At 37.9% G+C, this 71,575-nt stretch overlaps 5 protein-coding genes across 7 annotated transcripts; all 5 read left to right on the top strand.

Annotated features, from left to right (window-relative positions):
- The first annotated feature begins 12,452 nt into the window (after nt 1-12,452).
- LOC138879174 (uncharacterized) lies at nt 12,453-13,718 on the top strand. The gene is made up of 3 exons (XM_070158767.1): nt 12,453-12,567; nt 12,807-13,153; nt 13,479-13,718. The coding sequence occupies exons 1-3, from the start codon at nt 12,453-12,455 to the stop codon at nt 13,716-13,718; spliced, it is 702 nt and encodes a 233-aa protein (XP_070014868.1).
- Nucleotides 13,719-20,721: 7,003 nt separating this feature from the next.
- Nucleotides 20,722-39,199, top strand: LOC104232290 (uncharacterized protein C630.12). Its single transcript, XM_070160052.1, has 13 exons — nt 20,722-21,022; nt 29,682-29,741; nt 29,847-30,025; nt 30,308-30,443; nt 31,808-31,904; nt 32,478-32,537; nt 32,624-32,724; nt 33,033-33,067; nt 33,164-33,221; nt 33,316-33,390; nt 33,463-33,620; nt 33,706-33,972; nt 38,469-39,199. The coding sequence occupies exons 1-13, from the start codon at nt 20,894-20,896 to the stop codon at nt 38,716-38,718; spliced, it is 1,605 nt and encodes a 534-aa protein (XP_070016153.1). The 5' UTR covers nt 20,722-20,893; the 3' UTR covers nt 38,719-39,199.
- A 2,693-nt stretch (nt 39,200-41,892) lies between these two features.
- On the top strand, nt 41,893-49,932 carry LOC104231479 (ATPase 10, plasma membrane-type). 3 transcript variants are annotated; one of them, XM_009784483.2, is made up of 22 exons: nt 41,893-41,956; nt 42,708-42,780; nt 42,926-43,045; nt 43,439-43,537; nt 43,630-43,767; nt 43,847-43,981; nt 44,169-44,348; nt 44,495-44,701; nt 44,876-44,995; nt 45,061-45,180; nt 45,290-45,412; nt 45,807-45,911; nt 46,190-46,334; nt 46,977-47,138; nt 47,296-47,534; nt 47,648-47,680; nt 47,778-47,859; nt 48,260-48,420; nt 48,494-48,667; nt 48,746-48,928; nt 49,028-49,191; nt 49,479-49,932. In XM_009784483.2, exons 2-22 carry the CDS (start codon nt 42,715-42,717, stop codon nt 49,573-49,575), a joined length of 2,853 nt encoding a protein of 950 aa, XP_009782785.1. In that variant the 5' UTR covers nt 41,893-41,956; nt 42,708-42,714; the 3' UTR covers nt 49,576-49,932. The 3 variants fall into 3 exon arrangements, with proteins under 3 accessions (XP_009782785.1, XP_009782786.1, XP_070016152.1); XM_009784484.2 differs by having other exon boundaries at nt 41,893-41,974; XM_070160051.1 differs by lacking the exon at nt 41,893-41,956 and adding an exon at nt 42,116-42,166.
- Nucleotides 49,933-54,457: 4,525 nt separating this feature from the next.
- On the top strand, nt 54,458-55,189 carry LOC138879173 (secreted RxLR effector protein 161-like). The gene has a single exon (XM_070158766.1). The coding sequence runs from the start codon at nt 54,458-54,460 to the stop codon at nt 55,187-55,189; it is 732 nt and encodes a 243-aa protein (XP_070014867.1).
- A 7,952-nt stretch (nt 55,190-63,141) lies between these two features.
- LOC138879172 (uncharacterized) lies at nt 63,142-64,028 on the top strand. The gene is made up of 3 exons (XM_070158765.1): nt 63,142-63,246; nt 63,345-63,480; nt 63,529-64,028. Exons 1-3 carry the CDS (start codon nt 63,142-63,144, stop codon nt 64,026-64,028), a joined length of 741 nt encoding a protein of 246 aa, XP_070014866.1.
- Nucleotides 64,029-71,575: the final 7,547 nt, after the last annotated feature.

Below are 71,575 nucleotides of genomic sequence, written 5' to 3'. Positions count from 1 at the left end.
AAGAAAGCCGGAATTGGGCCTCTTCTTCAATTTCAAGCCACAGGCCCAAAAAATGGCCCAATCTTCCCTACGACCCAGTCCATTTCGAATTGGGTCGACCCAGTCCATAACCCAAAAGACCCAAACCCCCTTTGTCTTTCATTTTTTACAAAACAAAAACAAAAAAAAAACAAAAAAAAAAACCAAAAAACCCTAAAAAACCTAAAGAAGATCCGCCCCCCCCCCCCTTTCTTTCTCTCCATCTTCTCCAAGTTTTCTCACACACACATCCATGGCAGCTCGTCCATGGCTGGCCTCGAACCCATGTCCGTCTGCTTCTTCTTCGTCACCATCTTCAAACCCGTGACATCCACCACCACCTTGCTACGTCTTCGTCGTCAACCACCATCGCCATAGCTGCCCTCCCATGGTGGAAACCCCACTGTAAATGATCCCTCCTTCCAGTTCGTCCATGGACTGCCCGCTGCTTCGTCATCTTTCTTCGGGGCACCAATGAAAATGTTTGCTGCGTCAAGCTGCGTCCGCTTCGAAGGACTGCTTAAAACAGCCATCGTCAAGTTCATCTGCAACAACCAAACGTTGCTGCCTCGTCCAACTTCTGCCTCATCGACACAGGCATCTATGACTGCCATCGCGTCGACCTTCTCCGTCCCCAGCCGCTACTGCTGAAGCAGAAGCTTCGTCCAAACAAACCTCCGGTGTTGCGTCGTCTGCCTCGCCGATGCTGTTGCTGCTTTCATCTTCTTCGTACAAGCAAGCCGAACGCATCCCATCTTCTTCATGTTGCTTCTCGACGTCATGCTGCTACTGCTCGTCGCAGCAGGTGTTTGACGGACTGCTTCTGCTGATCGTCACAGCAGGTTCTTCTATTTTGCCATTGCTTCATCTTCTTCGAATCGTCAAAGGTTCGAAGGTCTTTCATTGAGTCGAGGCCCAGACAGATTTGTTTACAATCGTTGTTCATCGTTTCATTTTCGGTTAGTTGGTTTTGAATCTCATTTATCGTCCATATTTTGTTTGGTATTTTTCGGATCCAAAATCGATAAATGATTTAATTCTTGTTTGGTTTGTCTATCGTTTGAAATAATTTTCTAGTTTGTTCATGTGTTTTGTTGATTTTAATTTTCAGATTTCAAATGGTAAATTAATTAATTTGTTTTCATGTTTATTTCATGTTTGTTTTATTGTTTAGGTAAGAATTTGTTAGCTTGATGTTTGTTAGATTCAAATTGAAATTTAATTGATTATTTCTTCAATTTGTTTCATGTTGTTATATATTTTCCAGAAATTATTAATGTTGGTTTAATCATTTAATCCGTCATGTTTGTTGTGTTAAAATAGATTCATTCATGTTCATACTTTGTTTGGATGATCTTGAATCCGAATTTTGTATAGTTTGATTTCTTGTTTATCATTTATGATTATTTCTTGAATTTGTCTCATAATCTTGTTTAAGTTTAATATAGGAATTGTTTGTTGTAATGTTGTTAGAGTAGTTGATTTTAAGTTCAATATTATTGAATTTAGAAATCTAAATATACTTGTTTGTTGTTGTTGTTGAATCCGAAAATAGGATTGTTTGTTGCTAAAATATTGTTCAATCAAATTTTAGTTGTTCTTTGTTGTTCAATTTGTGTTCATGTGATTTGTTGTTGAAATGTTGAAGAAATCATGTTCATGTGATTTGTTGTTGAAATGTTGAAGAAATCATGTTCATGAAATTTGTTGTTTGAACATTGTTAGAAATTAATCATATTGTCTATATTTTGGTTAAGTTTGATTAATTGATGTGTTATAGCTGATGGGTAGTTTGGTAATTTATAGTACTTTCGGGGGTAAAATAGTAATTTGCAATAGGGTCGGAGGGGTAGTTTAGGAATTGTACATTTTGTAATTGTTTATATGAAGCATGGGGGACAAAATGAAATGGGGTGGGTTGTGATATGGTTATTTAATATAAAGGGGGGACAAGACAAAATTTAGTGGGGGAATCTTGTATTATTTTATATTAGGCATGGGGGACAAAATATAATGGGGTGGTGTGATATGTTTATTTAATGTAATGGGGATGAGTGGGAAGATAATGGGTTGGGTAGAGAAAAAATATTGATTTTAATTAATTAAAAGATTTATGGGATCGGTGATATATAAGAAGTCTTGAAATCAGAATAAGGGGAGACGAGAGAAAAAAGAGAACGGAGATAAGGAGAATAACAGAGAATAAGAGAAAAAAAAGAGCTGAATATTGAAGAGAGAAAGAAAAATTCCGAAAAATATTAAAACTTTCAAATAAAAAAAAACTAAAAAAAATCTTCTGCTTTCTTTCATTGTTTGAAATCAGCATTAATTGTTGTTGGTTTCATCAAAGCTTGAAGCTTTTGTTTTTTGGGATTATTGCTCCACTGGTTTGCAAACTCTGTTCCTGGGTTGTTACTGCTGCTGGACTGTTGTTGTTGTGCTGTATTGTTATTACTGCTGCTGATTCTCATCTTCTTTGGTTTCCAATACCAGGTACACGACTGTAATACTAGCTATTGCAAAGCTAATAATGTGGAAAGCATGAATACATATGAAGAATGAAATTTTGAAGTTTTAATATCATTTTTATTTCCTTTTATCGATTGTATTTAAACTATTTCATGTATTACTGAATAATAATTGAAATAAGAAAAAAATAACATAAGTTAGTCTTTAATGAATCGGTTTGGCAAAACGGGTTAATTCACTAGTTATGAAGGTTTCAAAATTATCAACAGTAGGTTAATCATGAATAAGTAGCTAAATTTAGTTAAGGCATGAATTTGAATTAATTTTCGAAAATTAGGCATTAAGGCATTTGAGTTCAGGCAAGATTAGAAACTTCGTTTAAGTCTAAAAGACTTTCTAAAAAGATTTAGTAATTATGGTAAAAATCTAGTTTCAAATGGTTGTGAATAATTAATCTCAATAGTTTTTTTTATAACAATGCCGAGTTTTAATCTAACTGTATTTGATTCTTTTGAATATTAGTTGTCAAATTTTTATTTTACTTATAATTTCGATTTTTTTTTTATATATAATTCATTTTCATCAATATTTGTATTAATCTAGCAATTAGTATGTCATGTTTTCTTAAATAAATAAAATAAAAGCTAGTAATTAATTATGATTTTCTTTCTTTATTTTAGAGACTAATTTTTATAGAAAATGTAGTCGCTTTAAGATTTGTCCATTTAAAATAAATGAGATGAGCCTCGCTTAATAAAATGTATAGATTGCGGGGCCCTCAATAAATGTACATTTAATTGCTTAGAATTCGGGAGGAGCCGTTTAGCAAATTTCTCGGCCCTACCCAAAATAATGATACGCTAGTCGCTTTAGGCGCGTATTTAATAATATTATCTTCTTAAACTCGGGTGCGTATTTCATGCAACCCAAATCCAAATCCCAAAACATTGAATAAAAATGTGTTCCGGATTGCGGGAGCATTTCATGTGATGTAATCCAAAGACATATTTTAAACAATGTTCACATTCTGGTAAAAATAATAATAACAATAATAAAAGCGATAAAAAGATAAAAATTGCACATGAGCTCATAATTGTATAAAAATCAGATATTTAAGCCAAATATGACAGTTGAGCGACCGTGCTAGAACCACGGAACTCGGGAATGCCTAACACCTTCTCCCGGGTTAACAGAATTCCTTATCCGGATTTCTGGTGCGCAGACTGTAATACAGAGTCATTCTTTTCCTCGATTCGGGATTAAAATTGGTGACTTGGGACACCCTAAATCTCCCAAGTGGCGACTCTGAAATAAATAAATAAATCTCGTTTCGATTGTCCTTTAATCGGAAAAAAACTCTCTTGTACCCTAGCGGGGGCGTAAAAAGGAGGTGTGACAAGACTGAAACTAACTCACTCGTGTGGTTTGAATTATTTCTGTTTTTCTTTATTCGTTATTTACTTCATCAATTGCTTTATGTCGAATTAAACCATGTATTCTTAAAATCACTTACAAATTTCATTATTATCTGATTTTGAGGGTAAACAATTATAAAATAACTAAACTCCAACTTTTTTGGAGCTTTGTCCTAAAAATCCACATTTGTCATCTAATGATTATTTGGTATCATATTATTCTTTTTAAAATATGGATAGATATTTTATTAAGTTTTTTAATATTTTGATTTAGCTATTTATTATTAATTAATTAAAAAATAAGTTATATATGACTTTTTCTGGTTATGCCATATGGTTGAATTAGTTATTAGTCAATAGCTAATTAGTTAATACATCACATGTGGCTAATTTAAATACTACCACTAGGCTTTTAAGAGAGGGCTTTTTCTCTCGTTTTAATAATATATAGATGATGTGATTTAAGCGAATTCTGTTTTCTCTCTATTAAAATAAGTACTTCATTAGATTTTTAATCATTTAAAACATGAATAATCTTTAGATAAAATTTTTTTATTACATAACATACTAAAATATTTTATATAAGATGTCAATTTATTTCTATTATAAAAACAAACAATAATATATGCTCGGCCAAAGAATAAATAATAAATAGTAAGTATTTATTTTCATATAATTTAAAAAGTTATCCAGCACAGATGATATTACACCCTTCATCAACTGGTTTGACATTATTGAATGGGAAATCAAATACTTTTAATAACAAGATGTTATAATAGAAATTTTGTATTTGTAGGTATCATAATTGTACTGCTTTAATTACACTGTGTGACTTGTTAGTCTTCTAGATTTGATGTTTTAAGTGTAATATTAATAGATGCGTATGCGTGGTTGAAGGAGAGGAGGACGTCATGCAAATATTTTTTTTTAATTTGTTACTGGTATTCACTTGCACGATGTGCAGATAATATAAATCATGGTGTGTGATTTAATTTGTTTGATCATATTATATCATATTGTTTGAATTAAATTTTAATTTTCTTTTTTTATCCAATGAAACATGCTCAATAAGAAAATCGATGAAATTAGAAAAAGAATCATATGGCCATCGAATAAATTTTCACTTCCTCACTTTTCTTTATTATATAATTTGCTATATTTATTATTATTTTATTTGATATTATGACATTTTATTAGCTTGTCACTTCACTTAATATTTTTGTAATTATCTCTTTACACAGTATAATATTAATATATATATATATATATATATATATATTTTTTTTTTTTCTTGCTCCTAAAACTTTTTCTTGAAACGTTTTTTCCAATGTACATCTTCATTTGAATTCATCAAAACTATAAATTATTTTTAAAAATTTTTAGTTAATAATCTAACAATGTTTTAACTAATTGTCATTTTTGTCTTATATGCCAATAAATTAAGTTTTTCTTCTCCTTTGACGTTTTATTAGAATTTTGATTTTTAAGATTTAATTATTTAAGTCAACTATCTTTTAAAATTATGCTTTATTGCTTGATATTCTTTTATTACCTAATATTTTTTTATTTTTGACTTTATCTATTAAGATTTAATTTACATGATATTTTACATATGTATGATTTTTGTCATTAAAATTCAATAATCTTTCTGATTTGAAATTCTAATACATTTTATCATTTTATATTTTATGCCATTTTTTCTTCTTTTGTTCCTCGATTATCATTATTGCTTTATTCATTTGTCACGACCCAAACTGAAGGGCCGCAACGGGTACCCAGTACCTTACTCAACTGAGTACCAATGTAACATATCTTCCTTATCATACTATCATGGGTAAATGAGCCAGAAAGGCCGTCCTGAGATAACTGTAATGACCCGACTGGTCGTTTTACTTTTTAAAACTTTGTTCCCCTAAATAAGACTTTTCGTACTTGCTTTAACTGATTTATGACTTGTGGGGATGGTTGGTTCGGAATTTGGAAGAGTTTGGGTTGAAATCAGAACACTTGGTTCCTTAAGGTTAGCTTAAAGGGCCAAGTTTGACTTCGGTCAATATTTTGAGTAAACGACCTTGGAATCGGGATTTGACGGTTCCAATAGGTTCGTATGATGATTTCGGAATTAGGCGTATATCCGGATCAGGTTTTGGATGACCCGGAAGTGTTTTGGCGCCTAATAGTGAAAGTTAGTTCTTGAAGAACTTTGAAGTTCTTTAAATTTGGTTTGGAGCAAATTTTAGTGATATCGAGGTCCGAATTAAATTCCGAGACAGGGAATAGTTCCGTAATGTCATTTAAGACATGCACGCAAAATTTGGTACCATTCCGAGTAGTCTAAGTATGATTCGACGCATTTGGAAAACTTGAAGTTTAAAGTTTGATTCAATTTAGTTTTGGTCTATAATTCTTGGTTTCGTTGTTGTTTTTCGCGTTTTGAGAATTCGAGCAACTTCGTATTATGATTACAGACCTGTTAGTGCCTTTGGACGGGGTCCCGAGTGGCTCGGGTGAGTTTCGGACCCCTTGAAGCTAAATTCATGATACCAGATCTGCCCAGTTCTGGTTTCCTTCTTCGCGAACGCGAAGGAACCATCGCGTTCGCGTAGAAGGAGTTGGCCTGGGGGAGGAATTCTCTTCGCGTTCGAGATAGCTGCTCCGCATTCGCGAAGGTCTGGGTCAGTGACTTCTGCGTTCGCGTGAGGCCTCCCGCGTTCGCCTAGAGTAGACTAGCTAGGTTGGTCCAACTTTGTTCTTCGCGTTCGCGAAGTCACCATCGTGTTCGCGTAGGTCTAGCCAAGCTAGCCTTCGCGTTCGCGTGCCAATTGTTGCGTTCACACTGATGGGCCTTCAGAGGGCCTGGGCCAATGATCTTCGCGAATGCGAGGCCCCTGTCGCTTTCGCGATGAACGGGGCAGCTGGGCAGTGAGTTTAAAAATCGGGACTTAGGCATATTTGGGGTCATTTATTACATCCTTGGGCGATTTGGGAGCTTCCAAAGGGGAAATTTCAACCTAGCATTGTGAGGTAAGTTATTTTTACTTAATGTAAGTTTAATACTTGGTTTTTGGGTAGATTACACGTAAATTAGTGAAATTAAGGGTTTAGAATAAAACCTAGGGTTTTGGTAAAAACAAGATTTAACCACGAAATTTGTTATGGAATGAAGTAAAAATCATATATTCTTGATCCTTAGGTTATGGGTAACAACTTTTTTCGAAAATTTTCGGAATCCGGACACGTGCGCCGGGGGATGAATTTTAGGAATCTTGCCTTTGGGGTTGGATAATAACTTTAATAGCTAGACTATGAACTTGTAAACCTATAATGAATGGATTTCACACAATTTGAATAGTTTCAGATTGTGCGGCTCCGGTTTGAGGGTTTGAGCGCATTCTTGAGTTGAAAGTAGGCCTGAAACGAGGTAAGTCTCTTTTCTAACCTTGTAAGAGGGAAATTTTCCCATAGGTGAACTTAATTAATATGTGATTCAATTGTGAGGGGCTACGTTTTACATACGAAGTGATAAGAGTCCGTACGTAGCTACTATTCCTGTTATGTCCGGGTAGTTCTAGGCTTACACCATGCTTTGTGGGTACTGTTATATGATTATAAATTATTGAATTACATTGACTAAAACTTCGTTGAGAATGTCATGATTTCAAGTAAATAATTATTTTGAAAAGAAATAAGGAAACATTTAAGTTGTATTTATACTTAACCGCGTCGCAAGTATATATTCCGCGAGCGCGGTGATTACTTTCACTACTCTCATGGGAGCGGGTCGTTCCCCTCGACAGGCTGATAGTTGTATATATATGGTTCGGACCGTTCGCCCCTTGGCAATGCACAATTTACTTTTATGTTGGATCGGGTCGAACGTCCTCGGTGGTATTTATGTGTGATAATGTAACCGGAACCTCTTATAATTCTTATGATTCATTGCTTGAAAGGCCAATTGTTTTAATGAAGGAAATGCCTATATTTATTGATTTGATGAGAGGATTTTCAGTATTATTCTTGTTTGCACTTGTTGCTATCTATGTACATTGTGAATTAGAATATTAAACTTCATATTATTATATTTATTGACCCTAGTAAGTGTCAAGTCGACCCCTCGTCACTACTTCTTCGAGGTTAGACTGGATACTTACTAGGTACATATTGTTTATGTACTCATACTACACGTCTGCACTTGATTGTGCAGGCTTTGAGGCAGGTGCATCTGGCCATCAGTCTAGCGCATAGAGTGTACTCTTTGACTTGAGACTTCCGGTGAGCTGCCTTTCTGAGCCGGTCTGCAGCAGCTAGAGTCTTTCTATGTCTTTAATTTTCCTGTCTATTTCCTTTCTAGATAGTAGGTATGGTTTTGTATATTCTACTAGATTGCCCTATACTTGTAACACCAGGTCTTGGCACATACATTGGTAGGCTTGTGATTTTGGATTTCTATCATGATTTAAATTTCGTAATTATTACTTTCATCAAATTATGCTTAAGTCTCAAACTCCTAGTTTCCTTATTAATAAGGAAGGGTTTTCACGTATTAATTATTTTAATGAGGGTTCACTAGTTGATTAGTGTTGGCTTGCCTAACAATGGTGTTGGCGCCATCACGGCCTAATGTGGTATTTGGGTTGTGACAATATGGTATCAGAGCACTAGGTTCACGTAGGTCTGACAAGTTAAGGGCAAACCTGGTAGAGTCTTGCGGATCAGTACGGAGATGTGTGTACTTATCTTCGAGAGGCTATAGGGTGTTACGAAACTACTATTTATTCATCTTCTATCGTGCAGTTGATGGTATACTAAATTTCCTTCTTCTATTCTCTCACAAATAGTGAGGACGCATATGACGGACGTTCCAGACCCGAGAGGAGCTTCTCCCCCATTGCTAGAGGTCGAGGCAAAGGCCAGGGGAGGGCATCGGCCCGAGGTAAGGACGAGGGCGTCCCAGAGCTTCCCCAGTTGCGCCACTGGCAAATCCAGCAGGGGATCCCATTATTAAGGAGCAGGGCGAGGTGCCTGGGACAACGCCTGCCCCGACGAATTTCATAGCAGCACCAGGCTTCTAGGAGGTCATGGGCTGTATATGGCGGTTCATGGACTCTATAACCTAGGATGGTTTATTTCCAGTAGACCTTGCCACATCTCAAGCATGAGGGGGAGCACAGACCCCTATTGCTCAAGCTCTTGGGTACGTATCTGTCGTATATCAGACTCCGGGTACTCTACCTGCGGGCGGTGCTCAGCCAGTTGCAGCAGTGGCATCTGAGCCTAGACCAGCTGTGAACGGCGATCCACAGAAGCTATTGGCAGATGTACTAGGCTACACCCTCCTATCTTCAAAGGTGAGCGTCATGAGAACGTCCAGGATTTCATTGGCAGGTGCAGAGACAGACTGCACAACATGAGGATATTGGAGTCCCATGGAGTAGATTTCACCGCCTTCCACTTAGAGGGCAGGGCTCGTAAATGATAGCAGTCTTACCTTTTTGGTAGACCAGCAGGTTCTCCTCCCATGACTTGGGATCATCTTACACAATTTCTATTGGACAGGTATATTCTACCCTCTTAGAGGGAAGAGTTACGGTGTCAGTTTGAGCAGCTCGAGTAGGGTCAGATATCTGGGACTGACTATGAGGCGAGATTCTCTGAGTTGTATCGCCATGCCCTCATGATACTTCCTACGGACGTAGAGAGAGTGCATATATTTGTTTTGGGGTTACACCCAGGTATTCGATCTAGCATGGCCTGAGAGGTTGAGATGGGGACTGAGTATCAGCTAGTGGTAGAGATTGCTCGGTGGATTGAGGGTTACCGACAGAGGGGTAGAGAGCAGTTGCAGCAAGATAAGAGAATCAGATCCTCTGGAGAGTTTAGAGGTGCTCCATCTAGGGGCAGAGGTCACTTTGGGAGAGGTCATCCAGGCAGGCCCCCATATTTGACACCACCACCACCTCCTCGAGGTGATCTAGTGAGGCCTTATTTCAGTGCAATGCCGGAGAGTTCTTACCGCTCTCTAACTATTCAGGGTTCCTCCAGCGGGTGTTCTGGTCAACAGGGTTCTTCTAGTGCCTACTTCAATGCTATGCCAGAGAGTTCATACTGCCCACCAGCCATCCAGGGTTCTTCTAGTGGGTATTCAGGCCAGCAGGGTCAGGCTTTAGGACAGCAGTCTATGACACTGCGGGGTTGTTATGAGTGTGGGGATCTGGGTCACATGAAGAGATTTTGTCCCAGACTTCGGGGCAAGGCAGTGCAGCAGGGTCATCAGCCTATGATTATAGCACCAGCCATCTGGCCACCCAGAGGTGGGGACAGGTTGGCAGGGGCCGTCCTAGAGGTGGGGGGAGGTCAGTCAGCCATTGCTAAGCTAGGTAGAGACCAGCCAGGTTCTATGCTTTTCTCGCTAGACCAGATGTAGTGGCCTCAGATACCGTGATCACAGGTACTATTTCTGCCTACGGTAGGGATGCTTCGGTATTGTTTGATCCAGGGTCTACATATTCATATGTGTCATCTCTGTTTGCTCATTTCCTGAATATTCCCCGTCATTCTTTGGGTACTTCTATCTATGTGTCCACTCTTGTGGGCGATTCTGTGGTTGTGGATCGGATCCATCGGTCCTGTGTGGTTACCTTCTGTGGTTACGAGACTAGAGCGGACCTTTTGTTACTTGACATGATCGACTTTGAGGTCATCTTGGGTATGGATTGGTTATCTTCATATCACGCCGTTCTTGATTGTCATGCCAAGACTATTACTTTAGCGATGCCAGAGTTACCGACATTGGAGTGGAAGGGTTCCTCCGTTAGTTCATCTAGTCGGGTTATCTCTTTTATGAACGCTCGACATCTGGTCGAGAAGGGTTGTTTGGCGTATCTAACATATGTTTGGGACACCACCCAGAGTCTTTGATGATTGATTCAGTGCCAGTAGTCTGGGAGTTCGCCGATGTGTTTCCTTTTGACCTTCCAGGCATGCCTCTAGATTGTGACATTAATTTCTGTATTGATTTGGCTCTAGGTACCCAGCCAATATCTATTCCACCATACCACATATCTTCAAATGAGTTGAAAGAGCAGCTTGAGGAGTTGTTAGCAAAGGGTTTGTGAGACCTAATGTATCACCTTGGGGTGCACCAGTGTTATTTGTGAAGAATAAGGATGGGACTATGCGGATGTGCATTGATTACCGCCAGTTGAGCAAAGTCACCATAAAAAACAAGTACCTATTGCCTCGTATTGATGATTTGTTTGACCAGTTGCAGGGTGCTAGGGTGTTTTCTAAGATCGACTTGAGATCGGGGTACCATCAGTCGAAGATTTGGGACTCAGATGTCCCAAAGACTGCCTTTCATACTAGATATGGCCATTATGAGTTCCTGGTGATGTCTTTCGGATTGACTAATGCCCCAACAACATTTATGGACTTGATTAATAGAGTGTTCAAGCCTTATATTGATTCTTTTGTTATTGTCTTCATTGATGACATCCTGATCTACTTGCATAGCCTGGGGGAGCACGAACAACATTTGAGAGTAGTGCTTCAGACATTGCGATAGTAGAAGCTATATGCTAAGTTCTTCAAGTGTGAGTTTTGGATAGAGTCAGTAGCATTCTTGGGGCATGTTGTGTCAGGAGAGGGTATTAAGGTAGATCCCTAGAAGATTGAGGCAATTTAGAGTTGGCCACATCCCACTTCGGTGACTGAGATCAGAAGTTTCCTGGGATTAGCGGGTTATTACGCCGATTTGTACAGGGCTTTTCATCCGTTGCAGCACCTTTGACTAGATTGACCTAGAAGGGTGCTCCCTTCCGTTGGTCCGATAATTGTGAGGCGAGCTTCCAGAAGCTCAAGATAGCTTTGACTATAGCACCAATCTTAGTGTTGTCTTCCGGTTCGAGGATGTATACTATGTATTGCAATGCTTCACGCGTTGGTTTGGGTTGTGTATTGATGCAGGAGGGGCGAGTTATTGCATATGCTTCACGTTAGTTGAAGATTCATGAGAATAATTACCTTGTGCACGATCTAGAGTTGGCCGCGATTGTTCATGCTCTTAAGATATGGAGGCATTATCTGTATGGGGTGTCATGTGAGGTTTATACCGACCATCGCAGCTTGCAACATCTGTTCAAGTAGAGGGATCTCAATTTGAGGCAGTGTAGGTGGCTTGAGTTACTGAAGGACTATGACATCACCATTCTTTATCATCCAGGTAAGGCAAATATGGTCGGGGATGCCTTGAGCAGGAAGGCAAGGAGTATGGGTATCTTGTCATTCATGTCAGCAGATGAGAGGCCATTAGCTTTGAACATTCAGTCCTTGGCTAACAGACTTGTGAGGTTGGACATTTCAGAGCCCAGCTGGGTCCTTACATGTATTGTTGCTCAGTCTTCATTATTGGGACAGATTAAGGCTCGGCAGTTCGATGGTGTTCTGCGACTCTAGGGTTGCCTATGTGTTCCTAATATCGATGGCTTGAGGGAGAGGAATCTAGAAGAGGCACACAGTTCACGATATTCTATTCTTCCAAGTGCTACGAAGATGTATCGTGACCTGAGGCAACATTATTGGAAGCGGCAGATGAAGAAAGACATAGTGGAGTATGTAGCTAGATGCCTAAATTGCCAGCAGGTCAAGTATGAGCATCAGAGGCCAGGTGATTTACTTCAGCAGATGACTATACCTGAGTGAAAATGAGAGTGAATTACTATGGACTTCATGGTTGGGTTGCCATGGACTTTGCGGAAGTTTGATGCGGTTTGGGTCGTTATCGACAGGCTGACCAAGTCAGCACACTTTATTCCAGTTGTGACTATCTATTTTCAGAGAGGTTGGCCTAAATTTATATCCAGGAGATATTTCGGTTGCACGGTGTGCCTATTTCCATCATATCAGATAGAGGCCCTCGGGTCACTTCACATTTCTGGAGAGTTGTTCAAAGTGAGTTGGGGACCCATGTGGAGCTCAGCACAGAATTCCATTCTCAGACCGACGGACAGTCGGAGCGGACAGTTCAGATATTAGAGGACATGCTGAGAGCATGTGTGATTGACATTGGAGGGCAGTGGGATCAGTTCTTGCCTTTGGCCGAGTTCGCTTACAACAACAATTATCAGTCCAGCATAGAAATGGCTCCATTTGAGGATTTATATGATTGGAGATGTCGTTCTCCTATCGAGTGGTTTGAGCCTGGCGAGGCTAAGTTGTATGGTACTGACTTGGTAAAATATGCCTTGGAAAAGGTGAAGTTGATTCAGGAAAGACTTCGCACAGCACAGTCCAGACAGAAGAGCTACGCGGATCAAAAGGCGCGTGATGTATCATTCATGGTCGGCAAGAAGGTTCTCTTGAAAGTCTCGTCGATGAAGGGTATTATGAGATTTGGGAAGAAGGGCAAGTTGAGCCCAAGGTTTATAGGCCCATTTGAGGTGTTGAGGTGAGTTGGGGAGGTTGCTTATGAGCTTGCTTTACCTCCCAGAATTAGGGGTTCATCTAGTTTTTCACGTGTCTATGCTTCGGAGGTATCACACCGACTTGTCTCATGTGTTAGATGTTAGTACTATTCAGCTAGATAAGAGCTTGGGATATGAGGAGGAGCCAGTTACCATTGTTGATAGACAAGATTGCCAGTTGAGATCCAAGAGGATTTCTGCGGTAAAGGTCCAATGGAGGGGTCAACCACTCGAGGAGGCGACCTGGGAGTCCGAGGAGGACATGCGTAGCAGATATCGACATTTCTTTGGCACTTCAGGTATGAATCTAAACCCATTCGAGGACGAACGTTTGTTTAAGAGGTGGAGAATGTAATGACTCGACTGGTTGTTTTGCTTTTTAGAAATTTGTTCCCCTAAATAAGACTTCCCATACTTGCTTTAACTGATTTATGACTTGCGGGGATGGTTGGTTCGGGATTTGGAAGAGTTTGGGTTGAAATCGGAACACTTGGTTCCTTAAGGTTGGCTTAAAGGGCCAAGTTTGACTTCGGTCAACATTTTGAGTAAACGACCTTGAAATCGGGATTTAACGGTTCCAATAGGTTCGTATGATGATTTCGAACATGTGCGTATGTCTGGATTGGGTTTTGGATGACCTGGGAGCGTTTTGGCGCTTAATAGTGAAAGTTAGTTCTTGAAGAACTTTGAAGTTCTTTAAATTTGGTTTGGAGCAAGTTTTGGTGATATCGAGGTCTGAATTGAATTCTGAGACCGGGAATAGTTCCGTAATGTTATTTAATACTTGCACGCAAAATTTGGTACCATTCCGAGTAGTCTAAGTATGATTCGACGCATTTGGCAAATTTGGAAAACTTGAAGTTCAAAGTTTGATTCAATTTGGTGTTGGGCTATAATTCTTGGTTTCGTTGTTGTTTTTCGCATTTTGAGAATTTGAGCAAGTTCGTATTATGATTACAGACCTGTTAGTGCCTTTGGACGGGATCCCAAGTGGCTCGAGTGAGTTTCGGACCCCTCGGAGCTAAATGCATGATACCAGATCTGCCCAATTCTGGTTTCCTTCTTCGCGAACGCGAAGGAACCATCGCGTTCGCGTAGAAGGAGTTGGGTTGGGGGAGGAATGCTCTTCGCGTTCGCGAAGTTCTGGGCCAGTGCCCTCCGCATTCGCGTGAGGCTTCCCGCGTTCACATATAGTAGACTAGCTAGGTCGGGTCAGCTTTGTTCTTCGCATTCGTGAAGTCCCCATCGCGTTCGCGTAGGTCTATCCAAGCTAGCCTTCGCGTTCGCGTGCCAATTGTCGCGTTCACGCTGAATGGCCTTCAGAGGGCTTGGGCCAATGGTCTTCGCGAACACGAGGGCCCTGTCGCGTTCGCGATGAAGGGGGCAGCGCATTGAGTTTAAAAATCGGGACTTAGGCATATTTGGGGTCATTTATTACATCCTTGGGTGATTTGGGAGCTTCCAAAGGGGCGATTTCAACCTAGCATTGTGAGGTAAGTTATTTCTACTTAATGTGAGTTTAATACTTGGGTTTTGGATAGATTACACCATGTAAATTAGTAAAAATTATGAGTTTAGAGTAAAACCTAGGGTTTTAATAAAACAAGATTTAACCACAAAACGCGTTATGGCATGAAGTATAAATCATATATTCTTGATCCTTAGGTTATGGGTAACAACTTTCTTCGAAATTTTCCGGAATCCGGACAAGTGGGTCCGGGGATGAATTTTAGGAATCTTGCCTTTGGGGTTGCATAATCACTTTAATAGCTAGATTATGAACTTGTAAACCTATAATGAATGGATTTCACACTATTTGAATAGTTTTGGATTGTACGGCTTCGGTTTGAGGGTTTGAGCACATTCTTGAGTTGGAAGTAGGCCCGAAACTAGGTAAGTCTCTTTTCTAACCTTGTAAGAGGGAAATTTCCCCATAGGTGAACCTAATTAATATGTTATTTAATTGTGGGGGGCTAGGTACGCACGAAGTGACGAGAGTCCGTACGTAGCTACTATTCCTGTCATGTCCGGATAGTTCTAGGCTTACACCATGCTCTGTGGGTACTGTTATATGATTATAAATTGTTAAATTGCATTGACTGAAACTTCGTTGAGAATGTCATGATGTCAAGTAAATAATTATTTTGAAAAGAATTAAGGAAACATTTAAGTTGTATTTATGGTTAACCGCGTCGCAAGTATATATTCCGCGAGCGGGGTGATTACTTCCACTACTCTTATGGGAGGGGGCCGTTCGCCTCGACAGTATGATAATTGTATATATATGGTTCGGGCCGTTCGACCCTCGGTAGTGCACAATTTACATTTATGTTGGATCGGGCCGAACGCCCTCGGTGGTATTTGTGTGTGATAATGGAACCAAAACCTCTTATAATTTGTATGATCATTGCTTGAAAGGCCAGTTGTTTTAAATGAAGGAAATGCCTAGATTTATTGATTTGATGAGAGGATTTTCAGTATTATTCTTGTTTGCACTTGTTGCTATCTATGTACATTGTGAATTAGAATATTAAACTTCATATTATTATATTTATTGACCCTAGTAAGTGTCAAGTTGACCCCTCGTCACTACTTCTTCGAGGTTAGACTGGATACTTACTGGGTACATATTGTTTATTTACTCATACTATGCTTCTGCACTTGATTGAGCAGGCTTTGAGGCAGGTGCATTTGGCCATCAGTCTGGTGCGTAGAGTGGACTCTTTGGCTTCTTCCGGTGAGATGCCCTTCTGAGCCGTTCTGCAACAGCTGGAGTCTTTCTATGTTTTTACTTTTCCTATCTATTTCCTTTGCAGACAGTAGGATAGTATGGTTTTGTATATTCTGCTAGATTGCCCTATACTTGTAACACCAGGTCTTGGCACATACATTGGTAGACTTGTGATTTTGGATTTCTATCATGATTTAAATTTCGTAATTATTACTTTCATCAAATTATGCTTAAGTCTCAAACTCCTAGTTTCCTTATTAATAAGGAAGGTGGTTTTCACGTATTAATTATTTTAATGAGGATTCACTAGTTGATTAGTGTTGGATTGCCTAACAACGGAGTTGGCGCCATTACGACCTAATGTGGAATTTGGGTTGTGACAATAACAAGAATAAAATACAAAGGAATACTCGACATATGACGACCCGACATGATATACAAACTTATACATGTGACGTACGGGCCTATAAGACCGAAATGATCATTTGGACACTCAAAAAATAGGCCGACAAGGCCATATAAGTATTCATATACATGACATCTGTCTATAAGCCTCTAAGAGTACATAAATGTCATAAAGGTCAGGACGAGGCCCCGCCAAACCAATCAATACATGTCCAAAGCATACTGACAAAATAGACAACTCCGGTGCAAGTGGAGTGCACCAACACCTTCTGATGAGTTGATAGCCTACTAGGAGGACTATCAACCTGTCAAGCAGGACCTGCGGGCATAAAACGTAGTATTCCCAGGCAAAAAAGATGTCAGTACGAATAAAGTACCGAGTATGTAAGGCAGAAAAAACATAAATATTAACAATAATATAAAGAGAGGTGGAGAAGATACAACCTGTAACATCTGAGTGCCTCTGAGGGCGACTGACATGAAATGCATGATACATAAATATATACATATACTTTTAAAAACATACGCCTCTATGGGCATCATCATCATCATCATCATATCGTACCCGGCCTCGAAGAGGACTCGGTAAAAACGTACCCGGCTATCATAAGGCTTGGTAGAATCGTATCCGGCCATGTGGAGCTCGGTAAAACCCAAATGATCAATGGTTGCACAACGGATGACTATAACGCAGCTCGGTAGAGTAAAATAGATACATATATTAATGCATGCTAGACTCATGGAATCACGTTCTAAACCCTTCGGAGTGACATAAGGTCGTCACACCCTCGATTAACATTATTGACATCCATACTATCAATATGAACCTCAATAGGATTCAAAGATTATACATACTTGCTTAGAATAACTTTATAAGGAAAGAACAACACGGGCACCTTAGTTGCTAGGAGTAGATCTGTTATGAAATAGAGTATCGTTTATGTTCATTTTATTTTAGATCATGCCAAAATAAAGAAGGAAGTGCCTTAACATACTTTTGAAATCTTCTATCCAATCGTCAAGCAAGCTCAATATGATCTTTTTATGTCTACAGTGAGTAACCGACTTCGTCGTCATCATATAAGCTTTCTGACTCTCATATTTAGAAACCAATATTCTATAAGAAAATGAACAGAACCTCCTCTATTTGTACTGCATCCCATATGTTACCAAAAGTCACCAAATAGCCTAAACAACAATAATATAATTCATAATAAGCTCTCAGATTAGTTCAACAACCATTTTGAGCGGCAAGCTCGATTTACGATTAACAAAATATGATTTGAATCTAATTCTTTTTCCATGAATCTGCCTACAACATCTGTAACATCACACTTATTCTTACCATATCATTTTCGACCCAAAACATCATAAGCATAATCTTCAAATATAGTCCACACGCCTAGCACCTTAACCTTTATCGTCAACCTCTTATTTTTCATGTTATCTTCTTCAATCCATTAAATTAACACATAGTTAAGCTTAACAACAACAACCACAACATAATAAAACTATTTATAATAATTCCAGCCACAACAAACTATATATATAGCCTCAACACAACCCACAAAAAAAGATAACGATTCCTTATGCCATGTCAATTACTATCTTGTAGATTTTCACTCAAACAACTTAACCAACACATGATTGACCTTAAGAACAACCAAGAACATGATTTGCTTAACTTAAGCAGTAGATACAACTTGAAATACCCAGCTTGTGTAGCTCCCAATAATCCTCAATCACACCAGAATACTATAGGAGTTGTATTCTCTTCTTGAATCAACTTTTGTGTTCAAGTTGGTATGTAAACACTTGTATTTAACCTTGAAACTATAATATATATGAAGGAGAGAATGATTATTAGCTTAATAATAAAGAACAACACGAAATTTGATGTTACTTACCTTTGAAAAACCCTCCAAAACAACCACAAGATGAAGAACTACGATCTAGCAAGTACTACGGGATTTGTAGTGTTGGATTCATGTTTTTATATTAGGTTTTCACCCTAGAATCATGGAGGAACCCTTGGAGATCATTTAGGATGGTTTAGGAACTGTTTTGGATGAGAAAAATGAGTTAAAACGACATATAATTGACTTAAATACAAGCTGAAGTTTTACACCGACTTTGTGGATCCCATGGGAACTGCTTGCGCACTCTCACGAAGCGCGAATATCTCTCTACTCCGATATCGTATCGACGAATGGTTAAATGAGTAGAAACTAGACTCGTAGATCTTCAATTTGGTAGATAGATCACCCCATAATCCCAAGTATATTTGGAGAAAAGTTCAACTATATTTGACTTAATTTTCAGCATGTTTATGAATGTAACTTGTGATGACCTTTGCCAACTTTTGTTCCATAACTCACTTGACTTCAAAGCCTAACGCACGTTTACCATATGACTAAAATAGCTCATAACATAACCTTCTTATCATGTTAAGCACCATAGTATCACTCCGAAAGTACATGTTATAACATTCCCAACTTGTCGACATTCGACGAAACTTATTTTCTTCAATTGGTTTAACTTTTAAGCTTTCTAACCCTCTTGGTACTCGTTATTCATGGTCTTAAATATTTGTAACCTCCAAGGTAATATGATTAACTTACTTAATGTACTTTCAAAGACGATCTCATTTCTGAGCTTACACCAATTAACTTACGACGTACTCTCAGGTACAAAAACATGGGGTGTAACATCATTGCTTAGTATGATTGCACTATCGTGTGAATTTTTATTAGTTTGCCTTTAGATTTAATGTCCTTGCTTATTATTTGCTTTAATATAGCATAGATTTCTTACTCATATGAAAACTGATTATTAATTTATTACTCTTTTACTTGAAATTCATTCATTGTTCTGTATCTTTTTATTGTTGACTTTATCTATTATGGTTTTAGTTATATTTTGTTATTTGCATGAATTTTCTCATTATAATTTAAAAGATGCTTTCTCATCTTTTTTTTTTTTGACGTGTGTACTTTCTAATCTCAAATTCAAATAACTTTTATCTTTATAATTTTATAATAATTTTTTTTTTGTTTTTTCTTGTGAGTAAATTTATTTATTCGTTACTTAAATTGCCAGTTTTTTATTTTAAAAATTCTAACTTGAAACTACTCCCCAATTTGAATGGGCAGTTCCTTTTTCTTATTTTTTCATTTTTATTATAAAATAATTAAACTCCAAACTTTTTTGGAACTTTGTCCTAAAAATCTTCATTTGTCATGGTATGATTATGTAGTATCATATTATTCTTTTTAAAAATATGCATAGATATTTTAATAAAAATTTCAATATTTTTATTTAGTTATTTATTATTAATTAATTAAGAAATAATTTATAAATGGCTTTTTCTGGTTATGTCATATGGCTGAATTAGTTATTAGTTAATACATCAAATGTAGCTAATTTTAATGCTGCCACTAGACTTAAGGAGAGGGCTTTTCCTCTCCTTTTAATAATATATAGATGTGATTTAAGCGAATTTTGTTTTCTCTCTATTAAAATAAATACTTCATTAGATTTTTAATCATTTAAAACATTAATCATCTTAAGATAAAACTTTTATTACATCACATACTAAAATATTTTATATAAGATGCCAATTTATTTCTATTATAAAAATAAACAATAATATGTGTCGTGCCAAAGAATAAATAATAAATAGTAAGTAAATTATTTATTATTTTCATATAATTTAAAACGTTATCCAACACAAATAATATTACACCCTTCATCAACTGGTTTGACATTATTGAATGGGAAGTCAATTACTCTTAATAACAAGATGTTACAATATAAATTTTTATTTCGAAAAGATTAAAAAATTAATACTTACTTTACACAATTATCTTTCTTTTATACTTCGAACTCTAATATTTAGAACATAACTTCAGATCAAATATTATTTACAAATATTGAAAATAACTTTCGTAAAATTAATAATTAGTTTATTACTTCATTTCAACTTTAACTTGAAATAAAAATGTGATATTAACAATTTTGTTTGAGAACAGAGAAGTATTTCAAGTGAAATAATAATTTTCACTCACGAATATAAAAAAATTTGAAGTAAAATTCATGTCCAAATATAACAAAAATATAACAAGTTACTTTATTTCAACTTTATTTCAACTTTAATTTCCAGTATTGTTGAAATAGTGGTTGTTTCAACTGCTAACTTAAATATTGTCCAAACGGGAAATAACAAGGACCGAAAAATATAAAAGAAATCACCATTAACGGGTAAGAGTCAAGTGTTGAACAACAAATTTTTTGTCCAGTTCTCTGAGCTTTTACTTTAGGATCTACGACTACGAGATAGTTAACAAATGGAATTAGAGAACACTAATTGATCCAGTCAGCTAAGAAGAGAAGAAATGTTGAAGTTAGCAGCTTTTCTTAGCTTAATTTGGGCATTGAGCCTCATCTATGGCGAGATGTTCGCATTTTGGGTGCCTTATCTTTGGTCCTGTTCTTGGCCTCATCTTCATCTTCCTCCTTCTACGGTAAGCCGAAGTACTATTCTTACTTTATAGCTCCAAAATTTGATGAAATAAGAATTCACTGACTTTACCTTTGACTTGAGCTAGATTTAAGACTAATTCATCTTAAGCAGCATAAATTCAGATCAGGAATTACTCAGCTCTGCGTTGACTAATAGAGAAGAAATTTATTCTCCCAATTGATCTGTTGAAGTAGCTTATGCAATTTAGTTACACCCACCTTGTCAATTGTCATCATCTTTAAATTGTACAATGTCCACCCCTCCCCCCCCCAAACCAAACCCCAACTTATTCCATTTTGTACTTGTGCATTGCTTCCTTGCTATTGGGAGCAGTGAATGGTATTATCATTGAAAAATTACGCGACATAGCAAACATATACACTATATTTACCATTCGTAGCTATGCTTTCAGAAATAGCTTTGGATTTTATAGCAAATTTACCTGTAGAACTAAAACAAGAGTGTCACGCCCCGAACCTGGGCCTGGACGTAACACGACACTCGGTGCCTGACTACATGTGACCGAGCGAACCAACTGGCTGGCTGAATCAACATGTGATATCATAACATACTAAATGCGGAAGATAAACTAACATATGCTGATATACTGAAAGTCTGGATGATATAAATCAAAGTGCGGAAATACTAATACAATTCTGAAACATATTTGTAGCCAACATAGCTTAATATGAAAAGTCTGAGACTCTGTCTAACTGTTACTCTAGTCTATGAAACCTCTATTGAAGTACTGAAAACACTGACTATCTGTAAATACTGAAAGGTTGTAAAGTAATGATAATGACCCAAAAGAACTGGGGATTACCAAATAGCTGGTACGAGAATCCTAGCGCTCTGCGTCGTCGACCTGTAAATCATTACCTGCATTGTTAGATGCAGGCCCCGGGCAAAAAGGGACGTCAGTACATTTGAATTGTACTGGTATGTAAGGCAACTGAAAGAAAGAATTATAAATGCTGAAACTCAAACTAAGCTGATAACTGAGAATTGATAATTGATAACTGAAATGATAACTATTGAAACTGAAACTGAAACTGAAATGATAACTGGTAACTGAACTGATAACTGGTAACTGGTAACTGGTAACTGGTAACTGGTAACTGGTAACTGATAACTGAACGGTAACTAATAATTGAACTGAAAGGAAGTAAAGATATGAATACTCCCTCTTTTGAACGATGAACAACCTGTTTATCTGAATATTAAACTGCAGCCTCGGGCCCAATATATATATGTGCACAAACTGCGGCCTCGGGACCAAGTATACGTATACATAACTGCGACCTCAGGCTAATGCTGTATTCCGGGCCGGGTCCGGGCCTAAATGGGCCAAACGGGCCGGGCTTAACGGGCCTGGGCTCTGGCAGTCCCGGGCCTCACGGTCCCGGGCTTCGTGGGCTCAACGGGTGGAACCAGCCCGTGACGGGCCTAAGCCTATATGGTCCTGGGCTAAACGGGCCGGGCTCGTGGGCTTAGCAGGCCTAACGGGCTTTTTTATTTCCGGGCTTTTTTTTTTTTTAATTTTTTTTGTTTCAGGCAATTTCTTGTAAACCATATCATGGCTATATAAATAATATATATGTAATATATATGTAGAAATCTAATTATTAAAGTGCTTGACGAAAAAGTAAAATAACAAAACAATAGTAAAACTAAATTGCCATGCATAATAAATTAATAAGAAAGTAAAACATGAAGCATAAATATGTCTAATAATTTTAAAATAACACAAATTGTTAAAATATCTTAAAGACGAATTTGCGGATAAATACCATCAACACAATACGTTATATGCCTCCTTAAAATGCCTGTGGTACACCCTGAACGAAAATTTAAGACTCTTCCACAGTTCTTGCATTTTAATATTTGGCCTTCTTCATTTTCTTCAAGCACTTCATAGTAGTGCGAAACAAATAAGCGCACTCTTTCCGAACGAGGCATGATGTAACTTGAAAATTAAGATTGAGACTTGAAGTCTTGAAAATTGGAGATTGAGAGATTGAGAGAAATTTAGATTGAGAAATGAGTATTGAGTATTGAAATGAAGAAGAGGGAGGTGGGTATTTATAGTGTTAGAGAAAGTTAGTTTTGTAAATTGAAAAAAAAACCGGCTATTTGTGCAATATGGCCGTTGGTGGTCATTGGGGGTGGGGCCCTCATTTTGAATTTTGAAAAATCTTGTTTTGTAGTATATATAGTATACTAGTATAGTATATATAATATATATATATATATATATATATATATATATATATATAGTATACTAGTATAGTATACTATATATAGTATGTTATGTATATATATTTCCAAATATAATTTCTTATAATGTTTTGTAGTATATATATATATATATATATATATATATACATATAGATTTTCTTGTAGTATAAACTACATTAATTGGGTTGAAAATGTAGGATAATAGGGTTCCAAATATCATTTAAACTACATATCTTCGAAAATTCAACAAACAAATCACATAGTGCTGCAATATAAACTAAACAGTTTGAAATAGTAGGATAATATTGCCCAGAAAATGCATTTGTAGCAATTTGAAAATGTTCTAAAAAATCTATAAGAATTTTAACATTCGTCCAATCTTGAGTAGTAAGCATTTCATCATCATCCTCACCACCTACCCGAGCATTAAACGTTGCATTAATTGGGTTTCTATATTCATATGCAACTACTAAACTTTCGTACATATAATTCCATATAGTCGGGCAAACTTTAGGAACCTTTCTTTCTCTAAGGCCATATTCATCACATTTTTTAAAATATTCTCTTAGTCTACTTCTACGGTTTGAATAAAAAAGCCAATTAAGAGCCATTCTAACCTTTTCAATTTCTAAATTTAAAATTCGCATACCATCACCGACAATTAAATGATAAATATGACAAATACATCTAACATGGAATATATTCCTAAATGCGGGATTTAGTGTTGTTGTAAGTATGCCTATAGCACTAGTGTTACTAGAAGCATTATCCATAGAAATTGCCATTATTTTATCTCTAAAGCAAAAATATCTACAAATATCTGCAACAGTGTTAGCTATAAACTTACCTGTGTGACATGAATTAATTATTCTATACGCAATAATGCGTTTTTGCATTGTCCACTCCTCATCTATCCAATGACTTGTAACAGTTAGATAATCACAATCATTACCACTTCTACCAATATCAGTAGTAATAGAAATCCGATTACTTATATGAGTAAATAAATACCGCAAATATTGTTCATATTCATGTTTATATTTATAAATATCGCTCTTAACTGTTGCGCGAGGCCAACCTTTATAAGTAGGATTAAAAACTCTTCTAATATAATGCACCCAATTAGGATTAGAGGGAAAAGAATAGGGTAAGCACATAACGGTAACCATCTTTGCTAATTCTTCACGATCTCTATTTGGATCGTAATATAAAATACCTCCGGTCACAGTGTTAATTCCTGGTTGAACTAGATTTGAACCTGTACTAGGGTTAACATCAGAATCTACATGTGTTCCCTCTAGCTGCGCTTTCATTTGTAAATATCTAGCTTTATCTCTAGGGTGTGTTTTTATGTGCCTAGTCAAACTACCCGTGCCGCTACGGTCTCCAGTATATTTATGCGCCAGTAATTTCCCACATGTTTTACACTTAGCCTTATTTTGTTCTCTTACTTGAGTAAAAAAATTCCAAACTAATGATGTTTCTAGGCGTTTAGGAGGTTGTCTATTAAAACTAGGGGTTTCTATAGGTGGATCGGGCGGTACATCAGTTGGGTTATTAAAAGGACTAGTAGGTGTATCATCTAAATCCGGTTGGGTTTCATCTTCATCCTCATTTTCAAAGACAGTTTCATTAGGATAAAGAGCATTCATAGTTTCATCATCTAAATTTTCACCTGGTGCAACATTATGGCAAAATTGACTATCGGAAAATTGAAAACATGGGTTATCACTATCAAGAATAATAGGAGCAGCAGGACGTCTACCAGGTCTGGGTCGGGGAGCCGGGGGAAGGGTAGTAGGTTGGCCACTACTTTCACCAATTTTAGCTTTACCCTTACCACCAAAAATATTTTTCAAAGAAAATGCCATATTAATTATAATTATACTAAATAAAACTAACAAAACTATAATATTAAAACTTAAGAGTTGGAACGCGTTTACCGAATTGCCGAACAACTTCTTGAAAATTGAAAATCGTTGAAGACTTGAATACTTCAATTCACCAACTTCACAATTTTTCACGAAATTTCAACAATAAAATAAGCAATTATAGTAGAGAGATTGAGAGAGATTGATGAATTGGTGAGTAAAAATGAAAGAATGAGGGAGTATTTATAGTTGAGAATTGGGAAAAAGTGTAATTATATAAAGTTTGGGGGCCAAATGGCTATTTTTTAAACTTCCAAACGGTCAAAATTGCAGCCCAACAGCTATAATTTTAATTTTTGACCGTTGCTATTTAAATTTTTTTTTTTTTGTTTTTAAAAAGTAGCCGTTAGGCCCGGTAAGACCGGCCCAGGCCCACCAGCCGGTCCCGGGCTTAGTGGTCCCGGGATCGTGGGCTTTTTTACCATACCCGGCCCGCCACAGGCTTTTTGCACCATTAGGGACCGGCCCATCAAGACCGGCCCGCCAGGCCCGTTTAGCCCGTTAGGACCGCGGGCCCGGTCCGGTCCCGGTCCCAGCCCGGCCCACCGTACAGCATTACCTCAGGCCCAAAGATGCATAAAGCATAAACTGCGGCCTCATGCCCAAATACAAGTGTTCAACATTCAGGGATTTAAAATCAGGAACTGAGAATCATACTGCAATATATGATAGTGAAATACTGAATCACATTGAGTTACATAATACTGGGATACTGAATAGGACTAGACTGAGACATGTATTCTTGAACTGATTATGAACACTGAAACTTCAACTGTTTATGGCATACTGAGTAATCTATACTAAGACTCGGGGGCATCAAACCCAAGTCTATATTGAATACGCACTGAGCTCACAACGTTCAGAATGAAAGTCATGAACGAGTTATGAAGCTAGAGAATAGAAGCTCTACAACTATTCAAGGAACTAGGCTTAACTATATTTTTGAGGCAATTGATACGTCGTAAAAGAAACGTAGTGTAGGGAGAATCATTAATATTCCCAAACATAGAGAGTTAGCCTCACATACCTTAACTTCCTGCTCTTGAGCATAATACAACATTCGTCAACCCCTTCAATTTCAATCTATATCAATACAAGTCAAGGGGATTCCATATTAGCAATAATACTCATGTTTTGGTCACTTAGGCATTTTCTCAAACACTTGGTGGCATAAAACTTCATAGTCCTTATTAATGATGTTTCTACACCCAATAACCCATTTTCTTGCTCCTAAATAAATTCTAAAGTCTCAAATGGTTATAATCAACATTATTCTTTATCACCCATAAGGTAAACAACACCCTTAACCAATAATCAACAATCAACAAGCCAAACCTATAATTGTTCATGCTTTTCTATCAAACCCATCAACTCATATCTCATGAACTTGAGTCAATAATCATTAATCCAATGCTAGAATCAATTAGAGGGTGAAGACATTACCTTTTTGACGTTCAATCTTCTTGAATTCGAGTTCTAGGGTTTTTTCTCTCAACAATGATGCCCCAAACGAATATCTAATGATATGGAGGGTTTACCCATGTTAATAAGATATTGGGATATTGAAATTAACTTAGAATCACCATTAGAACTTACCTTGGGTGGTGGAAGGACCCTTAGGGAGTTAGGTTTTTGAGAGTTCTCCTTTCTAGAGCAAGTTTTTATGTTTTGGGACTGTGGGGGACGAAATATGGCTTTAAAACGACCCCCCACTAGCGCACCCGCGCATCTGTAGGCCTGCCCGCGCTACTGACCGCGCTAAACGGCAGTAACACTGCCTCAAAATTAGCGCGGCTGCGCTAAGGGCGCGCTACCGGCGCGCATATCGCATACTGTTCTGTAAAACGCGCATAACTTTTTGCACAGAGATCCGTTCGGGCTCCATAATATATCGTTGGAAAGCTATTTCAAAGGCTTACAACTTTCATGCTTTGAGTTTTCCCAAATTCCTTACTCATTTTTACTAAAACCTGCTGGAATACGAACCTTCTGCAAACTTAGTCGATTTTGTCAAATCTTATGCACCTCACTTTCCATCTTGATTTTGAAATAACTATTTTCACCCATAATCATCCTGATAGGACTTCATATGTCTAAAATATCAAATTAATACCCATTTAACATATCCACACCTAGTCTGAATGTACGGGGTGTTACAAAGAGATCAATTGTTTTGAACTGAAACAAGAGAGCAATAAGCTCATGTAGCTCAATTGGTTAAAGCGTCCCGCTTACTAAGCGGAGGTCTTGAGTTCGACTCTCAACTAGAACATTCTATTTTTCTGTATTTTTGTATTTCGCCCTGGTTGTATTCGCTGTGCGAATGAATATACAGTCGATACATGTTGTATCCTTTATATCATCCTTGTATTTTGTCTTGGTTATATTCGTGGCGCGACGAATATAGTTGATACAAGTTGTATTCGTTGCGCGAACGAATACAGTTGTTACAGGTTGTATTCGTTGTGCGTCTGAATGCAAATGGTACAAGCTGGTAATAATTGAACAGTAGCTACGAATGATAATTAGGCAAACTATAGTTGTGTATGGTAATTAGGCTCTAACTGTAGTGTTTTATGAAAATTCCTCTATTTTCATTCTTGTGTACTCATTGAGATTCCAAGCATGTCAAAGGCTCCTGATTGATCCAGCTTTGGAAAAAGTCTGGCTTGTGTTGGTTTTTAAAAAGATGGGACAGCAAAAGGATTTAAAGTATTGATTGAAAAAGTCTCTCAATAATTTTATTAAGTATACCAAGGCTTTAAATAGCCAATTAGGAACATAATCTGCAGAAAAATCTGCATAAGAGGAATTTAAAAATCCCAAAATATCTCAACAAACCTAACAAATCTAACAGAAATTTAAATTCAAAAAAGTAGATTTATCATAAAACTAAGTAACTTATTATGCTAAAAAAGTTACTGCAGTAACTAAAAGCAACAAAATTTCAACACTCCTCCTTTGCTTCAGTTGCTACAATTTAAAAAGTTGCTCCTCCTCAATTCTTGCTTCGGTTATTTGTCCTTGAGGATTGTTTTGAGCATCGCTGAAATTGCACACTTTTGTAGTGCAGTTCTTTTTCTTTTTTTCTTCTTTCTTTTTCGTCTTATGGTTTTGTGCACGAAGAACACCCTTAGTGACCTTGTCTTATCTAAAATCTCTTTTGAAAGTATTTGATTCTGGACAATGATAGGATTTTCAATTGCTGGTAAGGATTGTTCTTCCTTTACAACATTCAACAAATCATAGGTTTTAAGATATGATTTTATTTTCACTGAGCAAATTCGATAGTAGTCGCCAGTGAAAGTTTGTGGGGCATTCAAAGAGAGACTGCTGCTTGCCATGTTTGAAAATAGGTTTAAAAATTGATATTGGTTAAAAATGATTTGAAAATGATTTTTTGGAAGAACTCATAGATCCCGTAAGATCAATGAAGCTCTTGATACCACTGTTGGTTTTTTAAAAGATGGGGCAGCAAAAGGATTTAAAGTATTGATTGAAAAAGTCTCTCAATAATTTTATTAAGCATACCAAGGCTTTAAATAGCCAATTAGGAACATAATCTGCAGAAAAATCTGCATAAGAGGAATTTAAAAATCCCAAAATATCTCAACAAACCTAAAAAATCTAACCGAAATTTAAATTCAAAAAAGTAGATTTATCATAAAACTAAGTAACTTATTATGCTAAAAAAGTTACTGCAGTAACTGAAAGCAACAAAATTTCAACAGCTTGTTTAAAAAATTAAAAGGAAAATTAAGAAGTCTTGTGGGGAAGTTAACTTATACGTACATGTATGAGTGGTGAAATTTGTATGCTAAATACCTTTATGAGGAAAATTCTGTGGTTAATTTCGAGCAATAATTTGATAGCTCTAGATAGGGGAAGTTTCATAATACCCATTGGTAAGACTCAAGGCATGTATTGCTGGTAACTTTCCCCTTAATGAAGTCTACTTCTTAATTATCTAAGTACTAACGTATGTGCATTTTAATGGCTTGTCCCCTTCATAAGCATTCAAGCTTTTTTTTAGTGCAAAAATTATTGTAATAGTTTTTCCTGCTTGGCGTGTGCCAAAATGCATAGTAAGACACTCGGGGGGGGGGGGGGGGGCGCTTTTGGTTTTCATATTAGTTATGCGGGATTATAATGCAAATATTGATTGTGTGGTGATTACTATTGAATAGATTGTTATGCAGCCATCAATAATAAAGAGATTCTTGTCTTTAAATAGTTTCATCCCCGCATTACTAATGCTTCTTATTCTGCATTCTATCCCGTAAAAAATAATACAGAAGTTACTGCATAACTTAATACGGGTTTTGCTTAATACCACCAATCAAACGCTGTATTAGTTATTTGTTTTTTCCTTATGCAGCCAACCAAACACTGTACTATGTTATGTGGGATTTTGTATTATTATTGCTATACCATCAATCATAATAAAAAAGACCCCTCAGGCATACTAACCTTTCTTCTCCTTGATTTTAGAGGGATGGAGTAGATCATCAACGTGACTATGTGAAAATTGCTGTTGTTACTGATCCTCAGGTATTCCTTCTGAAACTAAAGTTGGCTTTACTGTGCATATTTTATAATTTTTCTGTGCTTTGCGATTTTTACTTCATATTTACAAGCTATCTTACATTTTGACAGCTCATGGATAGAACCTCTCTTCATCTTGCCCCGAAATCCCTTGCACTTGAAGCTGCTCAGTTCTATACAGATTTGTACATGCGCAGGGCATTCCTATCTTCTATTTTACCTTTCAAACCAGATGTGATTCTGTTCTTAGGTGATTATTTTGATGGTGGGCCTTTTCTGTCTGATGAAGAGTAAGTACTAATTACTAAGTTGTATATGCTTAATGTTCTGCCTGAAGGTCTTTCCTAAAAAAAAGTTAAACTACTTTTTGGATTAAGATCAAAACCTGGCTCTGATAAACAAGTTCTCATGGCATTCCCCTTTTTACATTATTATCTGGATTAATTCAAGGCCCAATCCTTTTAGTTGACTCCTTCTATAAAAGTCATGTTTTAGTTGTTTTCATGCATAACCTATCTGAATGTTCTCCAGTTATTCTTCTGCTTTGAGCTTTGATTTATTTAATTTGATAGATGGCAGGAATCCTGGAGCCGGTTTAAGCATATATTTAACATTGACATGCTTGAGCAAACGGCAAACATAAAGCTTTACTACCTTGCTGGAAACCATGATATAGGGTATGCTGCTTTTCACTCGCATATGCCAGAGGTGTGTTAACTGTTCAGATAGAGTTCTATACTCAGAACATATTATTTGAGTGTCTAAGCTAAATTTGAGTTTAATATGCTTTTTGACTTGTTCATATCCCATTTCTTATCATGTATCAATTACTCATAAGCTTCTGGAAGAATGGAGATAAATCTTCTAAAATGTTACATGAAACGAACTTATTATGTATTGGATCATCGTTGTACGATGAGTATTGAAGAAATATTTGTTGGCGAGCTCCGGCTTGCGCAAGCTCAGTTACCACATTAGGAAATTTTGGAAGAAAACTTAGTTGTGAGCTGTAATAGTGTCCATGATTGCCTGTGGCAAGTTACCATGTTGATCATAATTATAAAGGGATTTTGACCCACCCAAATTCTCGACAACCAAAAGTTCTGATGAGTGCCATGTTTTCACATTGAGAGGATCCGGAGACAGCAGCATCATCTATAGCAGAATAAGTTGAATAACTGGGATAATTCAATAGTTCATTGGGTTGGGTGACTGAACTCAATAATGCAGTGATGATCATCCGGTTACTCAGTACAGTTAACTAATTGATTATTCATAACATGAAGAATATTCAGAAACGGTCATCTACTTTTTGCTGTTGATGGTAAATTGGATGTGTTTATAGATGCTTAAAGAAACCCAAAGAAACTTCAATGCCTGTGGTATCAGTGCTTTGTTTCAATGAGCATCAAATGTTTCTATAGAAGTCAACTTATGATTCTGACCAGAAGTTATAGTTTGCTACTAGAGTTCAAGGTTTTAAGCTATAAGACAAAATCATGCTTCCATTTGGCTAGCTATTTTGTGATGTCACTTTCCTGATGGAGATCTGCATACTGGAAACTTTGACATACAGATTTGGTGCATTTATTGCTCAGGCCTGGTCTAAGAAGCAGAATATTCAGTATTATTTTTATTTTTCTTTCAAATATAATTTCTTAAATAAGGAAGTTTTCACATTTAGCTTTATGAATCTTTCATTTTTGGAGAAGGGATGACTGTCTTTACATATCATGACGGCCATCAATTTCTTCTTTCCAATTTGATTTATTTGCAAATCAGTTGCGTCACTGTTTAAGGGATGCTGGTTGCCTTTCCCAGCCAAGAGAAAAGTGCTTATCTTCACTAAGTTTTAAGACACAGGGAGCTTGGCAAGTTGCATAGTTCAATCAGCAATGATCCAGACCTACGTCCAGTCTCTGACATTTATATCTTGGATGTTTTTATCTGTTTTATTGGCAGTAAATGATTTCTTTAGATTCTCATGCTCAAAATATGTCAGCCATTTAGCAGTCTAAGCGTCATTTCCTCCTATTCTATTTCAATTCTTATCTGTGTACACCATAATGCAGGTTATCAGACGCTATGAGAGAGCATTTGGTGCAAGGAACTATCAATTTACAGCTGGAAAAGTAGATTTCGTCGCAGTCGATGCACAAACCTTGGATGGTAATTTCACAATTTGCACTTTGTTTGGATCTCTTTTTTAGTATATAAAACTTTGGGGACTTCATCAGTTACTGTTTAGAGATAAACTATTCTCATTGTTTTCAGTGTCAAAGTTGTACCATCCATATTTGAGTGTTCAAGAGTATAGTAGCTTTTTCTCTCTCTCTTATTTCACTGCTTCCCAATTCGTTCGAAGCCTTTTTATGCACCAATGTAGTGTCTAAAAAATGCTAATTCATTTATCTTTAGTTTTTTTACAATTTCGTGCCAAGTTCATGTCTTTCATCTTCACATTAGTTCTGGCAGTAATTGGTTCCATAAACCTCTTTTCAGACTGCAGTGCAAAAGTTATTTTCTTGGGTGCAACTTTCTGGTACCAAAAGGAAAAAAAAAGGTGTTTGAAAAAATTCAATTTCTTTTTTCTTGGCAACTCAATTTCGGATATTTTCCACCAAACACCACCTTAATGATTTGCTTTTCTTCCTATCAGTTAGCATGAAACAGAGACTCTGTTGGTTCGATTCATGGTGTTGTTATTTTGAAAAGACTCACAGCAAGATATCTTGTCTCCAGGGAATCCCCAAAACAATGTAACCTCTGCCACATGGAATTTTGTCAAAAATGTCTCAGAGCGTATGTTCCGCCAATCACTATCCATCTATGTTTTGAATTTGGCTTACGTGTAAGACCCTCGGCTCATTTTGCTCTTCTCTGTGCAGATCCATCTTCGAATCCAAGGGTTCTATTGACTCATATACCATTGTATCGGCCAGGTCTAACTGCATGCGGTCCATATCGTTTATCATCAACCATTAATCAGGTAACGTTTAGCCTTTCTTTGAAAAACTTAAATAAAAAAAAATTAGCTTTTTCTATTTATAGTGGAAGGATTTCCTCGTCTGGAAACCGCCATTCATGTACCATTCCTCTCCAATTAAGCGATTGAGTCTCGAGAACCTAAATGATCCTTATTGAGAGTCTCGAGAACCTAAACAGTCCTCAAAAATTCTTTTTCTGTTTGATTATTGCTATTTTGAGGAGAAAATTGTGATTTTTTTTTGTAATATGGTTAATTAACATATCTCTCATATTTATAATAAAAAATTACATATTTGTTATTTATTTCAGAGAATCAACCGTGCTGCTCGTGATAATGAAATATTGTAAGCTCTTACTCTCACTGTAGTGGCTTAGTATGGATTTACGGTGTTTGTACGCATGGATATTGATGTCAGACTTGGTTACAATTCCATTTGCAGATATCAAAACTATATTACTGAAAACGGAACAAATGACCTGCTTGAGTCTATCAAACCTGTAAGTATTTCGTTTCATTTTATGATGCACGTACAAAACAAAAAAGCAAATAAAAAAGGAAGAAATTTCTATGCATTAATTCGAGTTTCTGCAGGCACTAATTCTTTCTGGGCATGACCACGATCAGTGTACGGTAACCCACAGATCCAAATATGGTTCTGTAAAAGAGGTATTGTACCTTGTTCAATTGAAAAAGTAGTTTGTATTGGCTGGATGGTGTTTGATTGATAGTGTTGGGCAGCACACTCTAGGGACCATAAGCTGGCAGATGGGAAATCTGTTTCCATCTTTCATGCTCTTATCTGCAAGTAATCTTATCTTACCGGCCGGATCAATGCCAGAGGAGGCAATTTCCACCAAAGTTTGCTTTCTCCCTGTGCAGACATACATTTATATTTGGTAATTCAGTATATTGAGATTAAAAAATATTTATCTTATAAACCTTGTTTCTTGTAATGTTAAAGGTTGTTTGTGGATGTGTCAGGTATCTAGTGCTGTTTGTCATGACCGTTCTTATTGCCGTCCTGTGGCCAACAAATGGGGTGCTCTTTCCACACTATCTTGGTGAATTTCTGAAGAATATAAGAAGTCTAATTAGTTCTAGCTTTTCTGGAGGTGGGACAAAACTTAAAAGCGAAGATGAGATATATGAATATGAGGAGATTTGGGATGCAGAAGGATCAATGCACCTCATAAAGAAAACCTTTAAAGTTTCTTCTGCATGCTCAAGCGAGAGCGCTTTAGTAGAACGGTAAGTTTCCTTAGAGGACCAGTCTCATTGCTTCAACTGCAGTGGGTAACTATTTCTATTCACTTAAGCATGCTTGTGTAACTCATACCTCAACATTCATTCAAGCTTCTGGAAGTTGCCTCCTAAATGATGAACACCACAACCTTGTTAGATAACAATGCATTTTGAGAACTTAATCGTGCATTCCTGAGTCGAGGGTCTATTGAAAACAGCATCTCTACCTCCACAAGAGAGGGGCTGCATACACATTACCCTCCCCAGACCCCACTATGTGGGATTATACTGGGTATGTTATTGTTGAATCGTGCATTACAGCAAGTCACATGTATCTCTAAAAATCTGTGTCTAAGTATGCTATCGATGCGGAGTATATCATGCTGCAATTTGGCATGTAGTACAACAACAACAACAACCAGTGTAATCCCACAAGTAGGGTCCGGAGTAGAGACTCGGCTCACGAAGATGGAAAGAGTCAGTGGAGGAAATTTGGCATGTAGTAGTCCTTCATTATTTCTCTTTCAGAAAACTTGATTTTATGTGGTTGATTTGTGCAAGGTAAGAAAGTTATCAATGTGATAGTCGCTTCAGTACAATGGTTCTCATTTTTCTGTAATCTATGTGGTGCCTCCTTGTATTGTAGATGATTTAATGGTGTCAATTTTCATAGAAGAAATATAAATTTTCTGCTTTGCAAAAGTTTTAGACGCCTTTTATTGTTAGGATTTGTCTTGAATTTCTAATCTATTAGGACTCTCTTTCTTAAAGAAATGGAAAAAGACTCCTAAAAGGATTAAATTTCCTTAATATGTCTTATCCTTTTCTTGGAAGACAAGTTTTGCATATCTATAAATTAAGGATCTCTACCTCTCACAAGAGTACAACAAAAAATATCTACAATGTAATCATTAAAGAGTTTTGTTTAGGGGGAGATTTTTCTCTCGATAGTTTTCTTCTTTTATATTAGTTTTATCATATGTAGATCAATTGACCAAACCATTATAAACTATTATGTTTAGTTTTGTATATTTTTCTTTTGTCGTCTGATTTATCGTCCACCAAGCTTTGTATTGGTAGTTTCCGCATGCACCATGTTATTTCGATCCCAACAAGTGGTATCAGAGCCAATGATGCAGAGTCAACGGTTGAACGAGGTTGAAGACAGATTCAATGCGTGTTTAGATCAGGACGATAATGAAGATTTATTCAACATACTACATGTGGAGATAAATTTACAATCACAACTGTATTCAAAACGCCTGCTACTACATCTCTCTTTTTAACCCATATTTTGGCACTTTTAACCAATGCTAGTTTTAAGTCATGCCTACTTGTAACGCATGAGTTCCAATGTCAGTTTTAACTCACGCTTCTTTTTAATGCATGAGCTTCTTTTACCCCATGTTTATTCTTAACACGTGGGATCCTTTTAACCCATACTTGGGCTTCTTTTTATCAATACCAAGATTTTCAACCTTTACCGATTTTTAATCATGGCAAGCAGCAGTGATGAAGATTATGTGAAGAAGGTGAATCAACTTTGTCAAGAAAATTCAGGCCAAGGAGAGATTGTTAGGATTTGTCCTGAATTTCTAATTTATTAGGACTCTCTTTCTTAAAGGAATGGAAAAAAGACTCCTAAAAGGATTAAATTTCCTTAATATGTCTTATTCTTTTTTTGGAAGATAAGTTTTGCATATCTATAAATTAAGGATCTCTACCTCTCACAAGAGTACAACAAAAAATATCTACAATGTAGTCATTAAAGAGTTTTGTTTAGGGGGAGATTTTTCTCTCGATAGTTTTCTTCTTTTATATTAGTTTTATCATATGTAGATCAATTGACCAAACCATTATAAACTATTATGTTTAGTTTAGTATATTTTTCTTTTGTCGTCTGATTTATCGTCCACCAAGCTTTGTATTGGTAGTTTCCGCATGCACCATGTTATTTCGATCCCAACAAGTGGTATCAGAGCCAATGATGCAGAGTCAACGGTTGAACGAGGTTGAAGACAGATTCAATGCGTGTTTAGATCAGGACGATAATGAAGATTTATTCAACATACTACATGTGGAGATAAATTTACAATCACAACTGTATTCAAAACGCCTGCTGCTACATCTCTCTTTTTAACCCATATTTTGGCACTTTTAACCAATGCTAGTTTTAAGTCATGCCTACTTGTAACGCATGAGTTCCAATGTCAGTTTTAACTCACGTTTCTTTTTAATGCATGAGCTTCTTTTACCCCATGTTTATTCTTAACACGTGGGATCCTTTTAACCCATACTTGGGCTTCTTTTTATCAATACCAAGATTTTCAACCTTTACCGATTTTTAATCATGGCAAGCAGCAGTGATGAAGATTATGTGAAGAAGGTGAATAAACTTTGTCAAGAAAATTCAGGCCAAGGAGAGATTGTTAGGATTTGTCCTGAATTTCTAATCTATTAGGACTCTCTTTCTTAAAGGAATGGAAAAAGACTCCTAAAAGGATTAAATTTCCTTAATATGTCTTATTCTTTTTTTGGAAGATAAGTTTTGCATATCTATAAATTAAGGATCTCTACCTCTCACAAGGTACAACAAAAAATATCTACAATGTAGTCATTAAAGAGTTTTGTTTAGGGGGAGATTTTTCTCTCGATAGTTTTCTTCTTATTGACCAAACCATTATAAACTATTATGTTTAGTTTAGTATATTTTTCTTTTGTCGTCTGATTATCGTCCACCAAGCTTTGTATTGGTAGTTTCCGCATGCACCATGTTATTTCGATCCCAACAAGTAGTATCAGAGCCAATGATGCAGAGTCAACGGTTGAACGAGGTTGAAGACAGATTCAATGCGTGTTTAAATCAGGACGATAATGAAGATTTATTCAACATACTACATGTGGAGATAAATTTACAATCACAACTGTATTCAAAACGCCTGCTGCTACATCTCTCTTTTTAACCCATATTTTGGCACTTTTAACCAATGCTAGTTTTAAGTCATGCCTACTTGTAACGCATGAGTTCCAATGTCAGTTTTAACTCACGCTTCTTTTTAATGCATGAGCTTCTTTTACCCCATGTTTATTCTTAACACGTGGGATCCTTTTAACCCATACTTGGGCTTCTTTTTATCAATACCAAGATTTTCAACCTTTACCGATTTTTAATCATGGCAAGCAGCCGTGATGAAGATTATGTGAAGAAGGTGAATCAACTTTGTCAAGAAAATTCAGGCCAAGGAGAGATTGTTAGGATTTGTCCTGAATTTCTAATCTATTAGGACTCTCTTTCTTAAAGGAATGGAAAAAGACTTCTAAAAGGATTAAATTTCCTTAATATGTCTTATTCTTTTTTTGGAAGATAAGTTTTGCATATCTATAAATTAAGGATCTCTATCTCTCACAAGAGTACAACAAAAAATATCTACAATGTAGTCATTAAAGAGTTTTGTTTAGGGGGAGATTTTTCTCTCGATAGTTTTCTTCTTTTATATTAGTTTTATCATATGTAGATCAATTGACCAAACCATTATAAACTATTATGTTTAGTTTAGTATATTTTTCTTTTGTCGTCTGATTTATCGTCCACCAAGCTTTGTATTGGTAGTTTCCGCATGCACCATGTTATTTCGATCCCAACAAGTGGTATCAAAGCCAATGATGCAGAGTCAACGGTTGAACGAGGTTGAAGACAGATTCAATGCGTGTTTAGAATGAAGATTTATTCAACATACTACATATGGAGATAAATTTACAATCACAACTGTATTCAAAACGTCTGCTGCTACATCTCTCTTTTTAACCCATATTTTGGCACTTTTAACCAATGCTAGTTTTAAGTCATGCCTACTTGTAACGCATGAGTTCCAATGTCAGTTTTAACTCACGCTTCTTTTTAATGCATGAGCTTCTTTTACCCCATGTTTATTCTTAACACGTGGGATCCTTTTAACCCATACTTGGGCTTCTTTTTATCAATACCAAGATTTTCAACCTTTACCGATTTTTAATCATGGCAAGCAGCAGTGATGAAGATTATGTGAAGAAGGTGAATAAACTTTGTCAAGAAAATTCAGGCCAAGGGGAGATTGTTAGGATTTGTCCTGAATTTCTAATCTATTAGGACTCTCTTTCTTAAAGGAATGGAAAAAGACTCCTAAAAGGATTAAATTTCCTTAATATGTCTTATTCTTTTTTTGGAAGATAAGTTTTGCATATCTATAAATTAAGGATCTCTACCTCTTACAAGAGTACAACAAAAAATATCTACAATGTAGTCATTAAAGAGTTTTGTTTAGGGGGAGATTTTTCTCTCGATAGTTTTCTTCTTTTATATTAGTTTTATCATATGTAGATCAATTGACCAAACCATTATAAACTATTATGCTTAGTTTAATATATTTTTCTTTTGTCGTCTGATTTATCGTCCACCAAACTTTGTATTGTTAGTTTCTGCATGCACCATGTTATTTCGATCCCAACATTTTATTCCAATGCAGGGGTAATGCTGTCATGCGGTCAGTTGCCAGAAAACCTAATGCACAAGAGACGGATGCCTCAATTTCCACGGATGTGACTTTACATATAGGATTAGATGCCGCGGTAAAAGCACAGCCTCGGACAAACAAATCAAAGACAAAGATGGTAATTAGGAGATTAGTGCGGACATTAAGTATAATTATTATTGTTGCAGCTTTTAATGTCCCTCTATATATGATGCTTCTTTTCAAAGATTGGATTGATAAATGATGTTACTATTCAATATGCCAGTGATGCTGGTTAGATTAGGTACTTCCCAATAGCAGTTGTTACCTCTTTCACATGTTCCAGCAGGGTCTATTGGAAACAGCTTCTCAGCCCTTCCAGGGTATATCTTACCTTACTCAGACCCAACTTGTGGGAAATGACTGGGTTTGTTGTTGTTGTTGTACCTCTTTCACATGTTCCAGCAGGGTCTATTGGAAACAGCTTCTCAGCCCTTCCAGGGTACATTTTACCTTACTCAGACCCAACTTGTGGGAAATGACTGGGTTTGTTGTTGTTGTTGTACCTCTTTCACATGTTCCAGGTGTTCGGTTTCTCTGTTGTTGTAATTGACAATTGGTTATTGTTGTTGTAACTGTTTTTTTTTTTTTTGACATATCCTGTATTTAATCAAGTAATTAGTACCATTGAGGATTTGAACAGAAGATTGGTTTGTTTTACATAACATAATGATGCTATTATGCTATCCAAGCTCTCTGTTCGAATTTGAACCCTCAGGAAAGTGTATAGAGCGTTAGTGTTGACAAGTTAAGAGGAGATTATAACGGCCTGGGATATTCTTTTTTTTCTTTTGTTTTCTTCGCTTCCTATTTTTCTTTCCAATGGCTTTCGACTGGAGTTTCAGGAAAGATTCTTTATCAGTTAGTACTTCTTTCCAGGCCGTTATACTGAAGGGAATGATTGTTCCAAGGGGTGGTTTGATACGGTGCATAAGAATAAGCTGAATAATGTGAATTAGTAATGCTGACATACTTTTTATTTATTGTTTGATTTGATGTATTAAAGCACTGCACAATTTCTAAAAGAATTATTTGCTTACAAAAATACCCTCATAACGAGTCCATCACTTTATCTTTTTAAAAGAAACATATGTTGAGTAATATTTTAATAAGGAAAAGGTTTTAAAAAATTATTTGATTTGTCTAGCTATATTGTAGTATAGAACTGAGTATTTATTTATAAAAAAAAATATGCTAAGTATTTATTTATCTGCTAGGAATATAATTTTATTTCCCACTTTTTTGGATTATCAGGCAAATAAAGTTTGAATGAAAAAATAAAAGGAAAATGAGTTGATTACAAGTGCATTCCAGTGCGTAGTAATAGAGTACAGATTTATAAATTTACAATGAAGAAATTGGCGGAGTATAAATATAAATACTGGGAGCAATTTCAGTATCAAACTTGCTTTAATATAATAGCATATTTTAATCAAGTATAAAATTTGAAAGGAAATTTTATTTTTAACTAAGCTAATGCATGCATTAAAACCCATTGGATTGTTAATACCATGGTTTCCTATGCATTAGTTATGCATGGGATAATACCAAATTGGGTGTATAATCAATGCTTGTATAACTAATGCATAGGTTCAAAAAGTGTACCAAATAAGGTATTATTAAAACACAAAGCTAATGCAGACATTATTTATCTAATGCATCCTTCCAAACAACCCCGGCCCTAACAGGTTATTTACGGGAGCTGTTTTATCAGTAATTTTTTTTTTTTTTAATTTTATGCTGTTACTACCATGTTGGTTAACTACGTCACTCAATCCTTTTAGTTTGGTTTTGTTATATTTCAATATGCATGCGGTCAACTACTATAATATTATGAGATATGCACTCACTTTCTGCCTTTAATAAGAAAATTGGTGTAACCATATTACTTTAGGTGAACATGGTGAGGTAAAAGTAATATAATCAAATTTATACAGGTAAATATAAGGAAAAAGCGTGTTCCAGACGGTTAGGTTTTGCCCTGAAATTTTTAATTTATTAGAATTCTCTTTCTAACAGAAATAAATCTTCTTTATATACTTTATACTTTTCTTGGAGGAAAAGTTTTACACTTCTATAAATTGAAGATCCATCCTCATAACAATTAGAAGACTTCCTCCGAGGAGAAGTTTTACACCTCAATAAATTGAAGATTCCTCCTCATAACAATTAGAAGGAGAACTTATTCTCTCAATAATTTTTATTTTTATTTTATATTAATTTATCATATGTAAATTAATTGACCAAAAATATTATAATATTCTCTTAGTATAATTTTATTTGTGTATAGTCTCCTAGGAGTGGCAAACAGGCGGGTCAGATCGGACATGGTTCAGATAAGAAATGGCTAATAAAAAAAGGTATAAATTATTCGACTCCACCCATACTTAATACGGATAAAAAACGAGTTAACCGGTGGATAATATGGGTAACCATATTATCCATGACCTCTTGCATATGATCACTTTTGGGAGAATTCTTAGTCTTCCTAACTTGAGGAACCCCCTATTTGTGGCTTTACAAATATAAAAGTTAGACTCATTGGTTATCCATTGGTTACCCATTGATTATCCATTTTCTAAATGGATAATATGGTTCTTATCCATACTTGACATGTTTTTAAAAAGTTCATTATCCAACCCATATTTTAGTGGATAATATGGGTGATTAACTGTTTTCTTTTAACCATTTTGCCACTCCTAATTATCGCCAAAATTTAATTTGTTAGTTTCCGCATGACACTTGTAAACTATGTAGCAAAGCCAAAGTTTCAGCCTCCATGTTGGTTTTCTGTCTAAGAAATCATTCATAAGCAAAGACCAAATCGCCTTCGATTTCCAGATATATATATTATTATCCCCATAAAATGTGTAGCATAAAGAATTATATCTACAAAATCTCTATAGTTTGGCTACTAACGCTCTACAAGCATCATTAAATTTTTCAACAAAGGGATTCTATTAAATCCAAACTATTTTTTGTAACATTGCAATAGCTTGAATTTTATGCCCTATAACAATAGAGTAACAAAACGTTATCCACTATAACAACACTATAAAACTCATTTGAATGCACTTATACGAATTTATATAACTTACCATATTATTCGGTATTAAATATATATTAATTAAACTTTAGGCCTATATTTTGCATATTTACCTCCAAGAGCACTTTCAAATATGGAAAGCAAAGGGGAATATGACCACGACAGGTTTAAATGCTAAGGAAATTAAATTATAGGCGGGAGTAAAAAAGGTGGTTACGTTGGCTTAAAAAATAAAAGTGGACTATTTGGTTTGAAAGTTCAGTGGTGAAAGATGGTTAGCATTTATGTACTTAATAAATTATACCAATGCATATAATAACAGCGACAATATTCCTTTAATAATAAACCTCATGATTCAGAAACTAGTCTAATAAGCCTACTGCTTTTTTGCTCTAAAGTAAGTGATCATATCAAGGTTTGTGAAATTTCTAAGTATTATTCTTCTTCGTTTCCTTGCCATCTACAGCTACAATCATATGCATGAAGTTCTCACTGGAAATAGCTTTTATTATTATTTTCTTCAAAGTTTATGGAGAAGTGATTTAGTGTGTGCGAGCGCGCGTGCGTGTGTATCCATTGTGCACCAATTTTCTTCCTTTGAAAGGAAGTACGCTCCCATTCCTTTCATCTTTCCTGAGTCGAGGGTCTACTAAAAATAACCTCTCTGCCTTCTTAAAAGTAGGAGGAAGATCTGTGTGCACACTACCTACTCTCCCGAACCCCACTTATGGGATTACGTACATTGCATTTGTTGTTGTTGTTGTTGTTGTTGAAAGGAAGTACTATATTTATTTCATTTTATATAATTGTGCACAGTTTAAGAAAGAAATATATTTGGCACGTACCCTTAGAACTTGTGGTTATGTCATGACATTTCTATGGCGGTAAGAGCATGTCATTGGGTGTAAAATGGGAAGTTCAAAGTTAAGGAGTTTCTAAATATAGAAATTAAGAAAGAAAGAGTGCCATATAAATCGGAACAAATGGACGAGCTAAATATCCTCATCAAGTTTATTTTAATTTCGACCTGCCTTAGATCAGTCATGCTGGACATTGTAATGGAGTGTTTTTCTCAATATGCTTTAATTTTATTTTTCCTCATCCTAAAAGATGGAGTATTATTTACTTGTAAATTTCCGTTTCCATAGAGTAAACATGGCTGAAGATCTGGAGAAACCATTGCTAGGTCCTGAAAATTTAAGAGAGGAAGGGATTGATCTGGTAAGATGTGTGCAACACTCAAATTTAATAGTAGTGCCTCTTAACATTGATATATGGACACCTAAATAACCTCACAAATTCGTTCATTGCGTTTTTTCCATCTTTAGCAGTTCCATATTAATCGTATTCACATGACTTGTTGCAGGAAAACTTGCCACTTGAAGAAGTTTTCGAACAATTGATAACATCAAAGGAAGGACTTTCAGCTGAAGATGCAGAGCGACGACTCAACATTTTTGGGCCTAACAAGCTTGAAGAGAAACGAGTAAGTTTCTAACTGAGGACAATGGTATACCTTACCAACTTTTGTAGTGTTGAATCAATAGAATTAACTAAGCAAGAGCACCATATTTATACGTGTACATAATATCAGATAATTGCTGAATCTTAGAGGAGAACTGCTTCTCTGGATAACAATGCATTATTGCATTCATCATGGGTAGAGACAGGTGATATTATTTACTAGTAGGTAAATGTCCTGAAAGAATCGTCGTATGCCCCGGAAGATAGACTGTTACGAGCTTTAAAACATTTTGTTTTCCAAGAATTGAATAAAAGTAATACGTAATTAATAATGCTCTACTTCAGATTTAAGGCCGGCCTTTGAAAGTTGAATGCCTCTCTAGATCATAAAAGTGGTACTGATATATTGATGCAGGAGAACAAGTTTATTAAGTTTCTTAGTTTCATGTGGAATCCTTTGTCTTGGGTGATGGAAGCAGCAGCAATCATGGCTATTGGACTAGCTAATGGCGGAGTGAGTTTACGTTTACTACAAATTGGTTTGCAGTTGATCAGTTTGTAATACAGATCTTTACCGGAGTATCTTTTGCGTTCATGAATTTTCAGGGGCAAGGTCCTGATTGGCAGGATTTTGTTGGTATTATTTGTCTGTTGTTGATAAATTCAACAATTAGTTTCATAGAGGAAAATAATGCTGGAAATGCTGCAGCAGCTCTAATGGCACGTTTGGCTCCTCGAACTAAGGTTTTGCTCTTGTCACAATGATCTTGTCGGATTATACTAAATAATTGAAATATAAATTACCGCCTTTCTGCATATATAGGTTCTTAGAGATGGGAGGTGGCAAGAAAAAGATGCTGCTATTTTAGTGCCAGGAGACATCATTAGCATAAAGCTCGGTGATATCATCCCTGCAGATGCTCGATTGCTCGAAGGAGATCCCTTAAAAGTTGACCAGGCAATTCCTTATCCGAAAAATAGTACCATGATAGCCTTTTAGTTTATTGGAACATGGAATTTTGTTACTTAAAATAATAGGCTGCATACAATAGACCCTTGTGGTCCGGCCCTTCCCCGGACCCCGCGTATTTTAGTGCACCGGGCTGCCCTTTTAAGTATGGTTAATGAATACGGTTTTCTTGCAGTCAGCTCTTACTGGGGAATCTCTACCCGTCACGAAAAAGACAGGAGATGAAGTGTTTTCTGGATCCACTTGTAAACATGGAGAAATAGAAGCTGTAGTAATCGCCACTGGAGTTAACTCATTCTTTGGAAAAGCTGCACATCTCGTTGACTCCACTGAAGTCAGTGGTCACTTCCAGAAGGTTAGACAAGAATTCAGTGATACTTAGCTCTTTCTTGATTCTTCAATTTGGATAATTTCATGTTATGCTGAGAATGAGGCCGAGAGTAGATATAGAATAGAAGCTGCACTACTCGTGGTTTAAAAGTTTGCGAGCTTCACCTGTAGGTCCTTGCTTCCATTGGAAATTTCTGCATATGCTCAATAGCTGTGGGAATGATACTTGAAATCATTATCATGTATGCTGTTCAGCGTCGTTCATATAGGACTGGAATTAACAACCTTCTTGTTCTCTTAATTGGTGGAATACCAATAGCTATGCCAACAGTTCTATCAGTTACTCTTGCTATTGGCTCCCATCGACTCTCTCAACAGGTACACAGTTGTGAATATTCTGAAAATGTCATGCAACTAGCCTATCTTCTCTAGACAAATAATAATGCATCACATCTCATCCGAAAGATCTCAAGAGCTAACCTCTAATTTGGCGTTTGGACTGTACTTGTATAATGTAGTAATTTTTTTGCTTTTTGTCCTTTTTAACTTCAGGGAGCTATAACAAAAAGGATGACGGCAATTGAAGAGATGGCGGGTATGGATGTACTCTGCAGTGACAAGACAGGGACGCTGACCCTGAATCGCCTCACTGTTGATAGGAATCTTATTGAGGTACACAACCTTTTTATTTGACTTTTCTTCATATGAATTTTTAAATTAAAACCTTCCCTAAACAGGTGTTCCAAAGAGATATGGACAAAGATATGGTTATGTTACTTGCTGCTAGAGCATCAAGACTGGAAAATCAGGACGCTATCGATGCAGCAATTATCAACATGCTTGCTGATCCAAAGGAGGTGAAGCCTAATGCCATCTGGGGACCTCATCATTTTCTTTAGCGACAGAGTTTCTTGAATAGCTCTTAGGGCATTACGACAAAAATTATAGTTACATTCGTATATGCAGGCGCGTGCAAATATCAGGCAAGTGCATTTCCTTCCATTCAATCCTGTGGATAAACGGACTGCAATCACTTACATTGATTCAGATGGCAAGTGGTATCGAGCCAGCAAAGGAGCTCCTGAACAGGTGCTGATGTCATTTAAATGATTAAGGTTTTTGAGTTTCTTATGATCAGTTTGTTAACCTCCTTTCTCAAAGCAACGGTATCTCTCTAGCCTAAGTAACTGGCACCTAATATTTGATAATCACATTATTAGTAGTTTGCAGGGAAACAGTTTTGAGTTATTACTAATTGCCTAGAGAAAAGCAGAAAGAAGCAACAAAATTTGACCATATTTTCTCTTTTCTCAGCCAATGGATGCATGTCTGTAGTGAATAATATGAGTTTCCTTTCTGCTTATGCTTCAGATTCTTCCTGATCCATTTTTCCAGTTTCAGTGTCCTTGAGAATTTTTTGTAATTATTGCCCTTATATGATATCTACCACTAATTCATGTTTGTTTTTTCTACTGAAACTTAGATACTGGATTTGTGCCAAGAGAAGCAACAGATAGCTGCAAAAGTGCATGCAATCATTGACAGGTTTGCCGAAAGAGGGTTGCGCTCTCTAGCTGTTGCCTTTCAGGTAATGGTTTTCCTTGTTTATTTACTATTACAACTTACAAGTCACTGAATATAGTTACTATAGTTTGTCATGTTAATTGAAGTGGAGATTAGTAAGTATGTAAAAACATTTGACAAAAACAAATTAGGCAAATGGAAGGTTGATCTTTGTATTTATTGTATCAAAACTAGCCAGATACATGAGCCAATGTATAGGATTTTATGATACATTCCTGATTCTTAGCAGTACAATTCTCCTGTAACAAAGCTTATATCTTCTATATGCTATGAGTATTGTAGGAAATTCCAGAAAATTCGAAGGAGAGTCCTGGCGGGCCTTGGGCATTTTGTGGATTGCTTCCGTTGTTTGATCCACCAAGGCACGATAGTGCTGAGACCATCCGCAGAGCACTCAATTTAGGAGTTTGCGTTAAAATGATTACAGGTATATAACTTGATATTAATCGGCTAATCTGCACACATAATAACATGGTTAGTTCTCATATTTATCATGGTTCACCTAATTGGCGAAAGCAGAAACATGTCAAATTTCATTTTATCGAACTTCCTACAATCTCTTTTGAGGAATACAAATGGCATAGGCATGGATATTTGCGATGAAGTATATGTGTTGAAGTGTGTGACCATCTCATCTAAAAGCTTAAGCTGTTAGAGAGAACACACTTTTATTTACTTAATTACGCCCTCAATATGCCCCTCACGGGCGTGCGGGCTTGATTCTTTTTTATGAGCCAAGCACGTGCAAATTCTTTTTGATGTTGGGTGGCGGTGAGACTCAAACCCAGGACCTCTACTGTGTTGAAGTGTGTGACTATCTTATCTAAAAACTTAAGCAATTAGAGAGAACAAACTTTTATTTACTTAAATACGTCTTCAATAATATGATGACAGGAGAAAAAGTTTTAAAACAAAGATTAGAACATAAAAAGAAAAGGGAAATAGAGGAATAACATTAGAAGAAGTTTCAATGTTCATGTCCATGACATGTTTTCCTTTTGAAAAGTAAAAGACTAGCTAGGCGGCTAGTAGAACGAGTTCTATTTTGACTTGTTTTATGCCAGAACAGGTGACCAGCTGGCCATTGCAAAGGAAACAGGCCGACGACTTGGAATGGGAACAAATATGTACCCCTCATTTTCATTGTTTGGTCGTGACAAGGATGAAAATGAAGCTTTACCAGTTGATGAGCTCATTGAAAAAGCAGATGGCTTTGCTGGTGTATTCCCTGGTAATTTCGAACAATGTTGTTCTATACCTAATTCCCCTTAATTTCAAAACAGTGTTGTAGCATAACCTCTCCGATCCTTGTGCTTTTGTTTTAGTACTATAGCTGTTCAAAATTATTTTCTGTTCCATATCAATTATTTTTCCGATATTATACACAGAACACAAATATGAGATAGTAAAGATCCTGCAAGCGAACGGGCACATAGTTGGAATGACTGGTGATGGAGTAAATGATGCTCCAGCACTCAAGAAAGCTGATATTGGTATAGCAGTTGCTGATGCTACTGATGCTGCTAGGAGCGCTTCTGATCTTGTCTTGACTGAGCCTGGCTTAAGTGTGATTGTCAGTGCTGTTTTGACTAGCAGGGCTATATTTCAAAGAATGAAAAATTATACAGTTAAGTCAAATCCATTATTTGTGTGTGTTTCGATACACCTGTCTACATCTTATAATTTGCTATCTTTGCCGTTCTAACTTCATTTAATGCGTTGCTACTCCTAATAATGCAGATTTATGCTGTCTCCATAACCATACGAATTGTGGTAGAGCATCGAGTTCCTGTTAACTTCTTTATTTTTAGCATCGAGTTCCTGTTAGTCTTAACTTTATGATCATATGCGATAAACCTTATGTGTGCAGCTTGGTTTCATGCTTCTGGCACTAATATGGGAATATGACTTTCCTCCATTCATGGTACTGATAATTGCAATCCTAAATGATGGTAAGGTTTTATCTTATGGCTATTTATTTTAGAAGTTCATATTCAACAAGAATGGCAACTAAGGTATCACCAAAATCAAAATCTTATATGAATTTATTCGGGGAAGGGGAGCCTTGGCGTAACTGGTAAAGTTGCTGCTATGTGACCAGGAGGTCACGGGTTCGAATCGTGGAAACAGCCTCTTGCAGAAATGCAGGGTAAGACTGCGTACAATAGACCCTTGTGGTCCGGCCCTTTCCTGGACTCCACGCACAGCGGGAGCTTAGTGCACCGGACTGCCTTTTTTTCTTATATGAATTTATTCGGGAAGGACTTGTTGTAATCCTTATTACCACACATAGTTCCTCGCTTCTGTCTGTTTCTCCTTAGACTTTCATATTTTTCTCTGCTTTATTGATAGGTACTATCATGACTATTTCCAAAGATCGCGTTAAACCATCTCCAGGACCCGACAGTTGGAAGCTTAACGAGATATTTGCAACTGGCATTGTGATTGGCACCTATCTTGCTTTAGTTACTGTGTTGTTTTACTGGCTTGCAGACAGCACTCAACTCTTTGAGGTATCATTATTCTTAGTTTTTCTAACTTCAGTTACTTCGTTCAATTACTTAGTTAGCTATTTATTACATGTAGACTCACTTCCATGTAAAATCTATAAGTGGAAATACTGAAGAAATCTCAGCAGCCATATATCTGCAAGTCAGTATTATTAGCCAGGCGCTAATATTTGTTACGCGCAGTCAGAGTTGGTCATTTATGGAGAGACCAGGGCTTCTTTTGATGTTTGCATTTGTGGTTGCCCAACTGGTAAGGAGTACCAAATTTATAGCTCCCAACTCCGTTCGTTGTTTAGGAGTTTAAACATGTTTTTATTTATTTATACAGGTTGCTACCTTGATAGCAGTTTATGCACATATTGAATTCGCGTCAATTAGTGGCATCGGTTGGGGATGGGCAGGAGTCATATGGTTATATAGTCTTATTTTCTATATTCCCTTAGATATAATTAAATTCGCTGTTCGTTATGGTCTCACTGGAGAAGCCTGGAACCTACTTTTTGATAAGAAGGTTAGAGGAAATTTTTTGGATTTCATTGTCATTCGACTAAAAGACTATGGTTTCTTAGTTTACAGTCATTCATTTCTCTTTTTTTTTGGGTTTGGATAGACTGCTTTTACTTCTAAAAAGGACTACGGAAAGGAAGACAGAGAGGCCAAGTGGGTGGTTCATGTGAGAACTCTACAAGGGGTAATATCACCGGAGTTTGAAACTAAAAGCAAGAGACCTTCTATGATTGCTGAACAAGCTAAGCATCGAGCAGAAATAACCAGGTCTCCTATATACATTGTCTTGACAGAACTTATCCGCATCTGGTGTTAACATCAAACCAATGAATGAAAGACGGGTGTCTTGCATACACACATTTTTCACTTAGCCATGGTTAAGTGATATGTAGTCTCGCGTTAATTTTCAACAACTAAGTTAAATTTCTTGGTTTGGTATAAACACCGGGTGCAAGTAAAGTTTTACCTTCTCTCTATTTGGGACGTTGTGCTTTCAAACTGACAGTTGAATGCACTGCTTGACTAATGTTCTTTGCTGTATATAATCTTTGCAGGCTCAGAGAGTTGTATACATTGAGAGGTCATATTGAATCAGTAGCAAGACTTAAGAATCTGGACTTCAACAAAATTCAAACGGCTTATACAGTTTGAATCCGCGAGCAACAGATCCCATCTCCTCCTATAACAAACTTGTCCATCTGTCTCGAGAGTAAATCTTATTTCATGCGTTCCACGAGAGACATGTCAAGAGACAATGCTGTTCATGATCTTATGTACCAACCATGTCGAGGGTGTTTCTAATTGAGGTTTCTACGAGGGAAGTCAAGATAATCCTTGGTGTGTCTTGCTTTTAATTTGTTGTACCACTTTATATGACAGCTAGAACCAAATCAAATTTGTGATAATAAAGCTCCATAAGAAGGGGCATTTAATCTGTTTACTAATTCAGTAGTTTCTGAAATTTCGTAATCATTTGGCAGATTTTCAGAAAGAAAAGTTTTCTTATTTTATGCTGCTTTTATATGGCTTTTCGGTGTTGTCCCTTCTTGTTTTTCTTTTCATTAATGTGGTGCTTATGCTCTCCTGAGCCGAGAGTCTATTGAAACACAACCTCTCTATCTCCACAAAATAGGGGTAAGGTCTGCGTACATACTACCCTCCCCAGACTCCATTATGTAGGATTATACTGGTATGTTTATGTTATTGTTGTTGCAGGTTGAATGCACCTTAGCTATAACAATGACATCATTAATCGTGTAGACAAAGAACATCATTAACTTAAACATCCAAAAGGGAATACTGATATATGGATGTAAACCATTTTGAACATTTTAGTTTCAGTTTTGTTAAGAGTTAAATTTTGTGAAAGAGTATTTCAATATTAGATTGTATGTTAGATTGTGTCTGATGGTATAGTCAAAGATTGTGGGCAAAAGTCACGATCTTAGGGATACACTCTTGAAATTATGTCTTTAGCTTTGAGTATATATTCTAGGTGTAATCTATCTTTTGCAGTATGAAGTGAAATACACTTACATCATTCACATGGTATCAGAGCCTCTACGATCTCGGTAGAGACTCATACTTTTTCCGATTGTTTTTCCGGCAGTCACTACTCCGATGGATTTTTTCGACCACCTTTTTCGGTTGCTTTTCCCGGCATCCACTTCTTCGACGGATTTTTCCGGCCATCTCTGACTTTTATTTCAGATACGTGAGGGTCGACCATTTATTCCGGTCTTACCCATCACATTCTCTAAAATCTCCGAAGTAGTTTACGGTCAGATCTTGTTACCCTCTGATCTGACTCTATTAATAAGCTCTTTTCCCGGCCAGATCTTGTAATTTTGGTGAGAGGAAAAGAAAACTATTCTGTTAGATAGAGGGGATTTTTCGTTCGAAGCAGAAGAGTAAAACTTTGGTTTTGAAAAGCTTTTTTCAAAAATAAAGCTTTCTTTATTTCAAGTCATACTTTATTACTTTATCTTTACATGTGAGGGCCATTCTTACAAGCTTTCTTGTCCAACAAAGTCTTCTATTTCATTACATGGTGCTCTTACTTTTGTCCTCTTTCCCATATTATTTTGTACCCTTACCTTCTTGAAATTTAATATCAAAATGACAGGTGAGTCATCCACAATAGAAGAAGTTAAACCATTTTTCTCTTCAATTTCGAATCCTTCCACTATTGCTACTGTTAAATTACAAGGTAGTAATAATTATTCACCATGGTCTTCTTCAGTTGAGATGTGATTCATGGGAGAGGGATACGAGGATCACTTAGTTAAAAATGCTAGTGAAATTGACACTAGTGAAAAGACTAAGTGGACCCGAATTGATGCATAATTGTGTAATCTTTTATGGAACTCTTTGGATCCTAAATTACTCAACTTGCTATAAAGTTTGGACTAAAGCTAAAGCTTTGTATACGAACGATATACAACGAATATACAAAGTAGTTTCAGATTTAGTCCAACTTCAGAAGACCAATCAAGATATGGCGAGTTATTTAGGACAAATAGATACCTTGAAAGATCAATTTGACTCACTCATGCCACTTAATGCAAGTGTCACCACCCAGGAAGAACAAAGAAATAAGATTTTTTTATGGTTTTGGCACTGAAAGAATTTCGATTTGATCTCAGCCTTGTAAAGGATTAGATCTTGGCAAGCTCTATAGTTCCTTCATTAGTTTAGGTTTCAGCTCGACTATTGCATATTAGAACAGAAACACTTGATACTAATAAAGTGGAGACATCTGTATTAGCTGTGCAAAATGAAAATTCACAAGAACAAAATGTCTCTCAAAGAGGAAAAGGTAAAAGCACCAGACCATACTGCAATTACTGCAACAAGCCAGGCCATACTCGACAAACTTGTTAGAAACTGCATGGTCGACCATCACGTACAAACAATCGCAGTACAACCCACATGGTTCAAAATGGTGGTGAAACAGATGATCAACATGCTGATTTTATTACTTTATCTAGAGTGGATTATAGTGATTACCTGCAGTATCAAGCGGCTAAATAACAATCACTCTCATCTGGCACCTCAAAAACTGGTAATTCCTTTGCTTGTCTGAGCAGGTCTTCACCCAATTGCTCGTGGATACTGGACTCGGGTGCATCTGACCATATCTCCGGTAATCAGAATCTTTTTTCAAACCTTATTCCTTCCTCAACCCTCTCTGCGGTTACCCTTGCTAGTAGCTCGTGAACTGCAGTAAAAGGAATAATAGAAGTGCAATTTCTTCTCTCTATCTCTATAAACTTAGTTTTATTTGCTCTAGAATGCCCATTCAATTTGATTTCTATTAGTGAATTAACCAAAAGTCTTAATTGTTCTGTCACTTTTTTTGCTAACTCTGTTGTTGTGCAAGACTAGAGAATGGGGAAGACGTTTGGAACAGGATATGAGTCACAGGGACTATATCATATGTCCAGATCACAACCACCAGTTGCCTTCACTTCCGTTGCATCAGCTGATCTACTCCACAGTCGTTTAGGTCACCCGAGTCTTGCAAAGCTTCAGAAATTAATTCCTAGTCTTTCCACATTGTTTTCTTTTGAATGTGAATCTTGTCAGCTTGGGAAACACACCCGCACTTCGTTTCCTAAAAGAGTCAATAATAGAGCGTCATCTATGTTTGACATTGTTCACTCAGATGTTTGGGATCCTAGTCGTGTTGTTTCAAGTTTAGGATTTCAGTATTTTGTTACCTTTATTGATGACTTCTCCCGTTGCACATGGGTATTTTTAATGAAAAATCGTTCTGAATTGTTTTCTAGTTTTCAAAACTTTTGCGTTGAGGTAAATAATCAATTTGGTGTTTCAATAAAAATATTACGTAGTGACAATGCAAAAGAGTATTTATCATCCCCCTTCACTAGTTTCATGTCATCTCAAGGAATCACTCATCAGACCTTTTGTGCATATACTCCTCAACAAAATGGAGTCGCCGAACGTAAAAATCGTCATCTCATTGAAACTGCTCCTACCTTACTTATACACCATCACGTTCCTCTTCGTTTTTGGGGAGATGCTGCTCTCACTGCTTGTTATCTGATCAATAGGATGCCTTCTTCTGTGTTGCAACATCAAAGTCCACACTCAATTCTCTTTCCAGGTCAAAATCCCTATCATTTACCTTTGAGATTGTTTGGATGTACTTGATTTGTTCATGATCACAGTCCTGGAAATGACAAACTCCAACCAAAGTCAATTAAGTGTGTCTTTCTTAGATACTCTCGTTACCAGAAATGTTATAAATGCTATGATGCAAAAGCACATAAATATTTGATCTCTGCAGCTGTAACCTTCTTTAAGACATCTCCCTATTTTTCACTAAACACTACAAACAGAAATTTGATGCCTCAAGTTTTGCCAGTGCCTACATTTCCTATACCGCAGGTTAGTCTTCAAGACAGACCTCAAGTCACTCCTCCTCCTCTCCAAGTATACTCCAGACGTGCCCGTCCTCTAGCTAATACTATTGATAGCACTACACCTGATCCGGATACATTGGAAGCTCCCAATGACTCATCTCTTGCTCCTAAGTCACCTGCTCCAGTCATGCCTTCATCAGATGCAGTAACTCCACCAATTGCCATATGCAAAGGTATACGCAGTACTCAAAAACCAGTACGATTTAACTGCTTAAGTTATCATCGATTGTCCCCATTATATTATACCTTTGTATCTGCCTTATCTCATGTACCTATACCAAAGACTGTTGGCGAAGCATTGGAATATTTAGGGTAGAAAGGTGCTGTGATCGAAAAAATGACTGCTCTAGAGACCAATAACACTTGGGAATTAGTCCAGTTACCGAAAGGAAAATCTACTGTTGGATGTCGATGGATCTATACAATAAAGGTAGGTTCAGATGGAACAATTGATCGGCTGAAAGCTCGCCTTGTTGCTAAAGGATACACCCAAATTTATGGCCTTGATTATGGTGACACATTTTCTCCCATTGCCAAAATTGCATCTATCCGACTGCTTATCTCCTTAGCAGCAATGCATTGTTGGCCGCTTCATCAACTAGATATAAAGAATGCCTTCTTACATGGTGAGCTTGCTGAGGAAGTTTATATGGAGCAACCTCCTGGGTTTGTTGCTCAGGGGAAGTCAAATTTAGTATGCCGTCTGAAACGTTCACTATATGGCCTTAAGCAATCTCCGAGAGCATGGTTTGGCAGATTTAGCTCTGTTGTCCAACAATTTGGGATGTTTCGAAGTGAAGCAGATCACTCCATTTTCTATCGACATAATGGTCTAGAAAATAATATTTATCTGGTCGTTTATGTTGATGACATTGTCATAACTAGAAATGATCAAGAAGGAATATCTCAACTAAAGCAGCATCTATTCAGTCACTTTCAAACCAAGGACTTGGGGAAGTTAAAGTATTTCTTGGGAATCGAGGTAGCACAATCCAAGGTCGGTATTGCTATCTCACAAAAGAAAATATGCTTTGGACATACTAGAGGAAACATGCATGTTAAACTGCAAACCTATTGACGCTTCTATGGATCCAAATGTCAAACTCGTCCCTGGACAGGGGGAGCCATTAAATGATCCTGGCAGATATCGAAGACTGGTCGGTAAACTGAATTATCTTACTATCACACGATCTGATATTTCATTTGCAGTAAGTGTGGTTAGTCAGTTTCTCCGAGCTCCGTGTAAAGATCATTGGAACGCAGTAATTCGCATCCTAAGATACATCAAAAAAGCTCCGGGGCAAGGACTATTAAATGAAGACAAAGGTCACACAGACATTGTTGGATATTCTGATGCTGATTGGGCAGGTTCTCCGTCAGATAGACGCTCTACTTTTGGGTACTGTATCATTATTGGGGGAAATCTAATCTCTTGGAAAAGCAAAAAGCAATATGTTGTTGTCAGATCTAGTGCAGAAGCAGAATATCGAGCTATGACCCTTGCTACATGCGAGCTTATTTGGTTGAAACAACTCCTCCAAGAGTTAAAATGTGTTGAGTTCAAACAGATGGAGCTTATATGCGACAATCAGGCTGCCCTTCATATTGCCTCTAATCCAATTTTTCATGAAAGAACGAAACATATAGAGGTGGATTGTCATTTTATTAGGCTGAAGATCGAGTCCGAATGCATTGCCACTAGCTTTGTCGGTTCAAATGACCAATTGGCATATGTCCTTACTAAGTCCCTTAGAGGGGCTCTGATTGAATACATTTGTAGCAAGCTTGGAGCATATGACATGTACGCTCCTGCTTGAGGAGGAGTGTTAAGACTTAGATTTTGTGAGAGAGTATTTCAATATTAGATTGTATGTTAGATTGTGTCTGATGGTATAGTCAAAGATTGTGGGTAAAAGTCATGATCTTAGGGATACACTCTTGAAATTATGTCTCTAGCTTTGTGTATATATTCTAGGTGTAATCTATCTTTTGCAGTATGAAGTGAAATACACTTACATCATTTACAAGTTTTAACTGATCACAGATAAGTACTTGTTTCCTGGCTAAAGATTTGTGGAATAAAAAATCAACTGATGCAATTCATCTTCATATTCAAACAAATCTAACATGTAAAAATTGAAATAAGATTTATTCAATAAGGTGACAGGAACAAATCCAATCTACAACCCTTTGAATGTCATCTTATTAATACATTCAGTCGAAAACTCATAACTGGTTCAACAATTCTTGCAATTACAACACCTAAAATTGATGTGTAAATAACAACAACAACGACATGCCCAGTATATTCCTATATGTGAGGTCTGAGGAGGGTAGTGAGTATGTAGACCTTGCCCCTACCTTATGCGGGTAGTGATGTGTAAACATATAACGTTATTCAAGACAACAAAAGCTTTAATGAGTTTATTTTCAAGGCATAAATGCTAAAAAAGACCTTCAAAATCAACAACATTTGATACAAATGCTGCAGAAACTCATAATAAAATCACCTTATCGATGCATTTCCATCAACTAATAGTAATTTCTAAAAGGATGACATCTGAATGCAGCTCTCCCTTCCAAGTCTTATGGAGTTGACATAATCAACTGGACTGTGAGCAGAAATGCCCGGAAGAAATAGCCCTACAATCCCAAGCAGTACTGAATCCCAACTCTCCTTGTACTCAGATCCATATATGTAAGCTTCTAATGAACTCCCAACCAGCATTCAGATACACTGGTAACACGAATCGCAGCCCAAAAAAGTTCCTGCTCAAAAGGGCAGATCAAAAGGGCATTGATGTTTGCCTGCTCAATGTATAAGCTGTTGTAATACATGCAAATACCAAAATGCTTATACAGGAATGTTTTATCATCATAAGGTAACCTCGGAACAAGATCATTGCAATAAACAACTCTAAAGTACTTAGCACTCGATGTTCCAAATGAGCTTCCATAAACTTCCCTAACTGTCTGTTCCCAATCCTAGGTTGCCCGTATATGTATACGCCCAATAATCGTTGCATGACTTTCACTTCCTCGTGCATCACTAGCTCCGTTGGAAATAGTATAGCCAACGCTCCTCCTAAGCTATGTCCTGTAACAACAAATTTAGCATTCTCGTGCTCCTTTAGTAAGCTTTTGAGTTTACTTCTAACAGCATAGTAAGCAGTCTTCTGTGGCGGCTGCTCTGAGTCGGAGGAGGATTGGTTTGATCCACTGTTTGCATCAACATTCTCTGAATTGGTATATTTTGCATTTTTAACGAAGATTTGTTCATGAAACGTCGAAGTATTTCCTCTGTTTCCTAAGCCTAAAGCCTCCAAAAATCCCATGTGTACTTTTCCCAATTTCGGAATCTCATACCAAGAATAGTCAAAATCAGTGATCCAATCATCAGCATCGAATGGCTCTGTACCCCTAAAGCTGATCAAAATCAAGTTTGCATCTTTTGGCTTATCGCATAATATAAATACTTGTGTGGATCTCTCTTTCTGGTAATCTGTCGCAATAAATACACAGGAGAAGAGAGCAAATACTCATATGATCATAAAAGCAAGGAGCAATGTGATAAATCTTTTGAAAATGAAGGATATAAGTTGAGTTCTCACCATTCCAGCAGTTGTAAAAACCCACAAAATGCATCTGATAAATGACAAGGGAAGCATAATCTTGGATCAGCTAATGTAAAATATACCACAAAAAAGGTAAAGAAAATAATAAACAAGCTAAAGTATACCTTCCAGTGAAGATTTACAACATCTCTAACGACCTTTTCGTTAACTTTGAAGCCATCATACATAAGTCCATAAGAGGTCTGTGTCCTATTCCACGTGAATTTTCGTATCTCCGAAATCAGGTTGATCAATTTCGTTGGTTAAAATTTCAGTCTTGTATAAGTTTATTCGCCCATCTACATGGCCAATAGTACTGTTACGCGGCGCCTTCCTGAGATTCCTTGGCAGGGCGACGTAAGGCTAAGCAACTGATGTCAGTGTAGTTACTGTCCGCCAACTGAGGTCCCCTCCGTACGCTAGACTAGATTTTCAGTGTCGTACGGAAAAACTAATGTCAAGAGCAATTGAGAGAACAGAAATGAGAATTGAGAATGAAAGAAAGCTTGATTGCATTGATGAAAGCTATTACAAAAAGCAACGCGGTGTCGAGGGGGAGAGACACCAGTACAGAGAATTGTTTGCTTGCTAGAAAGTTTGATTGCTTGATCCCCCTAATAATGCTTAAAAAAATAATCCAAAGCTACAAGATTAGACTTGACTAAGCTAGAGAAACATAATGGAAGTACATGAAATAAACCTACTCTATATTTACAATGAAAAGGACTTAGTTTTCTACAAGGCAGAAACAGGTCCGTTGTCAACAGTAGCATCTTTGGCATCACGGTCGGCACACGCGACATTGTCTAACACGGCGCTGTTGGCATCTGCCTACGGCTGGGCGCTGGCGAGGGATATCGGTGGGGCGATAGAGGCACATGCGCGTTTGTCACTTGGCACGGCCAAGACCACGGGGCCATCCGTGGCGCTAGGCATTGGGAGGCTTGCTAGGACGTCACGGGGCGCGCCCAAGGGGTCATGGAACATGGCTGGAAAGCCGCCCATGACATTCTCTCCCACCTGAGTTGGCGACGTCCTCAGCGCCTTACTTGCAATATAATCTTCAATTAGGCTCTTGTAGGCTTTGAGGTTTGCTCCCCTCTCCCAAGTATTCTCCTCTGCATCACAGCCCTGCCATTTCACCAACAACTCTTGGTGATCTTTCCTTGAGGCATGAATAACTCTATCATCAAGGATAACTTCAACACTCCTTTTCTCGGTTGAATTGGGACCTCGAATACTGGGTATTGTGAGCTGGCTCCGTGAAGGATCCTTCGTGTGTTCCCTAAAAGGTTTCAGGAGGCTGACATGGAAGACAGGATGAATTTTCCACCAAGCTGGGGTATCCACCCGGTATGCAACTTTCCCAATGCGCCTTTCAATGGACAGGGGTCCAATGTATTTTTGCAATATGAGAGGGTCATGGACCCCCGCAAATAAGTACCGCTTTGGAATTTTGACCATCACTTCTCCTACCTGGTATTCAACAAAGCGACGATTCTGATCAGCATGCCTCTTCATCCGTTTTTTAGCTTTGACAAGATAGCTTCGCACTATCTCCAAAGTTTGCTTCCACTCTTTTGAGAAGCTAGCAGCTCGAGGAGATTTAGACATATTTGGTGCATTCATAGTGTGTGGGAGTAGCGGTTGTTGTCCGGTAACAATTTCAAAAGCGCTTTTATTTGTACTAAAGCTCTTTATTGAATTGAAACACAGTTGAGCATCATCCAGAAGCTTCACCCAATTCTTCTGCGATCCGATTACAAAGTGGCGGAGATATTCCTCCAACATACCATTGAACCGCTCCGTCTGGCCATCAGATTGCGTATGAAAACTTGAGCTGTGACTCAATTTTGACCCAAGGCACTTAAAGAGCTGGGTCCAAAAGTTGCTAGTGAAGCGTGAGTCGCGATCACTAACAATGTCTTTGGGCAGGCCCCAATATTTGACGACATGAGAGTTCGAGCTGTATCTTCTACTGATATATATTGTGGGTCTGCAATAAAGGTAGCATACTTGGAAAATCGATCCACCACAACCAAGATAGTTGTGAGATCTCCGACCTTGGGCAATCTGGTGATGAAATCCAGGGAAACGCTTTCCCAAGGTCTTTTTGGGACAGCTAGCGGTTCTAAGAGTCCCGCTTATGTCAAGCGGTTCGACTTGTCCTTCTGGCATACTAGACAAGTCTTCACATACTAAGCGACGTTATCGGCCATTTGAGGCCAATAATATGCACGGCGAAGTAACGCCATGGTGCGTTCTTCACTGGGATGGCCGACCCACAAAGTATCATAGCATTCCGCCAGAAGAGTCCTTCGCAGATCTCCTCCTTTAGGAATATAAAGTCGGTTCCCTTTCACTTTCAGGAAACCATCTTCCATGTAGAACTAGCGAGTCTTGCCCTGTCCTACCAAATCAACCAAATATTGTGCAACAGGATCTTTAATGAGTAGATCCTGTATCTGGTCCTTGATGGAGGTGGCTACTTCGCTCCCTCTTAGGGTGGTGAGTAAGCACACCAATGCTAGGTCAGCTCTCCGACTGAGTGCATCAGGAACATGATTGGTCTTCCCACTTCGGTACTCCAGGCTGAAGTGGAATTCATCTAGAAGTTCTTGTCGACCATTTAGCTTCGGCTAAGTCATGAAATGGATAACAACTGTGTTGTCTGTCTTGACCATGAACGGGGTCCCCAGTAGATAGTGCCTCCAAAGGCGCAAGCAGTGGACGATAGCTAATAATTCTTTCTCATAGGCGGCATAGCGCTGCTCTGCATCCTTCAACTTCTGACTCTCATACGCTACAAAATGCCCTTCTTGTAGCAAGACACCGCTGAGGGCATAGTCGGATGCATCCGTTTGTACCTCGAATAGCTTGGCCAAATAAGGGAGGGCCAAGACAGGGCTACTAGACATAGCCGCTTTTAATGCGTTGAAGGCCTCTGCTCGCCTCGGTCCCCAATCCAGAGTGTGACCTTCTTGAGGAGTTCTGTCTAGGGCACCGCAATGAGGGAGTAGTTTTTCACAAATCGCCGGTAGAAGTTGCATAGGCCAAGGAATGCCCTCAAGGTGTGGACATCCTTAGGCGGTGGCCAATCTGTGATTGCCTGAATCTTTTGTTGGTCCATCTTGATCCATCCTTCCTTGATGACATGTCCGAGGAAGTCAATTTGCTTTTGAGCAAAGGAGCACTTGGATAGCTTCGCATATAGTTCATGCTCCTGCAATCGAGTTAGGACCTTCCGCAAGTGCACTAGGTGTTCTTCCAATGTTTGGCTATATACCACAATATAATCCAAGTAGACCACCACGAATTCGTCAATGTATTCTCGGAAGACTTGGTTCATCAGAGTGCAAAATGTAGCTAGGGCGTTAGTCAAGCCGAATGGCATGACTAGGAAATCGTACAACCTATATCTTGTCACACAAGCCGTCTTATGTTCATCACCCTCTGTGATCCGAACTCGCCAGTAACCTGTCTTGAGGTCTATCTTGGTGAACACTGTCACACCACCCAGTCTATCAAACAAGTTTGCCATTAGAGGAATATGGTACTTGTTCTTCACGGTGATTTTGTTTAGAGCTCGATAATCCACACAGAGTCGCAAGCTGCCATCATGTTTCTTTTGGAATAGAACAATGGGACCCGTATGGGGACTTGGAGGGTACAATGATCCCTGTATCTAGCATTTCCGTCAATTGTCTCCGAAGCTTGGTGAGTTCGGGTTGTGACATTCTATAAGGCGCTCGGGCAGGTGGCTTCGCACCTGACACCAACTCAATTTCATAGTCCACAGTGTGCCTAGGCAGGAGCCGCTTTGGCATGTCTTGTGGCATGACATCTTCAAACTCCAGTAGTATTTCCTTCATGGGTTCAGGAATGGGACCCGAGGAACGTTCAATATGTTTAATGCAGACAGTTGCCAGGAACGTAGGTTCATTCCTTTTGACCCCCTTCTTCAACTGCAAGGCCAAGATGTTCTCAACGGCTATCTTCATGGGCATGCATGGGATAATGTAGGGCTTGGACCTATTGGTTCCCATCATCAGTAGCATGTCTGCAAATGGTACAGGCATGGTATTGGTTTGCCTTAGGAATTCCAACCCAACTATCAACTCGAAGTCATCTATGATCACCACTCGCAGGTTGAATTTCCTTCATAAGGGCCAAGCTTCACCGGTACCTCTTTGGCTGTTCCACCCATTGGATGGGGAGGTGAGTTAATAGCCTTGATGTGACCTCTACCTTTCCCTACAACTAGACCAAGTCTCTCCACCTGAGTTGAGGCTAAGTAGTTGTGGGTAGCACCCGTGTCTATCATAGCCTGAATGGGCTTGCCATTCACCTTCATCTCAACGAATATTAAGGTTCTCTCTTGTTTAAGAGTAGTCTCCTCATCCTCCTTCTTTTTTCCTTTCTTGGTGACGGACATGGGTCCTTCTTCTTACGGATACCAGTACTGGTCTCTGCTAATGCCTTAGAAATGGAGCCGACAATTGCATTGAAGGCACCTACTGGTTCAGTCTGGTCCGCATCGTCTGAGTCATCATCAGTCCCATCATCAAAAGCCTGATGGGCATTCATCTGTGCATGTGGACACTTATTGTTCCAATGTGGTCCGCCGTAATGACGGCATCCTGAAGGAGGCTTTCTCCCCCGGTCATTGTTGTTTGATGCAACACTGTTGCTGGCTGAGGAGGGAGCCTTATATTTGTTTGAGCTCTGATATCCCCCACTTTTGCTAGGGCCACCATTTCTAGGCTGGCCCCCTTTGAATCCTGCTCGGGTAGGCGGCTGAGGCCTATCCTTCCGAGCTTCCATTTAATAGTCCCAAAGGCATTAGCTACTTGGATTACCTTGGGCAGGGTATCTACCCTTTGTCTTTGTATCTCCACACGGACATAAGGTTTCAACCCTTCCAGGAAGGTGAAGAGCTTGTCTTTGTCCCCTATGTCACGTATGTTTATCATGAACGCGGAGAATTCCCGCACGTAGTCCCGCGCTGATTTGGTCTGGCGGAGCTCCCGTAGCTTTCTCCTTGCATTGTATTCCACATTTTCGGGGAAGAACTGTAGGCGTATGGTTGCCTTCAATTCTGCCCATGTCTCGAGAGCATCTTCACCGGCCTTGATGGCTTCGTACTTCACCTGCCACCAGAGTTTAGGATCACCCTGAAGATACATGGCAGCAGTTGCTACCTTCTTAGATTCTTCTAGGTCCCCAACAACATCGAAATACTGTTTGACGTTAAAGATGAAGTTCTCCACTTCCTTGGCATTCCTAGCTCCACTGTATGGCTTTGGATTAGGAATTTTAAGTTTTTGTGTCACGGAAATGGGGTTTGTAGCGCCCCAGATTTGGTTTCCATCGCCTTGAAGCCGGCCCTGTAAAGCAGCATTGACAACATTGAGCTTGTCTGTCAAGTCATCAATAGTTTGTTGCATGGAAGTCACCCTCTCTGCCTCTTGTGCCCCGTAAGCTAAATCCTCGGCACGCTCCTATTGGAGTCCCTCAAATTTGCCAAAAATTTCGGCTGCCTCTGTGGCTGCCGTTTGTCGGTCTCCCTCAAAGTCGCGACTGATGTTTTCTATGTCAACTTCGGCCTGGAGCACCATTCGGTCCAGGTCGTCCAACCTTTGCCTTAGGCTGGTGATAACTTTATCCCAGAAGAGGATAGGGAGCTAAGGCTATAGAGTTCGAACAGCTTAAGCAAGGGAATAAAAGTGTTCAAGAGTATTACGTGGAACTCATAAGGCTAGCTAAACATGCTCCTCACATGGTTAAGACAGAAAAAACAAAGATTCACAGGTTTGTTAGCGGTTTGGCTTACCACATTAAGGATACGACATCAGCTGCAGTGGTAGGAATGATAACTTTCTCCTCTGTTGTGGGATTCGTTAAGCACTTAGAAAAAGACAGACAACAAAGGAGAGAAGAAAAAGAGCATAACAAGAAAGTCTGGACAGCGGGCAGGTTTAATGGTACACCCAACGGAGATGGAAGGGATTCCTCTAATAAGGAGTCATTAGCACCAGCTTAGTCCAGTCATCAGTCTGGTGGTGGGTCTTTCTTTAGACGTACTCAGAGTTATGGAAATCAGTCTCGCCAGAATCAGAATTTTAGGACATCATCCTCACATAGCCAGAGTTAGGATGAGCAACATTCACACCAATAAGGTCTTTGTGGAACCTGTAAGCGGCAACATTCAGCTTAGTGCAAGCTCGGGTTTCATGGTTGCTATCATTATGGAGACATTGGTCATATAAATGCCAACTGCCCAACGTTGCGACGTAATTTTAGTGGTGGATCAACTTGTCCTTCTAGTTCCTAAGCTACTGTAGTTCCACCATCCCAGGCTCGTGGTTCTCATAATCATACCGGGCATGGGGAAGGCAGAGGTGCAGATCGAGTTACTCAGGGAGAGGGGCAACCCCGTTTATTTGCTACACTTGACTGTCAGAGTGCAGAGGCATCTGCAGAAGTTATTACAGGTATACTTTTAGTCTGCTCACATAATACTTATGCCATAATGGATCCAGGTTCAACATTTTCATACGTGACTCCATACTTTGCAATTAACCTTGGACTAGAACCTGAACAACTTAGTGAGTCATTCCTAGTATCTACTCTAGTTGGCGAGTCAGTGAAAGTCACAAGAGTCTATAGAGGTTGTATAGTTTCAGTCCAAGGTCGCAACACCAAAGCCGATCTCATAGAGTTAGAAATGGTAGATTACGATGTGATCATGGGTATGTATTGGTTATATTCCTGCTATGCCATCTTAGATTGTCATGGCAAGATAGTCAGGTTCCAATTTCCAAATAAAGAAGTTTTAGAGTGGAAGGGTAGTTCAGTAGCGCTTGTAGGTAAGTTTATTTCTTACCTTAAGGCACAACGAATGATCGGTAAGGGGTGTCTCGCCTATTTGGCTCACATCATTAATCCAGAATCAGAACCACCAGCTCTTCAGTCTGTGCCAGTTGTTAGAGAATTTCTAGAAGTTTTCCCAGATGACCTTCTCGGATTTCCTCCTGAATGAATCATAGACTTTGGCATTGATCTCATGCAGGCACTCAGCCCATATCTATACCTCCTTATAGAATGGCTCCAATAGAACTTAATGAGTTGAGAGAACAGTTGAAAGACCTTCTTGACAAGGGCTTCATCAGGCTGAGTGTTTCACCGTGGGGTGCCCCCGTCCTGTTTGTCAAAAAGAAAGATGGGTCTCTTAGAATGTGTGTCGACCATCGGTAGTTGAATAAAGTTACCATTAAGAACAAGTACCCACTGCTAAGAATTGATGATTTATTTGATCAACTTCAGGGTGCAAAGTACTTTTCAAAAATAGACTTGAGGTTGGGGTACCATCAGTTGAGAATCAGGGAAGAAGATATATTTAAAATAGTCTTTCGAACTCGCTACGAGCACTATGAATTTCTAGTGATGTCCTTCGGGTTGACAAATGCTCCAACTGCATTCATGGACCTTATGAACAGAGTTTTCAAGCCATTCTTGGATACATTTATTATTGTGTTTATAGACGATATTTTGGTGTACTCTAAGAGCATGGAAGATCATGCAGAACACCTCAGAATAGCCTTGCAGACCTTGAAGGAGAATGAGCTTTATGCCAAGTTTTCAAAATGTGAGTTCTGGTTGTAGTCAGTGGCATTTTTAGGCCACGTGGTATCTAGTGAAGGAATAAAAGTAGACCCTCAGAAGATAGAAACAGTCAAAAACTGGCCAAGGCTGACAACGCTAACCGAAATAAGAAGTTTCTTGGGGTTAGCTGGCTACTATAGAAGGTTTGTAGAGGGGTTTTCCTCACTTGCAGCTCCATTAACTAAGTTGACTCAGAAGGCAGTTAAGTTCCAGTGGTCATGCGCTTGTGAGTAGAGTTTTCAAGAGTTAAAGAAGAGGTTGACCACTGCACCCGTGTTAACCTTGCCGATAGGTTCGGGTGGGTTCACATTGTATTGTGATGCCTCAAGAGTTGGTCTTGATTGTGTTCTTATGCAAAATGGAAAAGTTATTGCTTATGCTTCCAGGTAGTTAAAGAACCATGAAAATAACTACCCCACACACAACTTGGAGCTTGTAGCAGTGGTGTTTGCTTTAAAAATATGGCGACACTATCTTTATGGCGAGCATTTTGAAGTGTTTACAGATCACAAAAGCCTCCAGTACATTTTCAAGCAAAAAGAATTAAATTTAAGACAAAGAAGGTGGCTCGAGCTATTGTAAAATTATGACATCAATATCCTTTATCACCCGGGCAAAGCTAATGTGGTAGCAGATGCACTTAGTAGGAAGTCAATGGGTGTCTTGGCCCATCTTGTAGTACAAAGGCGATCTTTGGGTCGAGAAATTCAAAAACTAGCAAATGATGGAATTAGATTGGATGAGACCAAAGAAGGAGGTATAACTGCTTATGCCTTAGCGCAATCCTCTCTAGTTGCACATGTTAAGGCTAAGCAAGATGAAGATTCGTACTTAGTGAAGTTAAAAGGAAGGAGTTAGAAACAAAGAAATCACTGCTTTCACTCTAGGAAGTGACAGAGTTTTGAAGTTGAATGATCGGTTATGTGTGCCTGATGTAGATGGTCTTAGGAAAGCCATAATGGAAGAAGCTCACAGTTCGAGGTACTCTGTCCACCCAGGTGCTACCGAAATGTATCTGGACTTGAAAGAGTTGTATTGGTAGAAAGGCATGAAGAAGCAAGTAATAGAACATGTGGCTAAATGTTTGAATTGCCAGCAAGTCAAAGCCGAGCATCAGAGGCCTGGTGGCCTAGCTCAAGATATAGAGATACCACAGTGGAAGTGGGAGATAATTAATATGGATTTCGTAGTAGGTCTACCTCGCATATATCGTAAGCATGATTCAATTTGGGTTATTGTAGACCGACTGACAAAATCCGCGCATTTTCTACCAGTAAAGACGACAGATTCCCCAGAGCAGTATGCACAGTTGTACATCAAAGAAATAGTCCGATTGCATGGTACTCCAATTTCAATCATATCTGACAGTGGCCCTCAGTTCACGGTGCATTTTTGGAAGGCATTTCAGAAAAGATTAGGTACCAAGGTCAATTTAAGCACCGTTTTCCATCCACATACCGATGGCCAGGCAAAGGACCATTCAGACTCTCGAAAATATGTTGCGTGCGTGTGTTATAGATTTTGGAGGTAATTGGGATGATCACTTGCCACTTATAGAATTTTCTTACAATAACAGCTATCAGGCCAGCATTGGTATGGCTCCTTATGAAGCGTTGTATGGGCGGAGATGTAGGTATCCAGTGGGTTGGTTACCAGCAGAAGGTGTCATTGATCGGTCCAGAGTTTGTTTGTGAGGCCTTAGAGAAAGTTCAACTAATTAGAGAAAGATTGAAAGCGGCTCAGAGTCGTCAGAAATCCTATTCTGACAAGAGGCATCGTGACTTAGAGTTTATGGTTGGTGACAAGGTATTTTTGAAATTTTCACCAATGAAAGGAGTTATGAGGTTTGTAAAAAGGGAAAACTTAGTCCTAGATTTATTGGACCTTATGAGATAATAGAAAAGAAGGGAAACATGGCTTATGAACTAGCTTTGCCCGTTGAGTTTTTCTCTGTTCATCCTGTCTTTCATGTGTTTATGCTTAGAAAGTACATTCATGATGAGTCGCATATAATACTTGCCGATACCATAGAAATTAAAGAAGGCTTGACTTATGAAGAGGTACCTCTAGAAATTCTCGATAGGCAAGTAAGAAAGTTGAGAACAAAAGATTTAGCATCGGTAAAAATTTTGTGGAGTAATCATGATTCAAAAGAGGCTACGTGGGAGGTCAAGGAAGATATGAGAAAGAAATATCCATATTTATTTGAAAAAAAAGGTATGTGAACTTAGGTTTGGATTGACAGTGTTTATGTCCTTGCTAGATTATACTTAGTTGTTGAAGTAATTTAGTTTTTGTCAGAGTATTTAGTTATTTAATAATTTAGTGCCATGCCAGAGTACATTTAACTCCTTAAAGTGATTTACTTTTTCTAAAGTGTTGTGCTTTAGATTCTTGTTGGTTATTGTGGTACCTCCTTGCCGGAGTGTGAGTAATTAATTTATGAGTTGTGTATGGTGCCTAAGAATGGCCTGTTATGGTATATTTGGTTGATGTTGGTATAGTTGTGGTATTTGTGACAGGGATATTTTTTTGGATAATCCAATTTACAAGGGAAACTCTGCCGAAATTTTTGAAAATTTAGGGAGTTAGCCAAAATTTGAGTCCCTTAGAAGAGTGAGTAATGCAAGAAAACTTAAGAGGTTCAAGGACTTAAGGAATGATTGTTAGCTTAAGAATACGGCCCTAGCAACATTCGAGGACGAATGTTTTTAATGAAGGAAGATTGTAACACTCCTCAAATTTATAAAAGTTTCAAGACCGCTAAATATAGAATTTAATTTTTATAATCTTAAATTATACTTTTATTACGGATTAAAACCCCTTGTGATTGATTTTTGAGTTACTTCTATATTTATAAATAATTGGTTACATAATTATGGTAATATTAATAATTTTAATATTACTAATTATTAAAAGTGGGTATCATTAGTTATTAGTTAAGTCAAAACAAAACAAAAAGGGAAAAGAAATAAAAGTAAAATAAAAATAAAAAGGAGGGGGAGGGACATAAAGTGGCTTGAAACGAATTTCTTTTTAAAAAAAGTCAAAAGGCTTGAAAGCCTTAATCAAACACAACTAAAAAAAGGCCTGAAGGCAAGCCTTAACAAAACAGAAGGTTTAAAACTTCTATTCGTGAGACTCACGTATCAATAAGTAACAAAGGCAGCAAGGTTGTTTACGCAGACAAGTAATTATAGGGTTCTTTACAAATCACTAATTCTCGAACTCAGGTATATAAAATTTTCTATTTTCAATTATCCTAAAGTAGTAGTAGGTAAGAATTGAATAGTTAATTCCCTTCTTTCTCTGTATCAACATTAAATTTCATGTTTAGGTGTGAAACTTTGAAATTATTTAAAAGGCATCGGTCATTGTAGAATCAACTGTTTGACGGGCATAAATTGGACTGGGGCCTACGTATTGGCTCGAGGAGTTTTGAGGTGAGTTGATACAACCCTTTACTAAAGTGGTTTAACTCACAAAAGCACGCATACAAGGTGTTTGATGAATTGCTTAAAAGAGTTTATATTTACTTAATTGGAGCTAGTGAGTACCTATTAACTTAGAATTGTTCTAGCAAAGTTTAAATGATTTATTATGATATACGTGCATAAATTTTTAGATTTTTGTGTTATTCTTATATGCTATTTTCATGTTAAAAATTTATGAAGAAGCAAGAATCTTTAGAAATACTTTTACATGTTTATTTCATTCCTATGCCATACTTTACATTTAAGGATACCAGCATGAGCATGTACATGATGTTCCATAAAGAAAAGATCTAGACTTGAAAAGTCACAAGAAGAAGTTTTAGAAAGAAAAGATTTTTGGGAGTATTATTCTGAGAAGGGGTCATCGTCCAGGCTGAGGGTCCTGACCAAGGCGTTGACTTCCTGAAACTACTTGTGCCAAAGTAGGGAGCACACGAGCCGAGGGTCTCGTTGCTGAGAATTTACTTAGCCATGCTAAGGTATTATACATGAGCGCTGAGAACCATGAAGCGAGTGGTACCTCGTGGATTGGGCCTATTCGATCAGGTTGGGATCGAACTCGTGCCGATCACACGCTGATTGAGACAGAATTAAGTCAGGATAGTTGGAACTCCCAAAGTATAAAGTGAAGTATTTTTTTATTATAAGAAAGTAAAAGAAAAGAATTTCTTTTAGAATATTCATAAACTGCTATTATGCAATTATTTTTGAATTATTCTCATAAGTTTTATGTTTTACATGCATTTAGAACATTTGCTCGTAATGTATATGTTATTAAAATTTCGCCCCCTGTTGTTGAGACTCACTGAGTACAATGAATGGTACTGACGTTCTCTTTTGGGAACCTACATTGGTCTGCGGTACAACGTAGGAACCGGTTTTGCAGGCGAGCAGGCTACTAGTTAGGACTTCATTATCTTCCAGTGCTATTGGTAAGCTCCGCTTTTGTTCGTGGAGTATTCCTTAGAGTTATCTTTATTTAGTTATTTCTTTGTTTACTTAGAGAACTGGCCAAGAAATCTCATGTCCTGAGCAGTGCGTCATTTTATCAGTAAAGGTTTCATAGACATAGTCGTTGGGTTAAGATTCAGATGTTTTTGATAATAACTTAGCAGTAATTCAATAGTTACTACGAATAAAGTTTTGGAGTTGATTTATTTAAATATTTAAATTAATCAAAAGTATTTGGTTAGTGTCACAACCCCGGTTCGCCCTCCGTGAACCATCGTGAAGGCACTTAGTCCTCTACGACTAGGTAAGCCTAAATTGCGGAAGTTAAACCAAGTGCGGAATAAAAACAAATTAAAACAGAATGAAGAACGATAAAATAGTGTTTAAAAGTGCCGCTCGGCATACACAATAGTTAACTCTCAAATCATTACATACTTCCAAGACCCGAAAACCCATGAATCACAAGCTAAGAATCACTACACAGTCTAACTCCAGAATATCTAATAAGGGAAAGAAATACAGAAGGGCAAATGTTCAAAAGCTAGAATAGAAAGGGACTCCTCGGTCTGCGAACGCGGCAGATATACCTCGAAGTCGTTGAAGCAGTCGCCTCGCCTCAAGGGTGATAGGACTGAGTCGCAGTACCTGGGTCTGCACATGAAAAACATGTGCAGAAGGGGCATGAGTACACCACAGCGGTACTCAGTAAGTGCCAAGCCTAACCTCGGTCGGGTAGTGACGAGGAAGGTTAGGGCCTTACTGAGGTTAAATAAAATATAAAGATCATCTGTATAGAACAGAACAGTATAACTAAGTACAGCAGTAAAATAACACAGGATGTACAGGACAACAACAACTACAGAAGCAAGGTAAACACAGAAAGGAATACAGCTCAGCACCAATAATAACAATCGGGGATCTCCCAGGATACCGTCCTGTAGTCCCATATGTACATATCCAATGGATCTCCCGAGATTCCGTCCCGTAGTCCAACTCATAGTGCGCGGAGATCTACCGAAATTCTGTTCTGTAGTCCCAAATGTAAATATCCAGTACTAGGGGAATCTACCGGGTGCATTCCCGTAGTTCCATATAACTGTGCAGAGGGATCTACCGGAATCCCACATCCATAGTCCCAAAATAAACAGACAAGGGGGAGCTACCAGAATCTCACATCCGTAGTCCCAAAATAAACAGACAAGGGGGAGCTACCGGAATCCCACATCCGTAGTCCCAAAATAAATACACAGCAACAATAGGAAAATATACAGAAATGGCAAAAATTTCATATTAAGGCAACAAATGATTCTAGACTAACATGCTTCACATAATTCAGGTAAGGCAGGTTGAGCAAATAAAGCAATTAAGTCACTTAGACATGCTTTTCTAAGCTAACAACAGGCTTAATAGTGCAAGTAATAAAAACAGGAAATGAAACACGCTAATGATTACTTAATGAAAACCGAATTTCCAACAATTAGCACAAGTACGCACTCGTCACCTCACGTACAAAGCATTTTAATTACCAAATATACCAATCCTAAGGGGAAGGTCCCCCACACAAGGTTAGACAAGCCACTTACCTCGAACCGACTCAATAATCAATCCGAAATCACGCTCTTACCATGAGTACTCGACTCCAAATGGCCCAAATCTTTTCAATTCAATTGCATAATGTAAATAACACTTCAAGTAACTGATTCTACAAAGAAATTCTAAGTTAATATGTGAAATTAGGTAAAATGACCAAAACGTCCCTCAAGCCCACGTCTCGGAATCGGGTAAAATTTATATTTTTAGAATCCTCACGCTCTCATGAGTTTAACCATATCAAAATTATCCCAATCCAATGCCAAATCCCCAATCAAAACTCAATTTCTTGGTCTAAGAACTTTTCCCCCAATTTCCACCATAATTTCGAAATTAAAGGATGGATTTAAGTGTAGATTCATGGAAATTAGTCTAAACCGAGTAGGATTACTTACCCAAATCGTCCAGGTAAAAATCTCTTCAAAAATCGCAATCTCCCGAGCTCCCAAGTCCAAAATATGAATTATGGCTTAAACCCTCGATTTTGAGTTTTAAAAATCTGCCCAGGCAATTCCTTAATCGCAAACGCGAGGCTACTGTCGTGAACGCGATGCACTAAAGTTCCACTGGCCAGTCTCCCTCTTCGCAAACGCGATGGCTGAGTCGCGAATGCGATGAATATTTCTCTCCTCCTACGCGAACGCGAGACTGCCTTCACGAACGCGTAGGCACAAAGTCCCACAGCCTCGCGAACGCGGAAGCTCCTTCGCGAACGCGAAACATTAATTCCTCACCAGCCCCAGATCCTCTTCGCGAATGCGAGACCCCACTCGCGAACGCGAAGAAAGAAACCAGAACTGGGCTGCTGCAAATTTTCTGCAATTTCTCTAAGTTCCAAAATGACCCATTGAGCATCCGAAACACACCCGAGGCCCCCGGGACCTCAACC

The sequence above is a fragment of the Nicotiana sylvestris genome, chromosome 10 (genome assembly GCF_000393655.2).
Source record: "Nicotiana sylvestris chromosome 10, ASM39365v2, whole genome shotgun sequence".
Classification (NCBI taxonomy): Eukaryota; Viridiplantae; Streptophyta; class Magnoliopsida; order Solanales; family Solanaceae; genus Nicotiana; species Nicotiana sylvestris.
The sequence above is the reverse complement of the archived record's forward strand: the minus strand, read 5'-3'. Positions and strand labels throughout refer to the sequence as shown.

Excerpts from the sequence above, each read along its gene's own strand:
- LOC138879174 (XM_070158767.1), top strand. The coding sequence starts at position 12,453 with ATGTATCGTGACCTGAGGCAACATTATTGGAAGCGGCAGATGAAGAAA. Across the intron at positions 12,568-12,806 it reads GTATGAGCATCAGAGGCCAG|ATAGAGGCCCTCGGGTCACT; the intron begins GTGATTTACTTC and ends CCATCATATCAG. Across the intron at positions 13,154-13,478 it reads TAAAATATGCCTTGGAAAAG|CTAGATAAGAGCTTGGGATA; the intron begins GTGAAGTTGATT and ends AGTACTATTCAG.
- LOC104232290 (XM_070160052.1), top strand. The coding sequence starts at position 20,894 with ATGTTGAAGTTAGCAGCTTTTCTTAGCTTAATTTGGGCATTGAGCCTC. Across the intron at positions 30,026-30,307 it reads CCTTTTCTGTCTGATGAAGA|ATGGCAGGAATCCTGGAGCC; the intron begins GTAAGTACTAAT and ends TTAATTTGATAG. Across the intron at positions 33,621-33,705 it reads CAGACATACATTTATATTTG|GTATCTAGTGCTGTTTGTCA; the intron begins GTAATTCAGTAT and ends TGGATGTGTCAG.
- LOC104231479 (XM_009784483.2), top strand. The coding sequence starts at position 42,715 with ATGGCTGAAGATCTGGAGAAACCATTGCTAGGTCCTGAAAATTTAAGA. Across the intron at positions 43,768-43,846 it reads GTTTGGCTCCTCGAACTAAG|GTTCTTAGAGATGGGAGGTG; the intron begins GTTTTGCTCTTG and ends CTGCATATATAG. Across the intron at positions 45,181-45,289 it reads TGCTTGCTGATCCAAAGGAG|GCGCGTGCAAATATCAGGCA; the intron begins GTGAAGCCTAAT and ends TCGTATATGCAG.
- LOC138879173 (XM_070158766.1), top strand. The coding sequence starts at position 54,458 with ATGGATCCAAATGTCAAACTCGTCCCTGGACAGGGGGAGCCATTAAAT.
- LOC138879172 (XM_070158765.1), top strand. The coding sequence starts at position 63,142 with ATGAGCAACATTCACACCAATAAGGTCTTTGTGGAACCTGTAAGCGGC. Across the intron at positions 63,247-63,344 it reads CTATCATTATGGAGACATTG|GCTCGTGGTTCTCATAATCA; the intron begins GTCATATAAATG and ends CCACCATCCCAG. Across the intron at positions 63,481-63,528 it reads ATCTGCAGAAGTTATTACAG|GTTCAACATTTTCATACGTG; the intron begins GTATACTTTTAG and ends TAATGGATCCAG.